This window comes from Anopheles merus, chromosome 3L (assembly GCF_017562075.2).
Source record: "Anopheles merus strain MAF chromosome 3L, AmerM5.1, whole genome shotgun sequence".
NCBI classification, from domain to species: Eukaryota; Metazoa; Arthropoda; class Insecta; order Diptera; family Culicidae; genus Anopheles; species Anopheles merus.
The window spans coordinates 30,620,912-30,693,000 of NC_054085.1; the positions used below are offsets into that span (position 1 = coordinate 30,620,912).

Here is a 72,089-nt window from a genome sequence, read left to right on the forward strand (position 1 = left end):
GCTAGGTTGATAGTATGGATGCATGTAGAAATAGTATTTTTAATATTTAAAAATCAAGATGTCTTACTATCTACTGATGTCAAGATGTTAAGATGTCTACTGTTTTTCTACTTTTTTTAGTTCAAAAGCAAAATGTTTCTCTCTTTCGTTCAAATAACTAGCCACGACACATTTCCTTACCAATTTAGTTTTGATGTTTCTTGATGTCTATATTAGCTCAAACTCTTCGTTCATACCTAGCCAACATCCATACTCACAAGTGATGGAAAACAGATCTTCCAAATTATTCGGATCTATTATACAGGGTTTCCCAAGATTTATTGGTTGGTTCCCATCAATTTTTGGTGGGTTCCCATGTTTTTTGTGCGCGTTCCCCCATTTTTTTGGCCGTTTCCCAGAATATTTTGGTCCAATTGTATTGATATCCAATCGGAAAATACCAATAAATTATGGGAACGATCCAAAAATCTATGGGGTACGATCAAAAAACCAGTGAGAACGCACCAAAAAATCATGGGAATTGAAAAATAAATCGTGGGAAACCCTATAAGTTAAAAATATAAATGCAATTCTTATTAATTTTTTATTTAATACAAAAACTAAGAATCTCTACCTAGAACTTAAACTAGATATTTTGTAAGTTGTACAGTTCAGACACGAAAAATAATTTTAAAACATTTTCTAAACACAAAAACGTATGTAAAATGAAGGAAATATATTTATTACTACCGTTTCAACCAATTCTGTAGGACAGTCCCTCCCAGAAAATGCCTTTACAGATTTCCATTTATAGCCAAACTTTTACACCCTGCTGCAATTGAATGTAATGGTTTGCCTAAACGCTGTTTCATAAAACTTCCCACTCTCCATCTCTCGCTCTCAATAGGCAATAGGTTCGATCGGTACTTCCTTGCCTGACCCCCCCTCCCCCGTGCCCTTCTAGTCCGCATGCGAAATAGGTCACTTCCTTCCTTTCGGTACATGTCACGAAGCGTCTCGAAATTGGTTTTCACACCTCACAGGAAACTCATCATCGCATCGAACCGTGCTTCCGGTACGGTGCGGCCAACGGCTCATTTGCATTCAGATTGCATTTTTATGACATTTTTGCCTGGAGCACTAGCGTCGTCTTCCGTTTTGCGGGACGCTCGTTGTCGCTCTCAGTGTAGCCGGCGGAGGCGTCGAGTGCGTCGACGGTGTCTTCTGTAAGCGAATGGCGCTAGTAAGACTTTCAATTTTCTTGATGCTTCCTCTTTTCGGTAGGAAGCACATACTACGTGACCAGTTTAGAGTATGGGTGAATAAATCAACGGAAGCGTATTTCAGTAACGATAGTATTACCGTTGTGATGCCATGCTTGAGGATGTGGTTGAATGAAACCACGATTGTACCGCGTTAAAGTTTCTTCAATAAATATCATACATTAAACAAATCTAGCTTAAGAAGATATTGGTGTGCAAATGCCCCAATGCAAATGCCAACAACAATTAAGCTTCCATTTTGCGATGATGCATGCCTTTTGCTAAACGAAGCCAATAGGAAACAGTTGATTTAAGCTGTTACCTAACAGCCTTATGTTACACGAGCTCACGCTATGGTCAATTTAGTAAACTTTGCATCAAGCGCACAAAAAAGCACAGCCCAGTTATCAATGTTGAGTTCCAGACCCGGCCAGGATTTGATGGAGGATGGTGGAGCACCAGGCAAGTACGTAAACTAATGCGGCCCAAATACAGCACACACACACAACCGCTGCAAGTTTGGTTGTTGCTGGTGATGATGATGATGATGATGCCCCTTGTACGGGTGCTCATTTGCTCCAAAATTGAAAAAGTTTTACGACAACGGCACCGTTACAGGCGCTGGGTTTACTAGGAAAAGTTTTTAAGCGGCCACTTCAGCAAAAAACCTGCCCCACCTTCCAGGGCAGCCCTGCAGCCAAAGCCAAGTCTAGCGAGGAATGAAATAATATTATCCTCCAACAAAAAACATAGTAGTGTTGCTCAGTGGCAAACTCTCCCGCTGCTCTGCTGGGGTCGCCTATGGTGCGCGTGTTCGTGTGGTCGAAAACCTCCTTTATTGAGAAGCGAGCATAACACGCAAATGCACGCTTTGACATGGGTACGGGAAAGAAGGTAGCAGGGAAAGGGACAAAAATACATCCCAACTTACATGCAGTTAATGAGGGTGAAACTTTTCAACGTTTCTATCTAGCAGCCAACAGTAACGGGCTGGTTACGGTTGGCTCAAGTTCAATCCCATTATGAAATGGCAAACACGTAAGCATTTTCGGGCTTATTTTGTCGGTATGGCATTTGGGACCAAAAGTTTAAATCAACTCAAACTGTATTTCTCAGTGACTGACGTAACGGAACATAGGTGGATTTGTGTTGGAAAGTCTCGGGGAGTAATTAATGAAGCGACCATCACCGGACGCTCACCTGGCGGTGTTGATGAAGGAAATTATTGTATAGTTATGAACAGACAGTTTTCCTAAAGATCTGCTCTATTTTTAAAACACAAACCAGACTACAATATTTAGCAAATAGAGATAGTTACGGCTATGACTAATGGAGGACTTCTGCGACGTAATTAATTAATTTTAACCGTTTTTTCGTTTCTTCTCTTATAGGACATTTCTTCTCTTATAGGACTTTTTTTTAATTTGCAATAATCTGTGTACGTTGAAGGTGCTCAGTTTTAAAGTAATGCTGAATATGGAAGCAACCGTTGGACCGGTTCGTTGATTAAAGTGTCACTTCGAATATTTAGCCGACGGATGTCCACAAAAGATCGCCGCGAGTTTTGACATCATTGGCTGCAGAGCTGAAACTAGTGGACGCGATTTCCGCTTCTTGATATGTTTGTTTATGTTTCCCAGGTACTTTTTTGCTGGTTGACCGATTACATCCACCTTTCAGTTGCCAAGCGAACGCAGCAATGTAGCGACTTGTCCCTCGGTTTACACTTTCAGCATCCTTTGGAGCTTCTTGTCGCCCAGGGTCGTCGGCCATTTTGAACCGGACTTTCTTTAGATACTCTAATTGTTGTCCAATAGTACCAAAATGTTGCAAATTATAAAAAGATATGACAAAACTTGCTCATTTTTTATGAAAATCAAGTGTTTGTGCATGTTTGTGTAACATTCATTCTATCTCAATATTTGTAAAGCGTTTCACCGGAATAACCACAGACAACAAACAGCAAATAGAATCGATTCTGTGAAGCTTCATTCATTTTCCACCCGCAAACCATCGTTTCTTCTGCTGCTCATTGAAATCAGCAAATCAGAATCGCACCCGAACAGAAGTTTTGCCACCGAATCGGTTCCTAATGGAAGGATTACAAGCCAGCAAACCGATGCTGCCAGGGTAGGGGAACGGCCAAGCAAAATGGATTATACTTCCAATCAAAATGTAAATTCGTAGTGAAAGCCGAAATCTTTCCATTCTCACAACGCCATCACACACACACACACCTTCCGTGCAGCGTGCGATGAAGACAACGGGGTATTGGTAACTCCAAGAAGGGCTTGATTTCAAAGTGTGTTGTTAGGGTATTGTTTTCCTGCCAAAGTTACGCCAAACTTTACCAACCTTCTGGAGTGCCGCTTGCCGACACGGATTGATAATGCGTCCCGAGAAGCGTACCGTTGCTGGTGCTTCCTTCCTTCCCCGTCCATTAAGGTTGTCACAGTGTTTTCGGTGCCAAACTGTACTCCATCGGAAACCGGGTTCGGTCGATTAGCCTCAGGCGTGAAGGATGGAGGGTGAAAGGTACAATCACGCTTTGGTCATAAATTTATTCAAATTCTTTGCCACCGGTGGCTGAGGTTTGTTAGCGTTTGCCCCGTCGACCCTCGGGGTTCACAGGGCGTCCGACTTGGGACGGACCCCGAAGGTGAATGGGAGCAATTTGGTGAAATATTTTCCACCGGTACGCGCATTGCTTGCTTATCACGTTTCGGCGCTTGCGCCAAAAACGCGGCGTTTTGCGGTGAAACTTGGTTTGTTCGCACTGCACAAGTAGTGCGTAATTTTAACCCACCAGCAATGGAGACGTTTACGGTGTTCAAAAGACATTCGCTCTCCAGATGGTTGTCATAAAAATTAACCATATTATTAATTTCACCTTCCCAAAACATGTAATTGAACTTCTTTGTTTGGGGAATACGCACAACTGCTTGCTTTGAATAAATTAACAAACACCTTCGGAAGGGCACAAAATTCATGTGAAATTATTCCTTTCTGCGCGTTATTCCTTTCTGCCCACCGCCATCGTTTGAGACGATTTTTAACTTCCGTTTCCTGGCCCAAAAGCAACCACCATCACCACCACCACCAGCGAACCAGTCCCCTTTCACAGTGATGGTGTGCAAAATTTACAGAATAATTTAATTTCGCATCTCATTAGCCTGCCTGTGTTTGGATGGAAATTATTTCTCCTCGACTTCGGCTGGTTTTGGTGTCGTGACCAGGATACGGTATGGGTTCTCTGAAATCTTGCAAACGTCTTTATTCGTGATCGGTACCAGAAAGCATCGGCGTAGAAGGAAAGTTTGTTACGTTTCCGTGGCGAATAATGCTTCCTTGCTGTCTCCTGCCCTCCACACCTTCATTCCGCCTTGCAAAGTGGTAAAACAGGGGAGAGAAATTATGATTAAATTCAAAACCGAAAACCAAAGTCACAAATTAATTCAACAGATTTGTGATTTTGCACCGCCTCCCCCCTCTTTCCCCCTGTTTTTTTGTATCCTCCCCCCCTCCCTCCCAACAAAAGCTAACAGCGGTTAAGCAAGTAATCCTGGGTGGTTTTGTTTTACATTCCGGAGGGGTTCGGTTGCTCCCCTTGGGCAAGTTGGATGTATTTTATTATTCGGTTTGGTGGTTGCTTTCCGTTTGAAGAACAGCGCTGGCACGCTGTTGTGACACGCACAAGCTGTGCCGATTTATAAATCATTTACAGTACCGACAGCGGTGGAGGTTTTCATCTCGAACCCTTTGAAAAATCATTAAAAGCATTCACAAATCCACTTCCAGCTCACGCTTTGATATCTTCACTGTAAAGCAGATCATTAAGCAAAGCCCTATCCCGAATCCCGGAGACAGCGCACACATTGATTGAATCGGCAAACGGGAACAAGCATTGGATAGTGCAAGAACAAAATCACAACCACCCACGGCACACGGCTTAGCAGTTAAGCAGAGGTGACTTCAACCTCTTGATGTCTGGTCACTCAAATCGAGCACCTCTGCAGTTGAGCTGGAACACGCTACTTCAACTCACCGCAGTGCGGCATTCCATCGTAAACCAGCGACTCAACTCAACCGAAGTTAGTGTGGGGAAGGTAAAGAGGTAAAAATAATATGCAACCTACCGTTTTACTTTTCAGCTTTGCGGGGGTAAAACCGTACCAAACGGCTGCTGCCGGTACCTTTACACTCTCCCTCCGAATGGAGTGAAGCGCAGCAAGCAGAGTGAACGAAATGCAAGCGTTCAGCTTCCTTCGCTCAATTTCCTCCCATCGTCCCGTGGTGACGAAACGTCGAACGGAACAGGAGCGCAAGCCCACAGCAAACTTGAAAGGATATTGAAAACATTTCATTTCCTTTGCACCGCAACACTGCAGGAATCCAATTTTAGTGCTATGGTTATTGGATTTATGTTGGTCGCTTTGGAGCCGGCAGCCTCTTGGTTTGTTCTAGCGTTGCTGAAAAACGTTCACCCGGACACAGCGAAGGAAGGCTGCTACGCTTCACAAACTGTCCGCCATTCGCCCCGACACTGACGGGTGAGGTATGTGTAATTTGTTCATTTGAGGTTTCCGGCATTCCACCTCCATGGCTACATGGGTGTTTGAGAGCTTATTTTTGTGCCTTTTTTGCCTGCTCACAACCGGGGAAGAGGCAGCAACTTAAATGTTACTTTGCACTTTGTGTGCTGAAAAGTTCAGTTACGATCGAAAGGCGGTTAACACAAAGGATGATCTTCACTGCAAAAGGAGCTGTCCCTCACTGGGTGCAATCGGATCCGGTTGGTCGGTGAGTGAAACTAATTCGATTGAGTGACAAATCGGCTACACAGGGCGCGGCTGTATCTGTGTGCTGCACGGTCAGTGTAATCGAAGCTTTTCATCGTCCGCTCAGCTGCATCACTTCTTTCGTTCTCAAACGTCACCACAAAGGACTGCGACCAACTGACAGCATGTATGTCCATAGTGCTATAGCTCTTCGAAATGGGGTACATTCCTCGATTTAAGGGTATTTTTCTTCGACCACAACACGGATGCAAATAATCGTTTCAGCAAAAGGCTTACACTATGCTCACATTTGGGACGTTTGGATCGGTGGATGTAGAATTTGCATACGGTGGACAACGTGTGGTGCGCTATGGATGTTGCCAAATTGCACATTCCTGCTCGGTGGGTTCATGATTTAGTGACGCTCTTGGGGCCATTGGAACGGTGCCGCTGTCGTCAATTGCAATGAATCAAATGAGATGCATGTGAAAAATGCATATGCGGCGCTTGTGGGGTTTTTATTGAGGTTATATCATTCGATTGGCATTGTAGAGCAATAAATCACAGCTTTTGCCGGGTTGGGTATTGCAATGCTGATGCAGTTTAGTGGATTATAGAGCGATTTTTATAGCTTTTTTTTTTTGATAATCAAATGCATGATTAGAGCCTGAACCTATTACATTGCAAAGTTTAGGCATCTAAATACCCATTAGTAAGAAAATATATCATAATTTCTGATGCTCTCTTTTTATAGTTGGATTTCCTAGAATTCCGTTTTATAGTCAAATTGGACCAGTGGCTTATAAGAAAATATCTCTAGAGTTATAAAAATATTTGCAGTTTCATTGATCATTGATTCTATCCATTAATCGATTCTCAAAAATAAAGGCTTAATACCATCTTCTAATTCCGAATTGCTCTTCAAATATTAGGAAAGCCTTTAAAGGTTTTCCTTGATGAAGAGCATTTATTGAAACTTTCTGAAAGCGGTGTGGTGTAAGAAGCAATGGCTTGAAGGAACTGTACACCATTAGGTCTCCCAATGTTCTTACATGTTGTCTATTTGTACACTAAATCCTTTAAAGATGAAATATCGTTAATGAGTGTTTGTATCAGTTTCCTAATTGACCGTATTCACAAAACGTTTTGCTGAACCACAATGCTAAAAATGCATGCTGTAAGCGTAACTCGGTGAAACATCTTCCAGTTTTTTTTTAACAAAACGACAAACTTGACTACATTCATTTTAGCAGATACAGAACATCTTAATAATTGAAAGATAATAATAAGCTGTACCTTGCTTCACAGCACATCAAACGTCCTTAAATGCGCTACTCAAGACAGTACTATCCTCTCCAACAATCAACCCATCAGTACCTTTACCGTCTTTATAGTCTCGCATTTATGATACGATGAAAACTATCCTTGCCGGTCTTCTTCGAGAACCGCGGTACGGTCCACCACTAATCAGCATTCCCAGCAACTTCATCAACTTCACAGTCATCATAAACTGGCGCGAAAAGAAGGCAAATTTTTCCCCCCACTACTACCGCTGCTGCTGCTGCTGCTGCTGCTGCTATGACAGTTTCGGTGCGGTTGAAAGTTTGACGGTGAAAATTTCCCCCAGAAGTATAACGCTCCAACTGCATCGCATCGCATTCCAATTCATATTTTTCCTCCTTTGCACGCTTGTTTTTTTTTTTTCGGTCTCGAGTTTCTTTGCTGCAGTTTGGAAGTAGTTTATCGGGAGAGTAAGAAGCAACAAAAACCGCCTCGTTTTGAAGGTAAAACTAAACGACACGCAAAAAAAGCACACGCTTTGCGGAAGTAAAGCGCTCTCCCGAAAGCGTCAGCATTGCGAAGAGGGACGAGCTCTCGCGCGTAAGAAGTGTGAGCTGTTTGAAAAGAAGCTTCGCCACATTTACATAAGACAGTGAATGAGTTTCCCTGCTCCATCGCTGCTCCATCACATTTATAAACTGCTCAACTGCTAACGACCCGACCGGGTACGAATGTCATTCAGCAAGGGGCGTTAAGAGAGTGAGGCTGAAAAACAGACGATCTGTTCACGGGGGATGGAAGTTTCCTTCCTTCCTTGCTTCAGATTCCCACCGCCCAACGGCCGTACGATGTGCGAATCGAGCGCTTTGCATATTGCTTCTTGTCATAAACTTTTTCGATTAAACATTTTCGGAAACTTTCTCCCAGCGTGCGGTGTGTGTGCGTGCTAAGCGATGCAAAATCCTTTCCTTAAGCAGTTGCCTAGCAGTGCTTTGCCTCTTCTTTTTTTTTGCGTTCCTGTTTTGGAAAGCTCTTTGAAGCTCTAGTTGAACGCGAAAGGGATAATTTGTTGGGGGAAAAAATGCGCTCAAACGATGTAACTGTGAGAACAGAATCAATGTATTTTGAGGTAGTTTTCAAGATAAAAAAGATATGTGTACAAAAGAGTTGCGGTTTGTTGTATCATTGCTTGCAGTGCAGGAGGTTTAAAATGTTTTAGACTATTTTTAGCAATCTTTGTGCAACACTGAATTAGTGTTGTAGCATAAATCACAGATATATCTATTTTTCTTGCATTCTTTGTACAAACATTTCCTTTATTAAGAGACTGCAGTACATTTGTCACATAAAATAGTTCTAAAAGCAATTTAGATTCTTTTTTTTTCTTTTTTCAGGGTTTGCTTTGCTGCAAACAGCTTCAGTTTGTGAAAATTATTCCAATAATACTTACTTTTCTTTTATCTACATATTTCTTTTTTTTCATTTCCATTCTCTTGTATTGGTCACAAAATCTTTTAATAAATGTGTACATGATAGTCCTGATAAGTCTGTATGAATTGTTTATATGTTGGCTTTAATACCATGTTTTAATTTTTGTTTTTGTTAGTGATGTATTTAAAATTGTTACTTTTAAAAACTGGTAATATTCTTATACTTTTCACAATAAAAAATTGCATTACAATTGAAAAATTGTATTGATAATAGGTGTAATTTGAGTAACAAAAAATTTAAAGTATTAATTTGTAGCAACGTTTCAATCTGAAACTCTGTTTTACGATCCTTTCACCGCACAAGTTTGCACCTTCATTGCAAACACTTTTTGCTACCTTCTGCTACCAAAGTTTTTCAGCTTGATTTAAAGTACCGGATCCGTAAAGAGAAAATAAAAGCTCCAGTAAGCTCGCCAAACAACAATTCTCGCTGGACCACGCCAACGAAATCACAAATTCTTTCGCATGAAGTGAAGTTTAATTTCGGTTCGCTTGGAATCCGGATTTCCTCCCAGGTGTGCTTGACCTCCTCGCTCGCTCTCTCCTCGCTCTCTGCCTCCCCCCCAGGAAGGGGAGCTTTTGCCCACATGCTCTACTTTGACCTCCTATTTGTTTCCTTCATTTGTTTGACACGATTTCTCACCCCGGAGAAATCCCACCGGAGAACGAGGATCAAACAAAATGTCCCAGAAGAGGCAAAGGTGGCGCGAAAGGAAGAGAGCGGATTCGCTACAAAACTGGACCAAAAACTTTCCACCCATCGCCATCATCGCCCGGTGCGCGTTTTATGTTGCCTGGCGCTTCGACGATTCCGACTGGCGAGAAAGTTTGATTGCAATCGATTCAATTTCAGCGCCAGCCACAACGCCTCCAGGTGAAGGTGAAGTTTGTGCCGGCAAGCGTTCATTTATCCACGGTCTGCCTTTAATCTTCCCGTCCCGCTTCGCTCCAGCGACACCGAGATGCCAACGGCAGGTGGGTTGATGAGATATGTGTGAGTGCGGTGCGCAATGCTTCGGGCGCTTTAATTTATATTCAAACTTTCGGCAATCGATGAGCTATTTTGAGCATTTGTGTGAACGAATTGAATGGCATGGGAATGGAATACCGCACACCGGAAAGGGAGCTCGGTTTTTGGGGATACTATTTTGACTAGTACTAACACATTCAGTTCCAAATTTAGCCTTCATCCTTTTGCGGAACTGATGGATTACGAGTTAATTTCGATAAAAGCATTTTGGCAAAGCTCCGAACCCATGCGCTGCTTATTTTAAGCGCTCCGCCAAACACAAACGTAGCATGATTTTCCGATTGCGCATTAGGCTGATGAAAATTTCATTCAAAGTCAAACTGGCGAAACCCGTGAAGCTGTAATGTATCAAATGTAGGTCGTTCGCTCGCTGGGACCACCACCAAGCGCGCCACCCACCACCGACCTCAGCAAAAAACCACACACGGAGTAGAAAAAAAGAAGCTCCCAATGGGTACAACACACTAAGATACAGTTGTTTTTGTGTGTGTTTTGTAGCACTGTGTGTGTTTGTGTGTGTGTGTACGTGTTTGCGTTAGATGGGGGGCAGCGCCGGGTTTTATTGCCACTGGGAGTATTAAATTATTTGTAATGTCATTTTAATGGTCCTGGGCCGGCTGGGCCCAAATGCGACTGGTAATCACAACGCTGACGATGGTGCTGATGATGACGATCATGACTGGTGAGGGTGACGAGCAGAATAGCTCACATGACGCTGATGTGTGTAGGCTTCGTGCCTGCCAGCCTCGGGGTGGTCGGGGCGACATGAAATAGAGACTATTTGGATGCGCCTCCACGGAGAATGGTATTTTCTACTCACACACACACATGTGTTTGGGCAGACAGATGGCTGTGCTCCGGGAGCGTTTGGGGCAGGTTGGACAGGTCGGAAATATGTTTCTGGAAAGATAAGGCCGCAAAACATACGGTCGCTGTAGGTTGGTCGTTTGCGATGCGATGAACATTAAAGCTGACATGTTTCGATCATCTGTTGCGTTGAATGGGTGTGGGGCAAGCAGAGACGAATGCTTCCGTTTGGTAGGGGATGGCGAATTCAACGTTACAACGCTATTTTCTCACTAATCTTTATTTTTTCTCTTTTAGAATAATGAAAGTTGTCAAATGACGTGCCAAAATATGTGGAACAAAACACTGTTTGAAGAGCTGTGAAAGTGATTGACTTTCTTGTATTCGCTTCGTTCACATTGGAATGCATGAAGACCCAGAGAGCTTTACTAATGAATATACTACGTTAAGGTGTGATTAGTATGGAATAGATTAGAGTTCATTGGACCTCATTGGACTCATCAAAGTTCCGGTTCGGACGGATCAATGCTAGGAATATTATCTTCTATTTAGCTTAAACGATATTCGGGGATATGCCGGCCTATACAGGTTTTGGAGACTTCATTCGCTACCATGCAGCTAGACGTCCTTGCTACAGGGAAGACAGTCCTTATGAGATTTCAACCTACGTCGGGCATGTTGTCAAGTCGTGCGAGTTTGCGACTGTACCACGCGTGACCTTCGCTTGGAGTATATGTGGTGTATCAAAACATAAATCGGTCGGTGCTATGAATATTGTCTGAATAGTCTTTTTTATTGAGAATTTGATGAGATAATCATGACATTGCAAATCATGTGTCACACATGCTATTTTCAATCGCCTTGGATTGATAAGATTATTACATTTTGTTGTAATAATTTGGCTAGTCATTTCCAATTGTTTATCAAACTTGCTTTTGGTAATTCGAGCTTTCGTCCCCTAATTCTGTCTATGGGGGCTTTTGCAATACTAACCAGCTGTTTTATGTGGAGTTTGACACTTGACAGCTGAAATCATGTCAACACTCCATTCAAAACCACATGCCCAACTAAAAAAATGTAAACTAACGTAGATCCATGGCAGGCTCATGAAGGTTTGATTTTTAAAGCATAAATATATGTCAAGAAAATTTAAAAATTATTTGAATTAATATGTTAACATGCATTAAAAGAACTATTACCTATGGCAAAGAGAAAAAAGAAAACAAAAAAATTAAAAAAAAAAAAACAATTCATTTCTGTTTGTTCACAAATCATGAAATTCTATATAGCGGGATTCAATATGAACTGTCCAATGGGTACAACCCGTGTGGTGAATGTTATGCCAGAGATAGGCTGAAAGTATAGCTTGTTGGCTAGAAAAATGGGGTGCATGATTATACTTAGACATGGAAATGTTAAGTCATTTTTAGGATTTCGTCACACAGTATTCATGTTAAGAAGAATTTATATGAGAACCAGTGTAACTTAGGTTGTAGCTTCATTCGTCGTGACAAGTTCTTTGAAATGAACTGCTTCGTCGGTCTGGTCTTTGTCCCATGTATCTATTATTTTAGGGGTTTTGCATTCGAAGCATCCATTAGTAGGCCTTAACTACATAGAAGCTATACAGGACATAGACTAATGGTGACCCATAGAAGATGATTCCCAAAACTCTATTCTTCACTTTCTGTGTAGCTCTCACTGTTACCAGATCGAGAAGATAGAAGAATGCCTATCCCTATCACGACTTCTTAACTAAACTGAGTTTTATATTGTTTTCTATCACTGAAATGTTTTGAAGTAAAATGTAATGTTCTTTTCCCGAGTACACTCATCTCAAAATGGTGCATCAACCCGAGAGTATCGCTTGCGATCATAATAAAATTCACCCGCTACAATGCCACAGCCACATCACGCACCGAGCACCCGCCTGGGAAAGCAAGGGCCGTAAATTAGTTTAGTAGAATTTATTTCAAATCCCTTTCATCAATAACACCTGACAAATGTGCCGCTCGCTGCCTGCTTTCGTACACAACAACGCTTCCCTGCAGCGCGCGCGCGCTCACGCTGACAGTGAAGGGGCGATTTATCACTTCACCGACATTAGACCGATGCGTCCCGCAAAACAGCACACCCAACCGGCACTTGAAACCAACGATCGACGGACTCGGATTGTTGTTGACCTACATTTGTCGTACCGGTTGAATAATGCCACCTTTGACGGCTTTGCCGAAGTATGGAAACAATACTAAAACCATCCTTAGGATACGTTCGTGAAGAAAAAAAAAAATACTGCTAACCCATAAACAGTATCATCGGAAGCACCTGGACCGGATGAAATATTGAGCACGGGAGCGTATTTGCGCATATTTGACGTCACAGTTGTTGAGGCCTCCAATATCCCGGAAGCGCCGGAAGGATACATAAGAGGTCGGATAAACACGGCTCGTATCGAACCCTTGCTGTCCCATCAGTATCATCATCATCATCATCATCATCTTCAGGGCGCAATACTGGCGCGACCGACCGGCGCGCAAGACAAGCGCCCCCAAAAAGCCAACGGCACTCCGGCCAGTATGATTTATGTGCAATGTGAAAAATGTATTGAAGAAGCACATAGCGAAGAAAATGGTTTAGAAAATAATGCTGCTAGAATGGAGGATGCAGAAAGAAAAAACAGAAACGTTAGCTGCAGAGAAGATTGGCGACAAAGCAGATCCACTTTGGTGCAGCCAAGCTGCAATTCGTCGGGAGACGGTTTGGACGAGCCCGGATACATGAGCCGTGTATGAAATGTTGAAGAAGCGAAGACCCTGTACACTGTCGCATGGACATGTGTGTAGTAGTGACCATTTTTTTTCTTCACTGCCGCTATTTTTCTACATCTCCAATAGCATTCCAGTGTGGGGGAAAAGGACTCCTCTCGTCCGTTCTTGGGAAAAAAAACACATCCAAAAGGCTGCGCAACGTTTGGAGTGGAGAAAAATGCGAAACAGTGCAGCGCAGACACGGGTGTTTACGCAGAAACACTGGCAACGGGCAATGCATGAGCATAACTTATTCAAATGTAAATTTATCTAAAGCTTCGTGCACACCAACACAGGGATACACATGGAGCTGATTCTCGAAGCGTTGAAGACGGCATACAACGCGGGAGGGAAAATGGTAAACAGAACCAAGTGAGGTTTGTTTGGATACTTCCTTCTTGAAATTGTCCTTACCTTTTTCTGTGCCTCGGTTGAAAATTGCTAGACAACAAACTGGCACCGAAGGTCAGAGTGTCTTCAAGTTTGATAAGGGTAAAATAGACAAAGTCCTCCCGCCCCTTTCCAATTTGAGATTCAGAAATGGGAATGTTTGGATGGAGCAGAACGGAACCGTAGCATAGATCGTAGAGGAAAGATGACCCTTTTATTGGGTAATAAATTCATTAAATTTAACTTGTGCCGTAAGATGGGCCGGAGCGCTCGAGCGTGTACTTTTAGGGATGGTTTCTTTCATTGCTAGAATAGTTGGCAGTGTTCTGGAAATGGTTGAATTCGCTACATTTATGCGATTAGTTTTAAATTAAAAAAAAACCAAATACAGCTACCAAAAGGGATAAAATTCGTTCAACAAATCGGTTTACATTCGTTGTAATGTTTAAATTCATAATTTAAAGGAAAATTTCATATGTTCATGACCCTTGATTCAAAATCACATTTAAATGATCATCCAGCAATCGGAGTGGAGAAGTGTAAAAATACAACTAAACAGGACGTAAAAACGTATGAATAAGATCGTAATCTTTTTGGTCGTTAAATGCTTTGAGTTTCTCCACAGAAACATTGCAACACTTCGCCGGTCAGACAGAGCATGTTGAGTCGACCAGAACAGACAGCAATTCGATTGAGCAATGTCTAGGTTATACAGCAAGTGATATAGAATAGCCCTGTTCTTTTAGTTTTTCTTAATACTTATTTAAAGGTTCCGTATGATCAGTTGCACACATGTCCAGTTCATTTGGGACCTAGTTCTTGTCCTTGAGGATCATTTCAAGAGTTTTCTTGGTGTGTTTATACAGGATATTCACCCAGCATGGCGTCTAGTTGTCTCAAATGTTCGTAGCGTCCTGAAATATTCCTGTTCTTATAATTCAAAATTACGTTTTTTAAACCTGACAAACTACCTCTGACAAGTTATTTCAACTGCACCATCAAAAATATCACAATTTTCTAACATAGTACAATGATTTTTGGTTGGGTGTTTCTTTATTACGTCAAATACTAAATCACTATAATCTATAAAACCACACTATTTCATACAAAAGATGCCATATTTGGAGCATACATTAACAATTCTGTATCCGCTTTAGCCAAATGATAACTGTGGAATACATAAGAGTCGACTTTAAACTTCACAATTCTACGTAAGTATATTTACTACTAAAAATTTAGGCCTTTTTGTAGTGTAATACAATTATTACATCTATCGTCTGAGGTCAATTTAATTCAAAAGTACTCAGTGCAAGTTTAGATGTGCTCAACTTATTACATGCCTGTTGTTAAAAATAATAACAGAATATTTACAGGAAAGATTTACATGTTTTTATAAGGATGCGGGCCTAATGTTTTGCATTCCGAATTTATTCTGATACGCAAAACACCACACAATAACTCTATTATTCGGCAAAAAGGTATTATGTTACGCAGAAAGACCATGTATGCACGAAAGGAGCAACCGTACCAGTTCAGTTGAAGCAAAATCAATAAACCACACCAAACCATGACAGATGATCGGTTCATTTCATTACAAACAGCACGTAACATTGCTTCGATTCTAACAACTCTGTTTCATTTCATGGGTAAAGATAATTCGTTCGAACCGTGTGAGGATTCAGCATCACCAATGCCCCCCCGAGTAACAATCCAATCAAATAAACTTCATCGCGTTTTCCTCCTCCAGAACGTTCGCCTTGTCTCCCGGGTCGTTTCCCTTCCCAGCGGGTGGTAACGTGATTAGCTCGGGCCCAGTGCGTACAGAACACGCGTGCCGAGTACGCCACGTTCACCTCGTGCTCGCCGCCCCATAACTCATAATCCGCAATCCTATCAGCGCAGTTCGATTTGCTGAAACCATCGATCAAACCGGTCAGCTTATTGCGTGGTTTGATTAGATTACTGGATTAATATTTATTTATTCTTCATTCGAGTTCGACTTTCGCTCGCCAAACTCGCGTGGCAAGCGGTACGCTACCGCCGTCCTATTCGACCATCTTCTAATACCTTTTCGTTTGATGATTGTGCTCGGGCGTGAGGCCTGCCCCAGGCAGACCAGCAAGACGAAGGATTTCATCTTCACAAACAACTCTCCAGGGAGTCCAGGGATGCCTGCTTGGAGGGGGAGAGGGGGAAGAAAAGGCCGACAAAAAGGAGTGACTGGCGGCCACAACGACACCATCAAGAGTTACGGTGACGTTACAAGATTTATGCTGATTGCGGTTTATTATTATAGCGTCACAACCGTGCGCGCGCCCCTCTCGCGCCAGGCAGCGTGAAATTTCATACCGCGAGGCCCGACCAAACACTACGTACGCCTAAAAGGGACGCCAAAAGTGTCGCCCTTCTACGCACTTTACGCGGTTGTTTCATGTTTTTCGGATGGCGGCGTTCGAGGTCGGACGGTGTTGAGAGTGCTCGAATCGATCGAGAGTGATGTGTGTTGTTGGAATAGACGACCCTGGTACGAAAGTAGAAAAGGATGTTGATAATCTTGGTGGTGAATGGTTTTATGATCCTAAAGTTAGTTCAAACACATGCTTGAGAAAAACATCTAAAACAAAAACGAAAATTCAATACAGTTCGTTAAAGTTAGCCACTAACACTGTATAATATCAAATTGATTTGTTTTTACGAAAATCCAATAACTGTCATTTTCTATAGTTTTCATTCTACGTTGTTATCCTTTTTTTGTTATCGTATCCCTACATTCCGTCATGCCATTCTGACCCAAGAGGGAAATGAAAACGCTTTGTTACACGAACCCACTTTCCTACCAATCCATATTTAATCCCTTGCCGAGGGTTTGGCACAAGCATGTGCCAGCATTCGCTGAACTAAAGGTCACGTCATAGCCGTCCCCATGGCCGTTCGGTTGCTCACGACGGCTTCAAAGCGGCATAAGACCATAATAGCTTCTGGATAGGACATTCTTGAAGTGGCCGAGGCCGAGCTCAGCAAAAGGGGACTGCAATGAAGCAATGAAAATAATCGTTTAAAAGTCATAATAATGCTTGACTGTGCTGTTGGAGTGTGAGTCAAGTCATTGAAGAAAAGCAGTTCTGAATTCTGTACATTCTATCGGCCTCCAAGGACAATTTTATGTGAAGAAAACAAAAAAAATAACTCATTTGATTTGCTTTTTTTCTTCAATTATTGAAAGGATCTTTCGCTTTTAAAGGCCTCACTGTTTAGAATTGTATTCACCGTGCATAACTTTAGGCGCAAAGGAAAGAATCCTTCACAAGGAAGGCAGTGCGTCGCTTCTTTCAACGTCCGAAACCGCCACAACACTCATAGTAAGCAGACACGTAATGTAATACGTTTGTAGGGGAATGTTACGTCCACAGCGGACAGCGCATGCGCCCAAAATTAGAAACAACAAACACCCTTACACACAGCACCAAAAAAAGGCGAACAAAACTCACTTCATTCAAACTGACAGCCTCGCTGGCGGCTGCTGCTGGCACGCGCTCGGTTCCCTTTTACTTCCCCACTTAGAATCCCACGGCTTCGGCACGGCGCACGGTTCGGCACCATCCTTGGCGAGAACAGGCACCATCGTGTGGCTCGTGCCATCAGTTGTCCGGTAGAACGTAAGCCAGTCGGTTCGGTCGGTGTGTTCCCGCTCGTGGCGCATTTTCGGTGTGGCGTGCGTAACCGGGGTGTCGGCATTCAATGTGCCAGTGTGCAGTAAGTTTTGTGGCGAAGGGTGGCAAGCGAGTGTGTCTGTGTGTGTGAGTAAGGGAACTAGGAAGATAGGCACCAAAAATAGACATCGAACAGCGGGGCAAAACAGGACCTGACATTGTGTTCTGTGTGGTACGGTCAACGTAAAAGATATGCCTCCCCACGGTAAAGGATGCTGTGTTGGTGTGCGTTCCAAGGGATGCAGACATGGCAGCGTAGTCCAGCGTCCAGTGGGTTTTCCGGTGGTGGTTGTAATCCTTTCGCCTGTCGGAGTTATGATTCGGGGAATTCGAAACTGGGACCGTTTTCACCATTTCCCCGTAGAAGAAAAGCGTTGCATCCGGCGACGGTCATATTCAGCAGTTGGGTAAAAATTTACAGCAGACAACAAAAAAGGGGTTTCCTTACTTTCTTTCTGACGATACAGTTGAATAGGCTCCCACAACTTGCAACAGTGTGTGTGAGTGTGTGTGGTGAAGTGGATCGTTTCCCCATTCACGGGTTCGCGCGCTTCAACAAAGAACGCCGCGGAGGGCTGGCTTTCATTTTTCACACAACACAGCTGCACCGGAATGGAATTCTGATTTTCGGAGAAAATCAGCATACGTATCAGCGTACTCCGGCCTGGGGTTGGGATGGCTGAGCGTACCATAAATCATTCCGGATTCGTATCCGCAGCAGCCGAAGCAGCTGCCTAACCTTATCTGGGCCACTGCAGTGTCGATATCGGGACAATATCGGGACAGAAGTGATGAAGGTAGCTCTGCGAATTCCCCAACCAACCGTTAGCCGCGTTGTCTAGCGTTACGCGAATCTCCCTCCGGGAAGGAAACGAGCACAGCTGCCGCTAACGTCTTTTTATCGGACCATCTTGAGCCGCGCTAGGCGAACAAGCAGGGGACCAAAATATTGTAAAATAACAACATAAAAAAACACCTTCACCCTCTTCGTAGTGGGTGAGATAAGCGGGAGTTCGACCGGGAAGGGTCTTTCGCAACACTCCCTTTTTCTTCGCCACAAACACACGTGCGCACGGTTTTTCGTGTACCGGGCGCGCGCGAGTATTTGTTTTCATCGGTTGATTTTCTTTCCCGCGCACTTTTGCCATCTTCCCCTTTTCTGCACGATGCGCCCACGTCACCATTCCTAGGGTTGTGAGTTTTCCACCCTTCGCGTTAAATGTTCCCTTTGCTTTGGTGTCTCTTCTGTGTGCGGTCCTTTCCTGCGATGTTTGCATCGTACGCACCGCTGTTTGCTCATCAAAGCAGGCCACAGGGAACGCGAACGCTGCACGTATTGGTGCCCTTTGTGGGTGTGGTAGTGTTGCAGCAGCAGTTGTGACGTTGTGTGTGTGTGTATATGCGCGCTGCATGTGCTCGTCCCGCGTTTGGAGTTAGGGAAATGCCGGTAGCATATCAATTCCCTCTGTTCGGTTGAAGTTTACGGGTGCGGCGGGATAAAGTTTTCCATGAATCTCGGTAACGTTAGTACTTTAACAAGTGTGTATTGGTGTGCATTTCAGCATATATGTGTGTGTGTGTGTATGTTTGTGTGAGTTGAATTTAACATTCGTACGCTAGTGTGGTGGATAAACATAAAAGTTGGGGGAAAAGTTTTATGAAAATCTCCACCAACTAACGGAAGGGCAGCAGCGTGTAGCCTACATTCAGGCGCAAAGAGCGGTTGAGCTGGCGGTGTAACATTACTTCCGGCACGGGGTTTGTTGGGATGCGTTGTTGAGTGTTTTGCGTACTGCAAATGCGGCTTAAATTGTTTGAGCTCTTGAAGAATGTTTCCGGTTTTCCTTCTCTTTAAATAAAGCACCAATAGTGCCAAGTGAAAAATAAACCACAAGCATGAGTTTATGAAGCGACACAGGTGAAGTGTAGTGGAAAACGTTATTTTGAGAGTGGTTGGAAAAAAATGCTATAATGTTGACAAACTCCAAGCAAACAGAAACGGCCTAGATAGTAGAAGTTTCACCTGCGTTTGAATGCGGCGGGAGGTTGGATTGATTTGAAGGTAAGGTTCTATTGGTTTGTTTGGTTAACAACGACCTGCGTGAAGCATAATCTAAATTGATGTAGCAAACTAGTATTACTATTGGAATTACTCGTGTTGAAAATAGACATTTCTCTCTTTGATTTTATTAAATATATTTAATTTTCACAAATAGTTTGAAATTAATCTGGATACAACTTTTGAATGACAATTGAAATCAAAGTTTTATTTAATCAATGAAATAATTTTCATTTTGAAAATTGCATTTTTGTCTCTATTATGAAACAATGAAAATAAAACTGTTTGAGTGAATTTTATTATATTTAAATTTGGATTTACACATATGATGAAAATCAAGCAAATAAATATATAAAAATATTGAAATATATAGATATAATATTTAGAATATAAAAATAGATGAATAAGCTCTACAAACTGGGTGCATTTTAAAGAGAAATGAGACCAATGTTATAATTAAAGTTAAGTATCTTTATTTTAGCCGGTCTCATGGTACAGTCGTCAACTCGTACGACTGAACAACATGCCCGTCATGGGTTCAAGCCCCAAATAGACCGTGCCGCCATACGTAGGACTGACTATCCTTCTATGGGGGGAAATCAATAAGTCACTGAAAGCCAACCCCACAAGTGTGTTGGCAGGCCTTGACCGGCATCGGTTGTTGAGCCAAAGAAGAAGAAGATCTTTATTTTATTTTCTAAAAAATTAACACTTTAACGAAGATTCACGAGATAATTATTCCATCAACATATTTTCATTCCATGGATGAAGATCCTTTAAAAAACGTAAAAAGTTTAAACGCCCACCTGTCATACAGTTTATTGTTTCCACTGTTAATGTTTAAAAAGGTGCCCTGAAAATTCGTTTTGACAGCTTGCCATTTCCGTTTGACACTTCTTCTTTTTTTGCTGAACTTTATGATCCTCTTCCCTGCCGGCTAGTCCATCGGGAGGGCATCGTTTCTCTTCCAACCTTCCAAAAGGTTTCGACCGGGTGCAGGTCATATTTCTTGATCTTCACCTTTTGCTTAATCTTCCTTGAGGGGTAACTAAATAAAGGGAAAATAGAAGAAACAAAAAAGAAGCTGTATCCGCTTCAAGGTCCAGCAAACTGTCCTGTGCTTACTTACACACACAAAAAAAATGCACAAAGTTCAGTCAATTCATCCCAAATTCCAGCACGCCCCAACTTCCCCACCCGAAAAAAAAAGCCGGAGGTGTGTGGGAATGCTGGCGAGGTAGCAAAAAAAAGTTTGTCGGTTTCACTGCAGACCTACTTTGGATACGCGAAGGATTCCGGGCGCTTCAACGCACACGATCACCTTCACGGTTTCACGGGCTGTGCGCTTTGTTTTTTCGTTTTGTTTTTACACTGCTCACCGTACTGGGGCGTAATTTTGGAAAGGAATTTAGATTAGTGAAATTCTAGCTTTTGCTGTTGTTTTTGCATGGGAAAACGGAGCCGTTTCGTTAGCAGAGCACTGTTCCGTTTACTTAGGGCTTCCGATAGCATGGGATGAGCTTGGCAGCAGCAACAAAACAACTCTGAATGTTGAGTTTATTTATTCTTCGCTTTGCCGCCCAAGATCACATCTGATGGAATAGGAGAAGACAGTGAAGCATAAAACGACAACGAGACAGAGGGAGACAGGGAGAGGATACAAATATACCGCCTCCAAAATGGGAGACTTTTATTAACAGAAAATGAATGTAATCCACCGGGAAAGTTGTCCGGAATGGGAGTTTCAACACACAGCAAAAAAAGAAAGGTAGACAAGAGAAAAAAAGCACGAAAAGAAAAGCGATGCAAAAACATCATCATGAAGGTGGCTTTGTTTCGCTATTTATAAACGTGCCAGAAACCTGGCGAAATCCTTCCCCGAACGATGACGATGCGCTTGCGAAAGAGAAACGCAAACCATGCGCCTCATCTACTGGCGTGTGACAAGGAGCAAAAGTACCCGCCCCCCCCCCCACACACACACACACACACACACACACATACACATACAAACAGACAAGATTCTATCCATTTGGCGGGCCGATTCCAGTGGGACGAAATTTAAAATTAGATTTCCTTCGATAGGAAACCAACACCGACCTGTGCTTCGCCGGACGTCTACCCATTTTCCCCGACCGTATTTGACCGTGTATCAAGTTCGCTTGCCAAAGGTAGGCGGCTTGTTTTGCCTTGCTTTCCGAGAAGATTCATGCCAGTGTTATTTCACTTTTTGGTGAGCTAAATCCAGCTCGTCCGGGGCGGTCGGGACGAAATTTCCAACCAACAGTAGGCAATGGTCGGATCGGGTCTGTCTCCGTCCGTCTGTCGAACTTTGCTTCCCCCGATTCCCCATTTATCCACCGCGCCGGTATTTACCGCACCGTTGTAATCGTGTCACTGTTAGCTGTCGCTTTTCTGTCCCATCCCTTGCTGTGACACAAACAGTTCACCTTTAGCTAGCTACGGATGGCTGTCGACGGCACCCTGTTAGGGAGAGCGAGGAAGCGAACGATCCTTTAAAGGGCGATAGGTTGATAAAGGCGATAACTTGTGCTGCCTGAAATAGGAGTTTTTTTTTTATCGCAGCTGTTTCGACTGCAAAGCCACTTTTTTTTAATGTTAAATTCCAATCGGCCAACAAATTACATTTGCCAACATCGAGTGAATCCATGTTTCGAAACGCTCGCGTTACCGAGGAACGAAGAAATAATTCAATGTTCTGAAATGTTATTTTGGCTCGGTTCGATTGCTCGTTCGAATTCGATTCGAAAGAAATGAAATTATGTGCAATGGAAATGATTTCGATTCAATGTGGCCGATGGGTAAAACGATTAATGTTGCGTGACACTCGTTCACATGTGGGACTGGTGCGAGGGCGTTTATTTGTACGAAGAGGAGGTGGACGCTTTTTTGAGTAACAAAAATTTGCTTCAAAAACATGGAACCAAACTCTACCTTAAGGTCAAATGAGAGCTTGAGTGAAACAATGTTCATTCAATGTTCATCAAAATATTTGTACAATAAGCCATTTTTTGATTAATATTTAATGATATATAGCACAAAAACACCAAATTTCACGTTCAATTTTACTGGAGCTGTAACCTGAGCTTTACCAAGTGAGAATTTAAGGTACAAATATTGAATATTGAATACTGGTGAAACAATTTTATGTCAAGCATTTTGAACCCAACTTTGAGCTATTATAAGCGGATACTTTCTTAAGAAAGTTACACTTTTTAGTAGAGTAAAAGATGAACAGGGTAACAATTCAAAAAGGACTACAAGAGCATTCGGAACCAACCGTGTATGGTCATGCCTTTCGTTTGCCGATCCATTATCCCGGACTTAATGCTTTCATGTCATGATGCTCTGCTACATGTGTCTTTCACTCCCACTCTGCCTTTGCGGATGGCCAGCATTTTGGTATACTAGGACAAACATTTTTCTACGCAGCTTCCTCTCAAAAGCGGCTAAGGAGGGTTACGTCAGATATAGACAGAGTCTCAGAGGCGCAAGTGTGAGTACTGGCACTGTAAAGGTGCGACAAAAGACCCAGCTTCCTCCATCGTGACAGGTTCTTTCAGATGCACTGCTTTCTCACGATGTACCATGACAGGTTTAGCGCGCAACTAAGCTTTCATACTCAGTTGCCGTTGCTGACCTTTGACCCGAGAATGGTGAAATAAAGATTGAAATAAAGTTGTTAACGAAAAACTACATAAATGCGCTTGGATAAGATGTATAATATGTTTAGTTTAGCCTATCTGTTGATATCTATGTGTTGAAACATTTCATCTTATAGTAGTACCTATGACTTCCACATTCTTAAGTATGAACTACTACATGAAACATTAAGCGTTTCTACTCAAATGAACTAAATAAAAAAAAGTGTAAGAAAGGTTCATGCTTCAAAGAATGCGAATGGTCGTATCCCTTTTCTCTTCTAAAACGAACTCAAATCTCTTTCAGTTTAGTTGCATCCCGTCATAATACTAACCTCACAAAACACAAACACACACACATATCCCACTTGAAGCGTGCTCGAGAGATAGCGCTTTTGTAATGGGCCACGTTGACAACATCTCATAACAGTGACGCTAGTAATGATCATGTAAAGGACCACAGACGTTGCCTCCCACGCGGCACTCCATTCACACGGCACCGGATAACGGGCACAAATCAAATTTTACCCATCCCCAACGATGTTTTAAAAGGACCCTCGGGAGCAAACTGCATTCGTGCGGCTTGCGCAGTGTCCCACAACCTTCCGACTACTCTCAGTGGAATCAACTCACTGCTCCCACCGGTCGGTGGGACAGCTTATCACCGGTGAACACAACCAACTCGCTCGCTTTCGGACGCTTTCAGCTTTCCTTTCGTCCCAGTAACCGGTGGAATGTCCTGTTTTGCCAGCAATTAGAACCTTTCATACTCCGCCACTGTGTGCAGTGGGTTGAGTTTGGTTTCCATGGACGGCTTTATAATGGTGTCTGCCCTTTACCCACACGAATATCCTCCGGATAGGAGATCGTCCATTTCTTTGCACAATGATGTTGGGGGGTAGGATATGGTGGATGAATGTAGCAAGGTGTGCACCATTCGTGTTGTTTCCCAGCCGAAACAGCGTCACCTGGGCCATAGCCCGTCATCAGAACGATATGACCGTTGAAAGCGAACCCGCAAGCAAATGATAATGAATAATTTGATTAAGGGATGTCCGGTGGATGTAGCGCCCTTGAGCACAACACACAGCGGACGGTTCACAGCCTTCCAGGGAAACAGGAGACATTGATGCTGGCATTGGGTGGTGGTCCGATGTACATCGAGCATTAGCTTCCAGCGCCCGCTGGCACCGGGGGTTCCGAAAGCACCGGCTGTCACGCGGCGCTGACATGTCGACCAGTCCGACCAGTAGGAGTCAACGCGAGATAAACCGGCCGCACTGGCACACAAAGAACTTTTTGTCGAGTGTACATAGTTGGTATCGCTGTAACTGGACACCCGATAACATTGGGGTCGTTTGGGGCAGCAGTTTGCTGGAAGTTCGTTCGGACATGGATGCACTGATGGAGAGCTTATGTCCGTTGCATAAAAGGGGCCCAATTTACCCGAATAACATCAGGTGTCTAGTTGAAACATAAGAGTCATTAGGGCCGCTTTTGGACATTTATTCCTCGTGTAACCTGGCACATCCTTTAGCAGCGTTTAACATCATATCTGTTTTAAATATTTTGCGCTTCTTCAAGATGCATTGAACCCCTTTTTGTGCCACTCCCTTTAACTCAACTTCAACAGCTGGTGCTTTAAACTTTACCTTCTGCTGACAAATACGGACTGCAATAAAAACGATTAAACGTGATAGGTGGATAAATTGTCCCTCGTTCTTGCAAGTGTGCCACAATTTGTGACCTTCTCACGATGCTTCCCGGTGAGTTTCATACGTTGCTTCAAAGTGTGACTGACCGAACCGGCACACCAACCGAAGCGTAAAGTCAATATTCTTCCACACCAGATTACTTTCAGCTGTTTGAACGATTGCGAAACGAGCGAACGAAAGTAAACTTCTCTCGCCCTCGATGAAAGCTCCATAAAAATAGAACACCTCACTACAGTGCGGGTTCTCCGCGCACGTCCTGCGTCCCGTGCGCACAGCGCGAACAGGATAGCTGTAATATGTTATTTTTAAATCTGGTGACTTTCCCATTGGCTTTGGCTGGTATATTGCTGCGTTGTGTTCCAAAATGGGAAAATGGGTGATGGTGGTCTACTGGTCAACTTCAATCCCTGTGCAATCGTTTGACATTACAAACACACTCACAGAAAAATCCACGAGTGAGGCAATTATTTTCAACGTTATCGTTTTGGTTGCATCCATTTCCTTGCTGGTGAACCTTTTCCGGTGTAGTGCAGCAATTGCCAGCATGACATTCCTTTTTTTTGCGGCTATTACCAACCTGCAATAGTTCCCTGAGATGTATGAAGTTGGTGTGAAAGGTGGCTATTATACAGGTTCAAAAATAATGTGTTTCTTCGACCGAAGGACAATAATGCTTTCCCAGAGTTTCATACAACTGTGGATTAAAAAAGGGAAATTGTTTAAAAACCTATTGGGCATGTACTGCACAGTGTACTACTCAACTTCGACAACATTAGTTACTTTGAAACTTCTTGAAACAGGTTTGGATGCACTGGCCTAGATTCATGCTATTAAAATGCATTTTAAAATCTGTTTTTCGATATTGAGATAAAACACCGTAGGACACTTTTTCTCAAACGGCCAAAGCCATTCCTTAATTTTGAACTCCCAGAGCAGTGGTCAGCAAACTTTGCGACCAAAAGAAATAATTTCTACAAACATGTTCGTAGAGTTACATGTGAAGAGGCAAATAGCTACACCATGAGTATAAATTTGTGAAAGTTCAATGAGGGGGAATATGAATAGTTAAGAGCCGCCATCTTCAAATGAAAGTTCCGCATGCGGATCGCGAGCGTTGATCGCTGATCTAGAGATAGGCTAGAACTTCACATATATGCATGTCAGCCATCCAGATCGATACAAATGGTTGAACATCGACAAAAGTAGGACGTATACTCATACTACACCCTGTATCAGCCTATGTCTTGTAGGTTTCAAATCCTTCTTGGAATCTTTGAATCTTGGAATAGTTTAAACTAATAATTTCAACAACAAACACTCGCAAATTCGTATTAAACTTTGAGAGTTTATTCTGGAAATGATTTCACAACATTCAATTCCCACAAACCTTTAGCTACAATGAGAGCTACCCGCTTAAAGCTCCACACTAGAAGTAAACTGCAATCTGCCCTTATATAAAAGAAAATGTCGAAGGCTATATAACTACAAGCGCTAATGACATGTATAGCTAAGCAGTGCTTTTGTTGACGAAAGCTTCTTAACAAACGGTTGTACATCAGGATGTCTTGCATGCTTCAAATCCTTGACAATGAATGACTTGAACTTCAGAAATGTTTTAGCCTATTAAACCTCAACAACATTAACCTTCAACTGGAACTACACTTTGCTAGTTAAATCTGGCAATAATCTCACAACAACCAAATCCCACAAACCTTCAACCACAACTAGAACTGCCCGATTAAAGCTCAACTCCAAAGGCAACCCTCAAACTACCCTAATTGGCGATTTGATTCATTCCGCAAATCGATCAATATTTATACATCCCACATCCAAAACCTTCATCCTCTTGCCCCATAAACCCCACCAAGGTCCGGAAATTATTTCACTGTCCAGCGCAAAAAGTTACCTCAACTAACAGCCCCCCCCCCCACCAAATCGGATATTACTTGCCCCTATAAGCGACATCGGATGAAGATTTTCCTGCTGCCATGTGCGCACCCGTCTCCCTTCACCATACGAACGAAGCATAAGATTTTGTGTCGCAAAAGTTTTACGCAAAAACCGCAGGCGATCGAACCTTCGTCAGGCGGCTGAGACCACTGAGGCTGAGGTCGCTTATCGGCTATTATCGACAACAGGACGACCCCGTCCCCCCATGTACTACGATGAGTTGATGGGAAGGGAAGGAAAGCTACAGCTACATGGAAAATATACTCAACGCTTCCAGCTCGGGATGAAGTTTTGTGCCAGAAGGCCACCGGGCTTGGTGGATCAACTTTGCGCAAGTCGGGGCCTTGTCAGCTAATTTTGTCGATGAGAAGGTATTTTTGCTACGTAAGTCAATTATAACGCGTAGGAGGGTTGGGTTGGGTTCCAAGCCACTTCCGGTCGTTGCTGGGGTACAGTGCGATGCTCCAGTAAAATCAATTAGGCTTGGCAAATTGAATTTATGTTCGGAAGACTACACGCCTGACTAGGTCTAGCGCAGCAGGAAGCTCACAGCTTAACTTTGTTGTTATAGTAAATATTTTTCGTATATTAAAGAATATCATTCTCGCTCACTTCCAGCACAATAATACCTCCGTTCGTTTCGTCTATTGTTCAACATATTACAGCGTAATTTTGTACCTTAATACATCACGTGTTTATTACACCGTAAGCTCTCTCCATGGACAACGCGCGATCCGGTCGATGGAAACGAACGTTACGGTGAACAATCGAACCAACGCTTCGTCGGTTATGAGTTTGCACAGGGTGAAATTTATCGACCCGGTAGCGAACATACACATGCATTAAGATGTGCCTACAGGATGTTTCATCGTAGTCGCTCGCAGTCATTTACACGCACCTAACCATCTACGCCTCTACCGCACGCCGCCGCCCGTTTGCCGGCCGTTATAAATTATCTCACCAAGCACACAGGAACGATGCGCATCTAGCGGCGGTGTGGTGTGAAAGCATTGTCACGATGAAGACATGTGATGGAAAATAATAGCTGATCTGTCGGTCATAATTCATGTGTCTATGTTGCAGGGAGGAAACTGCAGGCTGCCGTGTGTGTGCGTGTGTTTGTGTGTGGAGACTTTGTAATCTAGACGCTAGCGATCCCGTACGATGGCAGACGGAAGCCGTCCGGCGAGAACAACACATTAAACAATATTAATGATGACGTCGGGTTTATATCCATTGGGGCCATCGTTGGGGAAGGGCTGATTGCTGATGAAGGTGTGCTGTTTAAAGATATCGCTGGATCGTTGGAAAGTCTTCACCGAGGATTAAATGGTTCATCGATTGATTGTAGACTTGTAGGGTGCGATTTGTCAAGGAGGAGAGCTTGAAGTCTAGCTTAACGATAGTTTTTTCCGGAATTGGGGTTTACTTACCGATGACTTGTTTGCTTTGGAGTTTATAAATGTTCCTAAAGTTGCTGCAAGGCTATGTTTTGGTTCTCTATTAGTGTTTGAATTGCAAAGTATTGTCTTTATTCTTTTACTTCTTATTGAAATGCAATTTTGTTACCGTTTCAAAATCGAGTTTCATGATAAACTTATATCGAAAAACATTAAGATGTAAAAATGTATAAAATTTGATTTATTCAGCTAAATTAATTACCATTCTAAATAGATTTTTTAAGAGTTACTTACTCCAATAAATGCACCGATATAACATGTGGTTAAAGACTGGGTACAAAAGTCATATGCTTCTTACCTTCAAAATCCAATAGGAATCAGAGTAGATTTCAACCTCAATGTAAAAATGGTTACATTTACAGTAGCGGCCTTCCCTAACAAAGCCCAAAAGCGTGCAGACTCACTTTTAAACAAGTTTTACCCTCAAATACCCCTTAGCTTCTCGTCGCCGCCCCTATTCCGTATGGCTTTGCACAGTCTATTTTTGGAACCGAAGTGCAAAATCGGCTTGCACGAAAGTTAGGAAATGAAACACCGAACCAGAGACTCCGTCGGTCGGTTTTTGCCCCACTTGTTTGCCCAACAGCTGAAGCGGAGAAAAGCTTAAAAGTCAATCCATCTGCTGCCGAGAAACCACTCCCAACGCTGCGGACCAGCTGCTGAAGCGAAAGCAAAGCATTATAGTACGTTGACCACTCGGAGGGGGAAGGATGCTGGTATACAATGTCGGAGGCCACAACTAGTTCCAAGGTTTCTCGGGAACACAGAGCAGAGCCAGCGCACCAAAAAGCAAGTAGAGCACCGTGTACAAAGCAGAGCGGCAAAAGCGAACATTCGGTTGCTTTTCGTTTCATTTCAACTGGAAGATACTTAAAGCCGATCCCACCGCCTGTAGGCTGAAAGTTGCTCCTTGTTACGGTTTTGGGATGAGGTCGTATTGAGGTTGGGAGCACACAGATAGACCAACACACTCACACACATCGACCAACACATACAGCATTTACATACAGACAACTAGCGGGCTCTGCTTTGACCCTTAAACGAGGATGAGTTTGAGCTTCCTGAACTAAACGAGAGTTCGAACTGTTGACTGGTGCAATGGTTGGTTTCCTGGTCGGTTTTTTGGCGCGGGCAGGGATGAGGCTAGCTAGCTTTCTTCTCGGAGTTTGCCTTTTGCCTGGTTTGCAGATTCTTTCAGGGTGAACTTTTTCGATTAAGCCGTTTGTTTGGTTGGGAAGGGTTATGCTTTCAGTACCAGTACAGTTGGAAGGTGGTAGAGGGGGAGAGAGAGAGGGGGCGAGGGGAGTCGTTCCTAAAGAAAGAACCAAACCGAAACCAGTTACGCAAAGTAGTTCTTTACGAAGAGCAGCTGTACTGTGAAAAACAGCATGAGCGTCAAGCACTTCGTCCTTTGCAAATTGGAGCTTAAATTCTAGAAAATCTTTTTATATTCTTTTTGTTTTCTACATAAAACACCAAAAAATGGTTTGAAAAAGCGTAAAATATTTAAATTGTACAATCAAGTTTTCAATTAAATGTCATTCAACAGTGTTGCTTGCGTTTTTTCTTACACTTGTATGCTTATGCAATCTGTTTAATTTCCACTTTAACTCGGCTGAGTACGGCTTTTCTCCTTTTTTAAGGTTCTCCTCACCACAAATTTGCACTCGTGCGAAGGTGCAAAGAAAATTTTAATTAAAATCTTCGTTAACGCAAAAGCCGAACCAAATAGAAACGACATCGAGCCAACGAACGCCCAATGCGATGGCGGAAGTGCTCTTTCGCTTTCGCTCTTGTCTTTTGCACGAACCTTTTGCATTTACTTCTTTGCATTTGGTTCTATCAGGTAGCTCAGGTACATTCTAGCCAGTGCGATCTTGTGCTGACTTGTGTGTGTTTTTTTTTTTTGGTGTACCCATGGTATGCTTCTCGGTTTGCTTTTACGTTCCAATCAACCGTTGGAGTGTTTATTGAAATTGAAATGGTTGGGTTGTTCCCCGTTGTATGTTTAAATTGGCGGTTCTTAATAATTTTCTATTCCTGCTTTCAAGCAGTGAGAAGCATTTTTCCTCTTTTGCCTTTCAAAGCCATCGTCTTAAGCTCAATTCAACTTCAATTAGATTTGGAAAAGGCAGATAAAAGTCATTCCGAGAATGCGTTTTGATTAACATCCAATTTTTAATTGAAATCTAAAAACGGTAAGATCAACCCGTTGCCCCGCTTTCATTTCCACAATCTCTTTAATCTACTACGCCACTAACTCCAGCGCAACTCAAACGATAAGAACAATTTGCAACCTCAGGCTGCAACCGCTTAAATAAGACCCCGCTGTCTCACGACCACTGTCAACCACTTCTTTGTCGAGTCGCAGTCCCGCTTGCGACGCTAATGACAAATGACTGATAATTATTTACCAGCCAATTTTGCTCCCATGCTCTTGTGGGTCGTTGCGGAGCAAGGCTAATGCATTCATCATTATCACTTCATTTGCTGCTGATGTCGTTGCTGCTGGTGCGAGAACGTTCTGATGGATGCAAAGGGCTTCATTGGGATATGTAATGGCGTATAATTATGGTAATTAAATCATAATATCTGTCTGGCTGGGCGACAGCTCCGCATTTGTTAATCGTTTTTCTTCTGTCGTGAATAAAATTGTTCTTTAAGTTGAAAGAGAGGTTCATCTTCTGGTAACTTACAGAGATCTATTCATACTGATTACTTACACGATGTTTGTAGTTGCATGGAAGCTTTCATCTGGAGAAAGGCTTTAACATGATGGTGAGAGTCATTTATTTACTGCCTAGATGCAGTATTGCTGCCCAAGTGGAGCCATATTACAACACGTTGAGCTGGTTTTCATTGCGTTTATTTTCCTGTTTAGAATTGAATAATAAACTCATTGCCACATTAATCGGTGATTTCTTTTTGCAGATATTGTGTAAACAGGTACTTAGAACAAAATATAACGTATCATTAAATGTCATTTGAAGTTTAAAAAAGTCAGTGTGAAATATATTCACTAAAGTGCTGGATTGTGATATTAGCTTGGTATAAATTTGAAAAGAAGAGTGCACCTTAATCGCCGGTCTGTTTACAACTGTGTATTCGTTTCTCCCATTGTTCATTACACAATTCATTGCAAAGTTCATTCGTGTAGTTCGAGCAGTTCGTTTCATTCAGTTCAAATTAGTCAAGTAGTTTTATCTACATCCTACGGTTTAGTTTCTTAGTTTAGTTTCTATATGTGGTTTCTATTTGAATGCATTTTCGAAATATTAAATACTGTATATTCCATGTATATAAACTCAAAATCCAACACTCAGGAAAATAATTCTGAAATGTTACACGCTAAAGAATGATAATTATTATTGATACAATAAATTGAAAAAAAAAAAAAGAAATTAAGTAAAACGACACGTGATATCATCTTCTGAACATCATCCATTAAAACAAATTAAAATTATACAATAACATGATTCACAAAGTAAGATCTGCATTGTTATTGGAATATGTTAGAGAGGCTTTAGCTCTAATGGAGTTCTTTCGGCCTAATTCATTGGTATTTACAGAAGATTTAGATGTTTTTTTAAATAAATCTCAACTTAAATATTTATTTCACAAACTTTCCCAAAAAGTTTCAAATACTCCACTTTGTTCTATCAGAGAAACCGCTCTTTAAATATATGATAATATCCTGGCAAATCGTCTTCCAACCCACTGCTCGTGAACTTTCAAACCTTCGCTCGACAGCTCGCCTCCCACAAGTAATGAGAAACAAGACAACACACCATAGTGAGCAAACATGTGCAGCACTGCCAGGACATCACTTATTTAAATTATCTTTGCCACAGCCATGTTTGAGAGCGCATGTGTGTGGGTGTGTGTGTGTGTGCTTTTCGTGGGCTGTCTTCCTTTGCAGCACCACATGTTACCGTCCACTGGCCGGGCAGAGTCAACTCCCGTGTGGGTAGTAGTGTTGGTGTGCGATGTACAGCATGGTTACATGAGGATAATCTATGCAATTTTTACCAGCCATATGTGTGCATCAGGAAAAGAGAACAAAAAAGGACAAACAAAAAACCTGCCACCAGCTTATTTAATCTATTGCAACCGTTCTTATATTGAATGTTTTCTTATAATTTTGTACCAGCTTCACCATTTTGTTAATGTTTGCTTTTACATGTTTTTTGGTTTCTGTTTCAGCATCCATCCCGATGTTGATGATGGACTTTAAGGCATCCAACATCGCCACCATCGACAAGGGTAGCGACCGAACGTTCGCGTCGGCGTTCTTTCACCCACCGGCCTCACCCACCCATGTCGGTTGCTGCGTGCTCAACCGGGCACCGGCCCGACCGCCGTCCGAAATCTACTTCGAGAGCCGTGGCAAGTGCTGCAAGAAGCTGCTCCGATACAACGGCTACCCGAACAAGGTAGGTGTAGGGTTTTGTGTGCACGGGCTTAAAGTTTGATGTTCATTTAAAGCTTCCTAAAATTTGGTTTCATTTGTTTATTAAACTCATACTGTTTCATCTGAGAACTCTAGAGCGTAAAAAGAATCTTGCCGAAGTTTATCAATTAATTAACGCCCCGAAAGTGTATTACTGTGTTAATCTTCTTTTACATCCCCGGTTTTTTTTTGTTTGTTTGTTCTTCCACACTCCCATTTAATTTCATTAACACGATAAAATCTTGCTGTGTCACCCATAGATGGGACCAAAGCGTTGGTTCCGAAAGCGTTCCCAACCTAACGCCGGACGATCTAATTCACTTTACCCAACGTATCGTCATTATCACCGGAATCTGGTCCGGATTAACAACCCAGCAACCTACCAAGGGTCGAAATTTTCCATTTGTCCTCTCGCTTTGCTAAATCTTCATTAAATCTGTACGAATCATTTAGTGTGTAAAGTTGTTGGGGTAGTTCTTTTCGTTCTTTGTTTCTTTTTCCCTGTGTCCATTACCCATCGACGTCTCGCGCGCTAATCCAGGCTAATGCGCCGTATCTGATGTGAATCTTAAACACTCGTCACAGGTCCTGCTGTACCCGGAGGAAGGATGGGCCCGCAGTGCAGCCTCCAGCTACTGGACGATAGCGCCCTGCCGGTGGCGAAGGAATCGCTGCATCGTGGAGGAGGTGGCCGGTTCGCGGAAGTAAGTAGCTCAATTGCAACCGAGCACAGTCTGTTAACTTTGTTTACCCACTGACAGGGGTCACATTTCCTCTTCCGTCCACAGCAGTAGTAGTAGTAGTGCTGTCAATAAATTATTGAACTGCGCGCACGGAACATGGGTCGACGTTCCGTGGCGGTTCTCATGAATATGGAAAGCTAGACGGCAGTTGTTATGTGTATGTGTGTGTTTTTTACTACACTTTTTGCCACAATTTCCGTCGCACGAAGCGGAAACGGTGTGAGGTTTAACGAAACAGGAAACATTGCACGTGTTGGGTACGCTGGGGTGCACACACAGGAGTGTCCGGGTTTGCATTCGAACAAGCTGGCAAGATGGCATTGAGTCGCGCCGGTGTGTGCGGTGAGTGGGCGGGGGAGCGTAACGCATTTGCATGCAGCCTGCCTGGGCCTGGGCCCGTCGTCCTGTGTGCAGCACACCATCGCTCAATTTATTCTGTAGTTGAAAATAAGTTGATTCACGGATGGAATGAAACATTGTGATTATTTTTGTTGCGAATGTTACGTGAGAGAGAGAGAGAGAGAGGGAGAGAGAGAGAGAGAGAGAGAGACAGAGAGATAGGAGCGAGCAACTAGTTGCTATCCGTAATGTGTAACTATGTTTTACGTGCCCTGGGGTTGTGATGCTGCCGTGCCTGAACTGCCTGATGTGTTTGTATTTGTTTTGCATTGGAAATCATAATTCGTTCATTTGCATTGCTTGTTTATGTGATGTTAGAATATTGATTATTTATCCAATTCCGCTGCTTACTTAACGATGCGATGGGTTTTGAAGTGGTTATCGAGATGATATGATAGGTTAAGATTATATTTCATAGAATTTTGAAGTTGAAAACTCCAAGTCTATCCTAGGATTCATTCATTTAAATGTTTCAAATTTTGAGTCGACACGTGCCTGTCTGCTTTTGATTCGGTTTGTTTCTTGGAACGGTTCTCAACAGCTTGCTGGAAACAATTTCAGGAATCGGCTTGTACTTGTCTGTTTTCCTTGGAAAAGATTGAAGAATATTTGATATCATCAAGCAGATAGCTTCTCTTCAGCTCCTCCAAAACGAAACAATACCTTATTAAGGGGTAATGCTGTTGGAAAAGCTGTATATTTTATACAACTTGGTAGATAAGTTGGACAAACCGTCATTCATTATCAATTATTGGGTGGAAGTATAGTTGTTCATGGCATATTAAAATTAAGCATACTGGGACACAGTCGCGGTCGTTTTACTAGAAGAGAAGAATTCTTTTGATGCTCGTACATCTTGATAAAAGTCTCTAATAATTATAAACAATAAGGTGTGGGATAAACGTAATTATTTAACATTAACTCTGGTTGCATTAAAACACTGATTCGCTTTGGATTGACGACGACCTTACCATCTAACAATAGCTCAATCCCAGGACCACAGCATTTTTTATTAGCCTCTAATTGAACAAACGAGCGTAAATTAAACGAACTTTGAATACAGTTAATCGAATGTTCATGTAACGTTTCTTGGATTTCCTTAAGAGTAAGTCTTCTTGACTCTTTAGTTTCGTTCTCATACTAAACTTGAGGACCTATATACAGGCACATTTTTAATATGTGAGTAAATCTTCGGCTCCTTTCGGCAATGACAATAAGATACGAAGTAAATTAGTATCTCAACGGCTCAATTAAATTTTACTACAATTTAAAGAGAAGTGAAAAAAACTCGTGATTTGAGAAGTTACTTCTAACATTATTTGAAGTATAAAAAAGCAGAGCTATCTCTCGCTGCCTCCAAAGCTATTCTTTTCACAGACAACATTCGCCCTTCCACTGCCATAGAAGAACCAGAAAATGAAATAAAACATCAAACACATACAGCAAAACCGACCCGCTTGCAGTCACGAGACGTTCCCGTCCACTCCGAGAGCAAGCTGCGAAGCTATGTTTCCTTCACTTTTGTCACAGTTTTGTCATTCCTTTGATTCGAAGCCCTTTCGTGCAGCACCAGCAAGACCCAATCCGGCTAGCGCCTGCCCCACAGCAAACACTGCTTGCCTGAAGGTGTGTGTGTGTGTGTGTGTGTTTCTGTGTGTGCTCGTGTCCGGTTATGTTGGGTTTCCGTCTGTCGCACTTGTCACAAATTGCCCTCTCAGCAGCGGCTCCGAGGTGCTCGGTGTTTGCACAGCACTCGACGAAGATGCTTTCCGGTATCACGTGCCGGACCGGACGTCCGATTGTACGAGCTGGATGGGCTCGGACGCGTCTAAGGAAACATATTTCACGGACAAAAAATTCGCCCTTTGTCTACAGAGGATTCGTTTTCCTTTTTGCAGAGAGCTGCAGCGTGAAGTGTTGCTTCGGCCATTGCTTAAGGCAGGTGGCTGTGAAGCGAAAGGGCCCTTTTGCATACTGCAGCGGGCAGTGCTTTTTGCGATAAGAATAATAGCTCAATAGTTATTTTATTGTACGTTATATCTGAACTCTTTTAAATTGCTAACGGGTCATCCATCTCGGGTCCTTTTGGCTCGAAAGGCTTAACAAAAGACACGTGATTTGTTATTCCAAGCGGTCCGACTTTTTTTCTTTCACGACCCACCGTCTAATCCAGCACACAATATGGCCAATGTGTTCCATACTTTTCTGCACTATCTCGTTGCTCTAGTTCCGCCCCAAAGATTTACAACCTCCTGACACATACATGCACACACTGCCGCCCTGCGTCTGTTTGCGGAAGATGATTAATATTTTCCTTCAATATTCAATAACGCGCCCCGTGGGCACCAGACTGGCTGGTGCTGGTGGCTCAAGGATCGGCCGGGCTGTCCGCACAAAAACGACACACGACACGCATGGCCATGGGCACAGCGAAAAGGGCTCAACTCGGATAGTCCCCACATAATGCACGATGCAAAATGACAAATCGTTTCTGATTTCCATATTTTCTCCCCTACGGCCAGCAGGAAAAAAGGAAAACAACCCAACTTCCTTCCCTTTCGTGCCGGGAAAGCCATCGATCGCACCGTTCCGGGAAGGGATGCGGATTATCTCTAAGAAAATCTCTCCCGCCCCCAAGGGGGCAGTGATTGGGTTTATTTGTCGATCGGGAAATTTGTCTTCCTGTGGTCGTGGGGCTTAACTCCTTTCCTCAATCTCTCGTTTCGTTTTTATATGCAAAAGAAATAGACCTGTACCGCCGTGTGTAGACAAACTTTTCATCTCCAGGGGAAAGGGGAAAGTTAAATTTGTTCACCAACGGCCCGGAATTTCGAGCCCACAGCCACGTCTGTTTGCGTAGCTTGTTGCCATTTTGCCGCGCGTGCCGGTTGGTTACGCGAGCGAGCCAGCAAAAGTCGCGCTTTGCCACGCCAAAACTCGTCCCATTATTGCGCGCGAACTTTCACGTTCACCCGGATGGTGGAACCCGCACGGAATGCCAATTTTTCCACCCAGTTAACTTGGCGAAAAAGCGTCCACTCCGTGGGCCGTAGTTGTTTATGTAATGCGAGATAATTATCCCTTTTTGTGGTGTACATTTTTCTGCGTCCTCGAGGCTTTCCGGGTGCGCCGGGGCATAGTAAATGAGGTTTGCCTTTGGCACAACAATGCAGACAAGGGACGCTTGGAATGCATTAAAAGTGTAAACATTTTAAGGGACAGTTCGCAAAACCCCAAGCTCAGACAAAGGAATTTGTGCAGTCTCCGGGCCCTGAAACCCTTTTCCCTAATGGATTTGACTTGCTGACCCGCGACTGGTTTTTGTTGACTTCCTTCCAACGCTGTGGAGGCCCTAAAAAAGGGCCCAAGCTCGGGTCAAATCAAGCAATGCATCCATCGCCTTAAATACAGTCAGAAGTAAATGGTTTGTCCTTTTTTGCTCGACTCAAAAGCAAGCCAGATGCAATAAAACTGGACAAGAAAGTAAGACGCTTTCTTCTCGCTAAAGACACGACACGGAAGCGTTGAAGTGCAATGAGCTTTGAGTGGTTTCCGTGGTTCGTCCTTCGGCTAAAAACTACTCCAACCCGGTATCGTAAAACGTTCCCTATTTTGGGCCCAACCAAGTGCTTCACCGGAGCGTTTGCGACGCTCCGACGACACAACAAGGCTCCTTCGGGTAATTAGTTTCATGGTTGTCGTCGCACGAGTTCCTGGCTGTAGCAGGAGAAAGCTTCCCGTGGATGGGAGGGTTTTTTCGGTGCTTGAATTCTTACTTTTTTTATCACTCGCCCCGTTTTCTGCCCGTAGGCACGTGGGGAAAGTTTTAATTTGCTGTGCCGATTTAATTACGCGCCACCTAATCCTTTCATTGTTTGAGGCCGTGGCGAGACCGGGGCTGATTAGGGACGTTCTGTTCTGTTCATTGTTCGGGCTGCGGCGGAGGCTCTTTGGAGGCTCTCTACGGGAGGCTGACCCCAGACTTTTATTGAGTCATTATTGGCGGTTGGGTTTTCGCATTTTGTCGTTTGATGGTGGACGCTGTTAATTTAAATTAAACGTGGGGTGTGGTTTTCGCAGTTTGGTTTGAGCGTAATTGCTCCGGTTTTCGATCGATTGGAAAAAGGAGAATGGAATTTGCCGCGTACAGACACGGCATATTCTGATAGGAAAATATCTGTCAAACACACACTGAGGTAGGGGAGTCTTGTGACTAAGAATTTACATTTTGTTGCTGGCTTTTGTATTGGTCTTTATTCATGTTTTCGGTCAAGCAAAACAGAAGAGTAATTTAAATTTAGGATGCAAAAATTTCACATTCTGTTATTCTTATTTGTGCTTAAAAAAAGATACAAAAGTTCCAATGAGATTTTGGGTTCGGCTCACTGTTTATTCACCGTTTTTCATATGTTGTTGGATCCTGTCCAAGCTTCATTGGAATCATCCCATTGGAAATCGATACAAGTGATCCAAAAAGTCTGAGCAACGCCCAAAAATCGTAGAAAAAGAAGGAAAATATTAAAAAACGGATTTTTTTAACATCAAAAGCCATGTATGTCCCTCCAGAATAAAAAAAAGCCATATATAAATTTAGCAAACCTCCAAATAAATGTTATGAATTCTCACATTGATTTAAAAGGATATATTCATGTTGTTTATTTTCCAAGCTTAAATTCAAATAATTAAATATCGAATCAATAACGACATGTTCTCAAACATACGAAAATATAATATATATTAATAGAAAAATTACGTGCAAAAGAAAACAGTTGCACTGCCATCCCGAGGCGAATATTCCTATAAGAGGAAACCGCTTGGAATGAATCTGTGCTTGGATGTTTATACATTTTACTCTACATACATTTTAGGAGACGTTTAGGGATCCCTTGTCATCTCCTCGTGTAAGGCCTCGAGATGGATAAATCAGCCTCTGCTGCCAACACATTGCTTGGTGCTAAAATGCAATGAATTTTAAAATGCACGAAAAACAGCTTTAACTGGATACTTGTAGCCTCAAGCTGTGTTAAGAGTTAAAAAGTAACAAAAAATAAAACATAACACTTACCACATTATCAATCAAAGCACTTGTTCAATTTTAAAGCTTGCAAAAAACACATCAGTTTCTTACCTTGCCCCATTAAACCGAAACCCGCGAAGGCAATATGTTACTGCTGTTTCATTAGCTGATTTCAATTTTTCACACACCGTGTTCTTTCTACACTTTCTATCCACTTCATTGCATCTCGCATCGTTACACCAGATTGATGATTATAGGCTGTCATTTAATTTACTGCCATCCATTCGGCTTCGACAGCCCGGTTGACGGCGCAAAACACTTCCCGCCGCTTTCATTAATCAAACAGCCGAGCCACACTCGGAGCCAAACCAAACCCGCTGTTGACAACAAACATGCCCCCTTCCTAGTATGCCGCGGCATCGCGTTAATGTCCCCCACACAACGGTCCCATTTCGCTCGTATGAAATAAAATTTACATTTACTTGATTATCTTCCAACGCCAACACAGCGCACAGGCTCAGGCTATTGTCGTTATCCTTACTCTCGCCATTGCAAGATAAAGAGGAAAATCTTTCGCACCGTCTTTTTTCTAAGCTTTCTATGGGCAAACCAAAGCCTGCTTCGTTCGAAAAGCCACCGCCGAGCGTTGGCGGTGGTGGTGACAACGGATTTAACCTCAGCACTGATGAACACTGACAACCCGACCGGGCGGAACCACACTTTTCCCAGCGCTTGCCGTGTACTTTTCCGGCCTTGTAAGAAGCTTTCCAGTTGCTTCGCTCACCCCCTACCCGACCCCGGAGCCCGCGAGTGAAGTTTGTAAAGTGCGAGCAGAAATTAATTACGAAAGTGTCAATTCGTTTAATTAAAACGTCCTGTTTTTCGGGCAGGGCGATGGCGGCCGAGGCTTCGGGATTTAGATGAAGAAATATTTAATTAATTTACCACCTTCCCCGTTCCGGTGGCCTTTTGCGTGCGTGTGTGTGTTTGTCTACACTTAGTGTTGTAGCAAATCAGATACAAACTTCCCCCCTCGTTCATGTGAGACGACGTGTCGATTTACTTTGGCCGGTATTGCTTCTTCAGAAGCTTTGTCTTCTGCAAAAAAAAAAAAACATTCCTTTAAGGACAGATAACACACACACGCACACACATTTCAATCGTCATTGCTTGATAGTCCAGAAGCAAAGGAAATAATCTTGTAAGCATTGGTCTCGCTTTTTTCCAACTGGATCCAACTAGCAAACAAAAAACAACCCTTTACTGCAGTGTTTCAAATCGCTCGTTCCCACGAGACACACATGACGAATCGCACTAGGGCCGCCTCGACATTCCGGGCAAGCAGCAGCAAGAGGGTGTATCATAAAATTCGACATGGTTGTAAAAGCTGAAGACCTCCGGCCGAAACGGGCCGAACCGTTAGCCCAAATGTGCTCAGTGCTGGCCCCATAAACAAGACAATAACAATAATTGAAAAGAAACGATCGAAACGAAAGCAAACTGATGGGACGTCACGAGTCGTACGTTTTGTCAGGTTTTTTTTGGGGGGGTTAGAATAGGCTTCCCTCCGAACGAGCAAATGGAAGCCTCGCCTTTGTGGGTATTTGTGTGCAAAATTCTATCCACAATATCGAGGCCCAAGCCCCCTCAGGCCACCAACCATCAAAGCCACGACCGAAGGAAACACATCGGCTCGCCGCTCTTCTTTGCCAGCGGATGTAGCGGCGGTGGCCCGTCACCGGCCGTCATCGGCCGCCAGGGAGCTGTGAGATATTTATTTCCCCACTCCTCCCCCAGCAAGCTTTCTTTTGCCTTCCCGTTTCGTTCGATTGCTCTTTCACTTTCGATGCTGCTGGGTAGTCGGTTTTTTTGATGGGGTTCGATCGTTCGCTTCAATTTGGTTGCCGTTTTGGTGGAAAAAAGGGGAACACACTTTGCGCACGGACCAAACGCGTAGTCCATTCGAGCGGCACAAAACCAAAAGCACACGCCGCCTTCCGTGCAAATAAAACGTTATTGGAAGTGGACCAAACAAAAGAAAGCAAGCAACACAACCAGCGCTGCCCTTTTTCTTGCAATCGACCAAACGGAAGGAAAGCTCTTTTTTCCTTAGTATCTTTCTCTTTCTTTCTCCTGCTCCGTTCTTTTTATATTGTGCTCGTTGCGGGTGTCCTTTTTTATGCGTGAGAGTGTGTGTGTGTGTGTCTCCCTGCAGGACGCGCATTTGATCTCGTTTGTATTATTTTTTTCCTCGCTCACACACATCCCTTCGAGCAAACGATGACTTTTATGTGTGTTTTTGCTGTCGGGCGATGAAAATTATACCCCCGGGAGCTGACGTGCCTGGTGTGTGAGTGTGCGCTTTTTCGTGTCCGTTTTTCCTCCCGCTTGCGAAAACGCCTAAAAGCTCTGCACTCTGATAATGTCAATGCTCAATAGGTCAATTGGCAGGCGGCCAGGTTTCCATTTCCTGAATGTGTATAAAATCGAAAGGTTTTTCAATTCACTCCCCGCTCGCCGGACAGCTTTATCGACTGTGGTGTGTGTGTGTGTGTGTGTGTGTGTGTGTGTGTGTGTACGATTCCTAGAAGGTTCTGATTTCATAATCAAAACATTTCAACATACACGCGCGCGTCTCATCGGAATCATTGCGGGTTGAACTTATTTATGGATGTGCTGGGAAAATGGAGGGATTTATCAAACGGATGAAGTGGATGATGCCCCGAAGAGACTCCGCTCTCTCTCCAAGCGGATTACTCAAATTTATAGTGATAAGACCTCACCACCTAGCCTCGATTCAGCTAATAGTTCCTCCGAGCTTTCGGTTGTTTATGTTGGATTTCGATCGGCAAGCGTCTGCCCTATTCCTCCAATCCCCAATATCCACTGATCGACTGCCGGGCTAATCAATCTCTTGCAATGCTCTCGAAGGATGAATAAAGTTTCGCCAAAAGTTGAAGCATTAATCTTCAACGTAGCAAGAGGGGGGGGGGGGCTATATGGGGGTAGGAACTACACGCCTTCTTCACCCACGGGGCTAATCTTAATAATTATTCTCAATCTTCACTTTTGCGCAAAACCGGGCAGAAGTTAATCGAGCACGGCAAAACGGCTTTCGACAGGATTATGTGGTGAGAGCATCTTTATGAGCAAGAATCGAAGCGCCCGTGTGTGAGTGTGTGTGTTTGTGTGCTTGCGTGAATAAAGTTTTGATACGGATTGGTAAGAAAATTTAAGAACCGTCTCCGTCTTATATTGGTGAGGGTTTATTCTTCATGAAAGTAATTACGCTGTCGTAAGACTGAGCGTAACCTCAAGTTATCCATTCAAAGGAATAGTGGAAATTGTTTAACGGAATATCGTAAAATTAAGGAAACAAATCATCAATTATTTTATTCCAATGTGATAAAATTATCTATCATGAAATTAGCTTTTGTATTTATTCGAATTTTTGTTCATTAAAAATATAACAAATATTAAACATTTTAAATTCAATTTTTTAATTTTAATTTCTAGGCACCTAAGTTTACAGGATTAAGTTATTTTTATAAATATTAATTTATTTAAATATCCATTCAGAGATAATCAATTTTTCAATATTTCAATTAAAAATACTCCAGAACGTAGTAAAACTTTAAGTAATGTTTCATAAATCATTTGACAACAGTTGCGTATGCTGAGGACCCAATGTCACAAATTATATACTCTTTCAATAAATATAATATATAATATAACATGGTCTGGCCATTGAGCTACCTAATTTGAACGGCTATTGGTTAATATTTGTATTTAAATATGTTAAATACATTTAGGCATCCTTCACTGAAATTAAAATAAATCCAATCCACCTGAAACTGAAGCAAAGCTCCAGCAGCAACATACAATGTACCCCTTCTGTGTTAATTACCTTCAAGCGGAAGTGATACTGCTCGATAATTTTATTTTCGTTTCATAGCCCTCTCCAGCTAATATCGCGCTTTTATTCCTACAAGCCCGAAAAGCCATTGCCTGCCCCCGTCAACAGCCATTAGATCGAGTGTCCGTTTTAATTTCACTCCCAGCGAAGCAGCCAGTCGCGTTGGCAACACATAACAGCAACAGCAGGCCTTCTCTCGGCCCTGTGTTCTACCGCTTACACCTTAGTAGGCTTTTCGTCTTCGTCTTCCCATTCAACAAATCCCTCAACGCTGAGTGAAACACACTTGCCAACAGAGGCGAACGATACAGGTACGATACGGAGCAGGACGCCACACAATAAGGACGGCACTGTGCCCATTCTTAAGCGACGCCAGAGCGCGTCTTAAAAAGGAGAGCACACTAAATTTACCAAGTAATTTAATATAGCATCTCATTAGCCACCGGCCCTTTGGAGAGGGCGAGGGTTTGGGTGGCTCTCGCTGCCCTTGCACTCCAGAAGTGGTAAACCGCCTAATTTAAATCCAGCCAAAACCAGGGCCCCTCTCGTTGCTCGTTCGCACCCAAACACAACGTAGCGCCAAAAAAGCAACCCCGGCAAAAACGGCACCCAAACGCACGAGGAAAAAGTCGCCAACAGCAAAGCTTAACATTTTGGGGGTGAGACTTTCATTCACTTTTCACTTTGCTCCTTTTACTCGAAAAGGGAATTAACAACTGGCACGATCCACTCGCCCGTCCACGGCTAAGAGTAAACCTAAGAGTTACCGAGACACAGGGGGGAGGAGTGGTTGTGAAATTATGTCATAATTCTGCGCAAAACATTCACAAATTAAACCAAGTCATTTGGAAATCCGCCCGCCACTAGAGTTCCTTCCTTCCGCACCAGCGGCTGCCCACTCGCTGACTCGCGATGGCAACAGACGCAGCTTATCTCGGTTCTTTTGCTTCCAGAGACTGAAAGGAGGAAAGATTTGGTCACATCTTTCAAGCAGGCGGACGTTCTGATTCGCTCTGGTTGCAGAGACTGTTGTTTGCCCAGTTTTGTGGTTGGTGCCTTAAGGCTGCGGGGTGGTTTGGGAAATCAAAACGCAAAACCCACGCCCACCAAAACTTGTCGCCTTGCCGCTAATATTAAGCGGTGCCGGGACTGTTCACGATGAGACGAGCGACGAGTGACGAGTGCTTTTTGCGTGAATGCCAATGAAATGTGGCGCGCTTTGCAGATTCGTCATCATTATGAGATACTCGCGCTTCTGCTTCGCGCGACTTGGTAGCTGCTTGCTGAATTGACTGCCCCAGGACGAGCAATAAAGTAGATTCTCGTTGGGAGTATTCATCGCTTCTATTGCCTGCGGACACTGCAGGTTGTCAGCGTGGAGTGTGTACTTTTGGTCACTCTACTTTTGATGGGGAGTCGTTTTTTTTTTCTTTCTTTGTTGAATGTTTTAAAGTGCCTCTTCTATCAATGTTTGATTTAGGGGGATGTTAAAAAAGTGTAGAGTTTATGATGAGCCACTCCCCAGAGGGCAGAAGGGACGCAATATTTATGAATTCCAGTACACTTGATTTAACAAAATATATAAAAATACTTTACTTTCAAGATATTTAATGAGAGCTGCTTCAGAGCTTTACTTTAATTTCAGCTTCAGAGCATCACAAAGCAGCAAGATTACATTAAATTCATAATAAAAATGATTTTCTATTGTTTAAAAGCTCTATTACTCAAATAAATAACTAATTTAGGACCTGCCTTTGTACTGACTGCCCAAATAGCTAAATTTGCTTAAGCAGCTCATTATAGCACGCTAAGGATCGCTTGTATTTACCTGTTGCAGTAGTTAAACAGCATCACAGTTCCAGTTAGGCCTTCTAAATAGCGCCTAAGCAGCTTCTTCATTATGAATTGCAGGGAATTATTACACTTTACTATTTATTTTCAAGCGAAGCGTCATCATTGAATAATCAACACGATTTGTCTTGTTTATGTTCATTTCTATTTTTAAATCCAAAATTTTCCTGAATTTCTCATGATTTCACATAATTGTACAGCAACAATCACAATCACTTAGCTAATTATTCCTTCTTCAAATAACTAATCTAACGTTTGAACAAGCTACGAGGTGAATGATGGCGTCAGTCTTTGGCATCAACTTTGACAAGAGCCATATTGTACCGATGTCATGCATTAAAAAGCTATAAATTCCACCAAGTTCAGTACACCTTCTTAACAAGACTATAAACTCCATCATAAACCATACGCATCAGGCTAACCAGCCATAGCTTTGCAAAGAACCTACTTATGTCTTGATCAACCACAAAGAAGGCCATCAGGACGATATTTACTTAAACAAATCTTCAAATCAGTTACAGAGTTCGTGCTTTCTATAAATATTTGAAAGTATTTACTATAAAATATAAAATAACAATAAATATATATAAAATAAGGAACAAAAACCTTTAAAATTCCTAAAAATTCTAAAAAAGAAATGCCGAAGTTTTCCTCGATAATTAGCAAAAATTAAACAACAATGAGATTACTTACTTATCCGGCGCTTTGCGGTCTTAATTTGGTTATTTAAACCATTAATCAACAATGAGATTAATGGTTCAAATAACAGTCACAATCCATTCCAAAGAAATATTTTTTGAAATATTTGCAAAATGAGCATATATGCTGCAAGGCGCTTAATCCTTTCTTAAATGCTTTCGACGAGTTTTTAAAACGAGTTAATCTTTTCTATAGCTTTACTAATAGCCTTTCTTGTTTTTCTTTCGCTTCCACAGACAATCAACACAAGGCCGCATGATCGTCGTGGGCGATGGAGCTCTCCTAATAGTCGGTACCTTCAAACGACGCGTTCCCGATCCCGACTTTAAGGTAAAGACCATAGCTTCATTCAACCCACTCCAACTGACGGCAAACAAACTAACCCGTGACACAATGTCTGCAGTAATGATGCTTTATTAGTTTAGAGCACTATTATAGCATCCATTTCGTTTGCCATTGTTTTTCGTTGCTTTTGTTTGACTTTCCCATCGTGTCGGGTTAGAGGAAGGGAGAATAATATTTGCAAAGGTCCCTGTTTTCGTGCTACGATACGCTCCGTTTCGACGTTTCTTCCTTTTTATTTCGTTGTTTGAGAAGCAGTAGCTGAAATTAAATTACTAAAACCCATACGCCTTGGTCCTTTTCTCTCTCCCTATCGCTAGCTCTATCTATCGTCCAACATCAGCCTGGCCGACTATAACATGGGCTACTGTCTCACGGGCACGCTCGAGCGGGGCTGCGAAAGGACGAACCAATATCAAACCACCCACTTCGCCGTCATACGGCGCTGTTGGCCGTCGAACGAGCACGACGGTCACCACGGCGGTGCGTTCGGTGTGGGCGGTATCGGTGGACAGGGTGGAGGTGGTGGTGGTGGTGGCGGTGGCGGTGGTGGTAAGAATAACAACAAAACACAACACACCTACATCGATTTCCTCTTCAACCGATGATAACCGTGCAGGGGCGGGCTCGCGGACGGAGCATGGAATGGATGGGACGGGAAAAATGGCGATTACGTGAGAGCGTTTTTGGTTCAAAGTTTTCGTCCCTCGTATATAAGGCTATATATATACATTTTGTTTCGAGGTAATAACACATCGGCTCGCAAGCGATACAGCTTACGGTGTAAGATGGACGGATGACGTGTGCTTCTAGGTAGCGTTCGATGATAATATAAATTTAGATATGGACGTACGATACAAAGGATAATGCGATGTAGTCTCCAGCAGGCTTGCAACAGTCAGTGTAATGAGTTGCGACGGTGGTGTTAAACATGAGCTATGCTTTAAAAAAGCAAAAAGAAACACACTTTTTTTACTCCAAACAGTATTACTACAATCAATAAATATAACACGCAACACAAAAGAAATAAAAAACCCAAACAAGAAGTGGTAAGAAAGATCTGAAAATGTTTAACAGAAATAACAAAACACATAAAACAAATCAATTACTTTTGGCATAACAATTTGAAAGAAAATTCAAACAATCATCCGCAAACTGAAACTTCTGCGCAGAAAAAGAGAACAAAAAAATGTGGAAAGAAAATACTGACAGAGCAAAACATTTAAAACCTAAACCACACATAACACAAAACCACAGAAATCAAACGCATAAATCAAAAACAAAACGCACGGAACGGAAAACGGTACGATTTTGCAAAATATGCAAAAATAGAGCGAAATAAATCAACAAACAATTCGCCAACGCGCCCAAACCGCGACCCGGCGTACCGTGCGTATCCATCCGGCGAATTTTTATTTATTTTTAAATCGCTTTTGGATTTTGCTTGCGAAGGATATAAATAGTGAAGGTAGTTTTGTGTGGCACAGCCCGAAGCCGTGTCGTGCCAAAGCAGCGAGCGAAAACAAACGCCGCTCGCTGGAAGATAGAAATCAATCAACTTTAACAATCGAAAAATGTGCGTTCACGCAAGCCGAGTATGGGAGTAAATAAGTCGCGCGAACAAAAACAAACGCACACACACACACACACACTACTTAATGGGCCGTACGAGTGCGTATGTGTGTGTGCGCCGCGTTAGTGTATAATCATTCCTATAAAGCACGGAAGTGAACCGATCGAAGCAGGCGGGAAAGCTGGAGCAGTTTTGATGGTGAATTATGGTAGGAAAACGTATTTTTGTACTGGTCGCTTTTTTGTACATAGGAAACTTTGCTTGATAGGCGCAATAAGAATGTAAGTGGAACGAAATTTTCCATAAAATATAATATAAAACACACCCAACCAACCAGGCTCGAAACGAAAAACCCGAGCGTACCCGGTGTACAGGTTTATGCTTTTCTGCACTCTTGCTTTCCTGAACGGGTTAGGGCTGAACACGCGAAAGCCCAGCCCAGTCATACGTAATACCGTTTCCGTATCCCTTACCGTGTGTGTAATCGTTGCTGATTTGTTTTTTCCATATCGTTCTTGTCATATCATTTAAGTGTTTAAGTAGTTGTTTGTAATTCTTTTAAGGTAATGCTTATTTAAGACTTTTTTTATTTTAAATAACATTCAATCTACACTTTATTAAAATTTCACGAAATTGTGTATAAGCTTTTTTTATTTATCTCATTATTTAAAGTCATTATGTTTGCTCTGAGCAAATTGAGCAGAAAAATAGGTAAAGCTAAGAAAGCATACAATGTAAAATGAAGAAACAAATAAGAAGCTAAACAAACATCAAACAAACAAACAAACAAACAAAAACCATTCGAAATCAAAATGTAACACGATGAACATTAACGTCCTGCCAGTATTTAACGTCCATAACAAATAGTTGTCTAGTTGCACGGACGCGCCCTTGCAAGCGCACCCGATGTAGAGAATAATGGTGACTGAATGCTAACAAACCTAAAAACAAAAATCGGAGGAATTGTAGGTGCAGTAGGTGTCCTAATTCAAGCGCAATGCTTTACTGAACGGAAATTTGGAATTGTGTTTGGTTTTCAGACCGAGTTCCGTTGATATTACAGCATCAAAAACATTAAAGTATTATACTTTTCTAGCCTAGTGGTGTTGTGTTGAAACGATTCTCTTACTTTCAATTACCATTTATACTAAACTCCTCTGCTTCCGCAACATACGTACACACTCCCCCCGAAATGCCTAATCACAATACAATCGCAACCCAGGCCAAGGACTTCAGGGCTGTCAGCGTGGCCAAAGGCTGATGCTCCCTTTGGCTGGTTTCTCGTACACGACCCCGTACGAAACCAGAGGCAAGCCAAGCCAAGCACCAAGCCAGGAACTGTATACAAGTTTTGCACACCAAAGAGATAGACTACAGCAGACAAAAAGAAAACTGGAGGCGCTTCATAACTAAATAGCTTAGCTTTTTTGTGTAGAACAAGTCCAGCGTAGTTGCTAGCGAGCGGAAATAGACATGCAGAAACCCCAGGAAATTAATGAAAACAGGTGAAATAGGCTGTTGAGAGTGTCAAGTTTGCTAGCGTAGAAATACAAAAAAGAGAGAGATAAAGAGAGAGAGAGAGAGAGAGAGAGAGAGAGAGAGAGAGAGAGAGAGATAAGAATGCTTTGTTTGCAAAACAGAAAGAGTATAACAATAGAAACAAGCATCAGGAACGCATTTTGATTTGAAACGATCGTATTTCGCACACTAATACTAATACTCCCTACTCATGCTCTAGCCCGCTAAACGGATATGTGTAAATCATCTTCAATACTCAATGCTTTGGCAGCCTAGGGATAGGTGTCATTCTTCTGCGCCCCCTTTGGAAAAGCGAACTACCGTTAAGCGTTACCGAAGGGAGTATGTAGCGCCGCGCATCAATCGCTAGAAGAGAGACTATTTTTTCTAAAGGAATTTATATACAAAGCCCCAACGATACAGCAAGATAGGAAGGTGCAGCACGCAATACAGGATGGATGGGGGAGAGGATTGTGAGAAAGTGAAAGGGAAATGCTACGCAGCATGCGAATTGCTTCGGTAGATTCCCACGTGGTTGGCAAATTTCAAATCAAACGATGTCGTCAATAATGATGTATAAGTGTAATTATGTATGTATGGAGGGCTGCAGCTCGGTTTGATTGCGAGGCGCGTTGTTTATGAGTATAACGATTGTAGTACGCGGAAGATGCAAAGATGCATGGCGGGAGAGAATGAAATAAATGTTGTTATAATTTCCATACCGATTGATTTTATTCCTGGGCTGGCTTTGCAATGATGACCTTTGTCTTTCTTTGTACATTCTTTGCTTCTGCAGGTTTCTGGTGAGTATGATCGCATGCTTACTTCTGAATGTAATTATATTTGAATCTTCAAATAAGCAGATTTCAACACTCTAAAGGCCGGGCTACATTGATCGTACTCGCATGTGTAATTTCGATTTTCACTAGCGCATCTGGCGGCGGCTAGAGAAAGCTTTTTTTGGTCGTCGAGGGAATGGTCGTGCCGGATCTCAAATTTAAGTTGTTTTTTCACCGTTTTTTGATGCGAAAACGACTGAAATACTTGCACAACATATTTATCTATCAATTACAAAGCTTTTCCAGTCCAGGTACAGTAAAAAACATGGAAAAATAACGTATTTTCTGGAGCGGCTCGAAATTGTTTGGCAAAATGCTTCGGATAGCCGCCACCAGATGCGCTAGTGAAAATCGAAATTACACTACGGAGTACGATCAATGTAGCCCGGCCTTAAGCGCTAGCACTCTGCACTGGCTTTCTACGGCGAAGTACAGTACCAGATAAAAGAGTGGATAGAGCGTTTCGTTGGCTTACGATCGTTCACTCTCTTTCTGAACCTCAGAGACAATGTCGCTTCTGCAATATGCGCTCTCTCTCTCTCTCTTTCTTACCGTTACAATACATGCTGCTGAAGGTTGCTGAGAGAACAATCAAAGAGAAAGAGAATGAAAAAAGCCGTGGATGGAAAACGATCCACGCAGGTGCGTCCTGTGCGAGTGCGAGTGTTACATCATCATGTAAGCCGTCGCGTAATAAAGTACCTGGCGTCTCCATTAATATTTTTAATAGATTAAATGAAAACAGAAAAAAACGTGTATTGGCCAAAATGCAGCCATTATAAAGCGAGTCAAATTTCAACGTATTCATACGAAAATCATAATTTCTTAAGCAACTCTGTAATAAAATTCAAACTTTAGTTCATACGGAGCTACCTACTAGGCGCCTCCTTTTACTCCACACGGGTTGTTGGAACCTTACAACAGCAAAATAGTCTGGTATCAACCACTTGTCGACATTGGCGTTAGGAATTGGTGAGAGTGAAAGGGGGATGGTAAAAAGAGCAAAAAAATGTAAACCGTGTTACCGCAGGACTCCACACAGCATAACACGGAGCGCAACATAACAAATGACAGCTGCCAAACGCTTCAGAAAACGCTATATTGCTGGTACCATGTTTTGAATATCTTTAGTAGGCCGCTCCGCCATTAAGGCCGGGATAACGGACTGGAAGACGAAGGCGCGAGACCGTGAGCGGTTTCGGACACTCCTGAGGCAGGCCAAGACCGCAAAGCGGTGGTAGCGCCGGATAAGTAAGTAAGTAGTAGGCCGCTCATTGCTCGTAGAAAAGCTACCAACCTACTCCGATGACCGAAAGTTGATGAAACGCTTTACCTCCTTTCCCAAGCGTTTTATGAAGCGTTTGGCTATTTTTGCTTGTAATTTCTGCGTGAATACCCATGCACCAGACTATCTTTGTTAGCAATCGAATGTAATGTCTCACCGCAGGACTCCACACAGCATAACACGGAGCGCAACATAACAATTGACAGCTACCAAACGCTTCAGAAAACGCTTGGGAAAGGAGGTAAAGCGTTTCATCCACTTTCGGTCATCGGAGTAGGTTGGTGGCTTTTCTACGAGCAATGAGCGGCCTACTAAGGATATTCAAAACATGGTACCAGCAATATAGCGTTTTCAGAAGCGTTTTCAGAAGCAGCTGTCAGTTGTTATGTTGCGCTCCGTGTTATGCTGTGTGGAGTCCTGCGGTCAGGTGTAGTCTAAAAGGTACTACCCGTGTATAAGGAACCCTAATAATAGTCTAATTTTGGTAGTTTTTGACCTAAAAGGAGGTCCTTATTCACGATAAAATACGGTAAGTAACTTTAGAACAGACACTTCTTAAATGCATCGTACAATAATATGGAATGAAATGCCTATTTTTCGATGCATAATTGTCTTAAAATATTGATTCCTAGCATGATTGTAAGTTTAGTTTAATATTTCCAAAATAGATTTCATCCATAACATCTTTTGTTTCCACCTTGCAACACCTTGCAATTGTTTTCGTTGTATATAAATTCTTTATTATTGCAAAAAAGTTTAATAAATACATACCTTATACTTAATCGAAACCTAACTGAAACGTTGCTCATCAACCATAGCCAACACTTTGCACACTATGTAACAAAGTTTAATCAACACACACATTCGATTACCATGATTTGACAAATCGAACAGTGCTAATGGTAATTACTCGTTCGCTTCTCTATCAAAAAGCACACCAAACCAACAAAAAATCAAGCCAACCAACGACCAACGACTAATCAGCATTTTCCTTTGTTCTAAGCGTCTGCTTTCCCACCCTCCAGTCTGACTACCAATCATCCCAAACTACCCGCACAAACGATGCTGGTGTTGTGTTCGGTACCACGACTGTCGCAATCGTCATACAGGCACACGGGAACGGGCACACAATCAGCAAACGAGCCGAGCAAAAATCCTGCTGACTGTTCGATGATGACACATTTGATCGGTTCTGGGTTTTGGGCATTGTTTCTATTTGATGAAAACGATGCCGCTACCGTTTGTTGAGGTTAATTAAACGCATTATCCCTCCTCTGTGTCGCACCCGTCCACTTTCAGCTCCCGTTCCCGATGGAGAGTGTTATGCTACAGCCAGAGGCTACGGCTAGAGGGTTAATTAAGCCCATTCAGGCATGGCTAACGACTCCGACCGCATCCTTCGAACCGGGGCAGAACCTGGGTAGATTCTAGTGACGACAAATGTTCGTTAATTAGATGGAGGTTAAGTATTTGCGAACGGGTCCCCGTGTCCAGATGGTGGTCCGCCCGGAATGGGTTCGCAACACAATCGCAACATGATTGGCGTCTGATTAACGAACCACTGGATAACATGTGTTTATGCTTTTAACAGCATGGCGATGTTTGATGTTGCGACAAGTCGTTGATGAATAGGCAACGACCGTGCAACAAAAACTATGAATTAGAAATTAGCAATCAGGATGCTCTCAGGGATGATGTTCCGCTAAGCTGTTAATTGGCTCACATTGAACACACAATAGCAAAGCTTGCTGCAGCTTATTTAAGGAACAAGTTATAACTGCAAGCTTTAACAAACTGAATACAATGTTTAACCAATATTACTGAAACACAGCTATTATTTTCAAATTTATTATGCTTCCAAGAAAATATAATCATCCAAAAAAAAACATGCCAACGCAAAGCTTTACGCTTCATTTAAGCTAAATGATGAAATACCTCTCACCCTCATCCTTCCTGCACTCGCACTCCTTAGACGCTTGGGAAAAAAGGTTTCATCTTTATCGCTCTTTCATGGTCGATTAATCTCTGCACCATCGCTTTCCCCACCATCGCAGCTACGCGCAGATAAATAACAAACAAGATCGAAAGAAAAATCACACCCACTTCGATTCCACTCATCGATTATCGAGCCCAAACCCTGGGAGGCTAAACGTTGATCAACGCGACACATCAGCACGACGAAGATAAATGACTTTGACGACGTGTCAAGATTGGACTTGCTTTGGGAGCTTTCTGATAAAAGGCTTCTTGCAAAAAGGGAAAGTAAGCATTCGGTTCAGTTCGAAGCGAAGAAGTTGTCCCGGTAAATGTTGAAAGCAATGTTCATTAATTAGGATTAGCTTATTTTAAACTGATGTAGGCGTTAATGTCTTCTTTCGTTTGGGTAAAAGAGTCAGTGCCAGTTGTTTATGTGTTAATGTAATTAAATCGCAATAAAAGTCACTGTCTATTTGAGGTCCTAATTTCATACAAACTTCCTACACATTACAGTGCTTAAGGGTCATCATTGTATTTTAAAATTTAACCTTCACGAAACAAAGCATCATTTCCAATAAAGAAAGGATTTATCTGATGCCTTCAATCCCGCTTCCAAACCCACACCCAACGGCGTTCGGATTATCCAATTTCAATAACGAACCCGCTCAACCGCGTCCACGGTGGCCAAAATAAGGCTCACGACAATCGCTGCCATTCCCCCAAAAGCAGCAGTTAGCGCACGAGCGTAAAACTTCCAGCCCAATAATCCTTTTCCGAAGGCAGCGAACGATGCGGTCCGGCTGCTGTTCAGCCAAGTAAAAGTGGGATTTTACAACGGATAAAGTTAATCCTTTCGCAGCGCTGGGAAGACGCTGGCATGCTAGCCCACCAGGAAAACCCCTAAACAGTGTCCCCAAATCGTCTTATTCATCAGTCTTCCGTGACGCAAAACGTTGTCGTTAAGCTTAAGCTTTTTTTGGGGGGAGCGGGGGGGTTGGGGAGAAGTGATCTGTTTGATATTTTTAATATGGCACTGCAGGGAGCCAGCCATTCCAAGTGAATTGAGATTAAAAGCACAATTTCGTCTTCCTTTCCCGTACACGGTACACGGTTGTCTCCGTTGCTGTAATACTTACAAAATACAAAGAGCAACACACAAAAAAACAACTCCAGATTGAAACGTCTTCCCGCTTTGAAGCGACGTTGCTTCAGATCACGCTTCCACTAACGAGCGACAATTTACTCTCGCATTCAATACTGTGGTCAACGATGCTATCGTTACTATTAAGTGCAAGCGTAATATCACGCGCACTGTTTGCGTTTCCGAACGAATTGCTGCTCCCGCTCCATATTAGCTCCGCCGGCGGTGGCGGGCCATGGGATTAATCTTTCCCCTCCCAAGACAAAGGCGGCCGCGGGAGGTAAAACAACACGATAGTGCACTCGATATCCATCTGCCCTGCGTCTACCCTGTGCAATCCACGGAGTTTAATTACCCTCGGAAACAAATAGCAGCAGCAGCAGCAGCAAATCTAGCACTAACCGTACACCGGCCATTGTGTATCGGCGAGGACGTTGGCGAACCGATGGCTAATGGCTATCTTTTACAGCAGCTTATAAAACTGGCACACGATATACTCTGGCTGGCTTGGATGGTTCAGGAGGGAGGCAAATCCCCCCCAGCCTGAGGGAGCTTGTGCAGTCTTGCAGTAGTCAGCAAGCGTCCAGCGAGTTGGCAACGGCGAATCTTGTCTTTTGGCATTGGGATCTTTTCCTTTGCCTGTTTTTTTTTTGTTCTCTTTTTCCTTGGCTTTTACCTTTCCCGAAGCTAACTGCAAGAAGTCTCATTAAACTTAAATTAAGTTTCTTGCCATCGCATTTACTTCCGCGGAAAGGCACTTTCTTTGCTTCGGTTTATGAGAATCAATGGCGCAATGCAACTTTATTCATTTTGCTACTGTAGTAGTTGGCTGGAGCAGTATGTTTTATTCATTGAGAAGCGTTAGTTTGTCACTATTTTACCAATAAAATACTGAAATTATATGATGTAACTATATCTAGCTGTTATTATGTTTTTAAATTCATAGTGGTTCTGTACAGCAATCAACTTATACTTATAAACTAACTGAAATTACCAAGTGCTGGAACTTAACGAATAATCGTTTTTGAACACAAGCTTTCGTTAAATATGATCAAACTTGAAAACAGCTCCTCAACAGAAATATATTTTCATATATTTATTTTTTTTCTCTTATAGTAATATGCTCTCTGGAGAGCACCCACGACTCCGATCTGACTATTTAGTTCGATTCCGACTCCAGAAAAATGGAAGCTCCTAATTTTGCCCATAGTCGGAGTCATCCGGAGTCGTCCGGATTCGCCTGGAGTTGTTCAGAGTCGCCTGGAGTCGTCCGAAGTCGCCCGGAGTCGATCGGAGTCAACCGGAGCCTTCCGGTGCGTTGTGTTTATGACCAGGTATTTCATTTCATTTGTTTCGAAGGTCGACTCCGGACGATGACGATTCCGGACGACTTTGGACGACTTCGGACAACTTTAAACGACTCCGGACGACTCCGGCTCCGACTTCGACTCCAACTGCGAGCGACTCTTATTCCAGGCAAATTTGGGTGACTCCAGACGACTCTAGATAACCCCGAACGAGTCCGAACGACTCCGACTCCAACTCCGAACAACTCAAATTCCAGGCAAATTCGGGCAACTCCGGACAACTCCGCACTACTTCGAACGACTCCGACGATTCCGGACGGCTCCAGACGATTTCGAACGACCCCGGATAGTACTGGACGGATCTACCTTCATGAGTCGGCTCCGAAATTGTCGAAGTTGGCGGATTCTTGCTATTTGGACATCATTACACTGTTTTCTGGCTCAGTTTTCAATGTGAACTTGCAGCATTATTCATAACTCCCAAGAAGTTTTTCAACAGCTGTCATTACTTGTGACAACTGGGCTGTTAAAAATGAAACCTCTCACGATTGTTGAAAAATGCATTTTAAATTGAAAAATGACCCGGAAATCAGTGTAGTTTGCTAACTTTTGTTTCCTTTTTCATCAATAATACTACGCACAAGCTGAATTAACGTACCAAGTATTACAATACTTCATACTATTCAGTTCTAATTCAAATAGAGTTCTTAAAAATAATAATTAAGTAGGGTATACAGATCAATTAACAGTCAGTGAGCAGGATTTCATTCATGAGAACTGATAAAGTTAGTTGAAGTGAGTTGAATTTTATTTTTTGTACACCTTCTTGATGTCTTAGAAGTCTTGAACATGAGTTTAATTCTTTAAACGAAATATTTAGGCATTGGAAGAGTCTGCATGTTTAAAACCAATCGATCAATCACACACAACAATTGTTAAGAGCCTGCCAGTTTAGAGGTGGATCAATGATGTTGTTCTTAAATTAACTATGTCTAGATAACTTATTACTTAGCTTAAACTATGTCTAGTTCACGCATTCTTATCGGATACTTGAAGTCATTATAAGATGATTCTTTTTTGTTAATAACATCCTTCGCAGATACATAATAGCTACATAATCCACTTTCACTCCTGATTATGCTTTACTCAAGCCTGGGGAATTCTACATTGCATGCCAATTTCCACAGCGATGACCCTCTGTCAAGTGCTCGCTTGAATTTTACTCTGTAGTTCTGCCAAATTCAGTAAAAAAAGCAACTAAAAACTGATACCAACTATGCGCGTGACCTTCGACCATTTAGAATTCTTTAAATATGTCCATCCCAAAACCATTCCCCCAAATACGGCAAATGTGATCAAAACGTGTGACTTACGCGTTGCGTGCGACACCGATAACATTCTCCACACTCCAACTACAATTAAACTTTATGCGCTTTGTCAAAACGGAGGGTACACGCTTCTTCGCAAGGAACAAAATAAAACCGTCCCGTGCACAATGAATTGGAATACCGTTTTAAAAATACATCACACTCTACCACCGGGCACCACCACGCAGCCTGGAGCGAGCAGCTTTCGTTCTCGTTCAGGTGAAAGCTGCTCTTCCGGGAAAAAGACTCCCGTATCCAATTTCAGCAAAAGCCACCCGCCACCCAGCAGCAGCGCGGCGGCACAATGGCAAAGCGCAAAAGCATTCACCACTTTATACCTACCCACCGTGCGCACACCGTGTCCCGGAGGCGCTCTCTGCCTCTGCTCCTTCCAGTGCCCCAATACACACCCGGGAGGACACGTGCACGTGCAACCTTTCTAACGAGATTAAATGTAAATCGATAACGGTATCTGATTTATTTTTGAAATCCGTTTCGGCGCTTACCTTACTTCTCGATACTTTTGGATAGGGAGGGTGGAGGGCGTTTGAGTTATGGGTGGAAACAAATGTTTGATAAAAGTGCTACACGCATACGCGTTCCAGAGCTGACACCTTGTACAAGGATATGACAAAGAAATTTGTATTCAAATTAATATTTTCCGCTATGCGTTATCCAGTGACGATGTGACACACAAAACCATCTGCAAATATCCTTCACCCCAAAGCCCAACAAAGAACAAATCAACATTCTGCTTTCCGTTTCGTGGCGCAGGAAGAAAGGCACGTAGCCTGAGCTGTGCAAACGCACAAACACACACACATGGAGCAGTACAGCACACAGTACCGCTGCGAGCTACTTTAACGAGCACGAGCACGCTACAAATCTCAAGCGAGTTCATCCATCTTGCATGATTGAAATGACTTACCGAGAAAGGTGAGGTTCTTACCCAGAGCTTATTACCGTTAGCAGCTCGTTACCGGTCGAACAACCTTTTTTTTTTTTTTTTGGCAAGACTCGCACCTTGGGCAACTCATATCCCTCCCTGGTGCAAAACCACCCTGGTACGTCGATGTTTCGAGCCATCGCTCACAGGCGCACTAGTAACAACAACCGTAGTTACAACCGTACAGGCTCCACCGCGACCCGACCCTAAACCGTTCCACCATCTATCTCGAGGGAAAAGGTGAATAAATTTCTTGAATAATTTTCAACGATATGAAAATTCAATGAAGTTATAAATCACATCTCACGGCGCCAGCCCGCCAGCCAGCAAGAAAGGCCCTTTCCGTTCGGTGCGAGATCGTTTCGCGATTGGAAACGGTTCTTCTTTTTTTTTTTGGGGCCGCGTGAGAATTGGGATACATGTTTCTTCTTCCACCCTCCCCCCACACCATGCACCATCGGGTTGAGTGGTTCGTTTTCTTTTCATTTCGCTATCGGTTCGCTTAGGATCGGTGTATTCCCGCAGCGAGCGAGCGAGCATTGTTGAAGTAAAAATTATCTCACGTGCGAACGCGCAAAGCACACCCGGACGCAGCCCGGTGGGAAATTGGCTGCAAAAGGCCAAAAAGGATTTCGAAACGATGCTGGAACGATAATGGGCTGATGGTGTGAAGATGTGGATTTGGGATTTGGGGTGCAAAATTGCGTATGATGTATGCGGCTGGGTTGCGCAAGGGAGTCTGCTGGATGTAGTGTAGCGTTGAAATGTAAGAAAGATTCCAGACAAGATTAGTGCTGTGGTTTCTATCATCGTTGGTTGTTGGTTTTTATCTAAACGCGTGCATATCTGTGAAATATCTTTCTCTAAATATAGATATTTTATCTAAATGTAGTAAATTCAAGTGCATAACACTTCATAATAGTTAAGTAAACGAGAATGTTTCATATAACTCCATAACATAATACGATGAACGCATCAAAACCTGCCAAAGAAAGAAGTTAGCTTACAAGGTTTTATTTTATTTCTTTAAATACTCCGAGGCTTGAAAGTTTTAACATAATATTGTAAGAAGACATAAACCAGTCAAGCAATAGAGTTTTTAATTTAATGCTAAATATTAAATTGTTGATTGTTGCCACCTACAGCTTCCAACCTGTATTCTGCGAATCTCTTTTGGCCCGTGGCGTTAACAGACGTGATCCGCAAAATAATTGATTTTTTGATCGAATAGCTTATTACAATACATATTTTGCATTTTTTTCACCCCAATCAATATTAAATGTTTGACAGGTATATCAAGAATAAGATTTAAGCATATTTTCGATCAAAAACTTTGAGCTAAGTCGACAAAATCTATATCCTTAATGAATGTGGGCCGCGGCAAAGGTATTTTGAAAGCCAAGTGGCCTGCGATCCTTAAAAGGTTGGAGAGTACTGACCAACAGGATCAATTTTGTTGATTAAACTGTTGGGTGGGGGCATAAACTGTATTAAAGTGTGCTTAATGGTTTAATGTTAGAAATTGACATAAGCAGCGCACACCCTTAAAGTAAGGCAATGGATGATGACGCCCAAACTCAGGCAACACGCATTACATCTATTTCGCTCAACCAGAAATCCCATTAACTATAAATTCTACTAGGAAAAGTGAATTGTAAGAGAATTTCAGTCCATCGCTAGAGAAGCAGTAGGCTCCAGGATCAGAACAACCCGGAAAACCAATGAATTCAAGTAAGATTCTAGTGCAAGTGTACTTAATGCTCTCTTCAATCTTATGGTAAGCATTGGTCTTACTGGGAAACTCGATCCGCCGTTCGGAGTAGGCGTAAAGTAGTAAGGCGGAGGTTTGAAACGGGTTGTCAGCCATTTTGCTCGGGAGTACTCCTCCTCCACTTATACAGTCCACGAGACGAAGCATTCTACAATTTAATAATTATTCCGTTTTATATTATTCCTGTACAACAATCATTATTCGTAACTAAAATTATTCTTTTATACGGCTGAATATTATTACACAGCAAACTTTCTCGTTCTTATTGTACAACTTGAGCAAATCAATAAATAAAATGGAAGTAAAAATACAAAAAAAAGACATTCTAGATAAACGATACGCTGCAGGTGTGTGATGAATAATTCTCAAAATCCTCTCGAAACTGACTGAATTGACTAAAACCGTCTGCAACCTATATACCGCCACGTCTACGTTTACGCAAACATTCACTCACGCGTCCCACTCTTCATTGGAAAGCGATCGCTCACACCGGCACCTCAAACAAGCTCGACGCAATAAAGCGAAAGCTTACCCGATAAAGCATATTTACCGAAACGAACCTCACTGATAGATAACGAAACGATCGAATAATTTTCCCAACAGGGCCCCTTCACTAGCTCTCTCCGAAGACGCATCAACACCTCCACTTGCGCTCCATCCTTCTGTCGGGCGCTAGAATACCGTTGCTTGCGCAACGTCTCTCACCGGAAGGTCTTGAAAGTGTAACAGCAGCAGCAGCGGTCCAGCCCTTCAGGCACCGGTCAGGGCGAGCGGAGTCAATGTAAGCGGAAATAAATAATGCATGAATTGTTTATATGCTGGTATTCCTTTTTTCATTTCTTCTCTTCTCGGAACGTGCGAGACCCTCTCGGCACTCACGTTGGTAATGCGTTTTCCCCTAAGCCTCCCCCCAATGGACACAGTCGCAGCACAAAGGAAAGAAATGTGCGCAAAGAGCGTCCGGGTAAGACGGCAGCATAAAATGAGCTGCCAGTCCATTCACGGCGATTGTCTTCGTGCGGCTGCGTTTCGAGAATAAACAACAAGCCATCCTCCCGCTCCCGCACTATCCTTGTGGCTGGCTGGCCGCTAGTTGGAAATTTTCAAAGCACAGGCACAGAAAAGAAAGAAAAAAAAACAGAAAAAAACTCCTGGTACCCGGTGCGTGGTGGGAAAAATAATATAAACAACAAAAAAAAACACCCCAAAACGTTGACAGTTCCATTTGTGGGAATATTTTCACTTCACAAAGTTTTCAGCAGACCGGCCATGTAGCCGAGCAAAAGCGGGCTGATAAACAAAACGGAGCGACGGCACAGCTTTGTGTGCTTTCCCTTGCACTTTGTTTCCCATTCTCTGTTTCCATCCCCCTCAAGCTGCTGCAGCTGCTAGAAATATTTTTCCATGTCAAGCGGCGGGGTAAAAAACTGCACTAAAACGGGGGTTTGTGCAGCGTGTTGTGTATGGTTGGTTCGCTAAAATGGTTTAGCTGTGCTAGCAACAACACAAGCGAATGATGGGAGATAGCGAAAAAGAGAAAGGGAGAGTGGAAGAGTTCCACCAGGAGGCGGAAAAACAAAGCACATTGTTCAATCTACTTTTGCTTTTTGATAAATGTAAATTTTGTTTTGTGCAAGCGGTGCAGTGTAGTGTGTGCACTTGTGGAGTGAAATAGAGTGTGTTGGGAGAGAAAAAAAAACGAATCCCCAGAATCGCGCGCTCGGGCAATGTAAATCCACTCCCTCCCTCTCCCCAAACTGGCCAGTACGTGGCCAGCATTAATCTGTTTATGTTCACGCGACCGTAAACTTTCATAGGTTATTAATCCTTTTCCACTTTGTGGTGATCGGTCTTTGAGAGACAGAAAGATAGAGAGAGAGAAAGAGAAACAAAAACAAGTTTAAAACCCGGTTCCATTATGCTTTCCTCTTCTTCTTTTTTTCTCTCTCCGGAGCTTTTCATTACACTCCAATAAATGGTGGATGACGTCGTTCCCGAAGGGCTTAGCTAAGTGATGTGAAGCGACACCACACACACACACACACACACACACACACACACACAAAACAACAACAAACTCTCATTAATATTTTAAAGCGCTTCGTAGGCTTTAAAGTGCTTTTTATTGAGCGTTTGTGTGCATTTTGTAGGATAGTGAATTCAATTGCTGCCTCAATCCTTGTCGAGGTAAAATGCATTCCTTGCGCGCACTGTTTGCTGCGCCCTCCCAAAAACCCATACGACAGCCCACCAAATGGAGCGCATTTGTCAAGCGGATTGCATATCATCCGGCTGAATGAGCCCATTCTTCTGCCCTCTCGGTCCGAAAAGCTCCAATTGCGCTCTAAAAGTCAGCTGTATCAACAACCGGTTGGTTTGTGATTAATATTTAATGAAGTGATGATAAAGCATTCGGTTGTATGGGATTCGGCTTCGGTTGACAATTTTCGACGCTATCGATCGATTTACCTTTTTTCGCAGAAGGGAAAATCCCACCAACCCCTGGCGAGCGAAACCCCGCCACATTCGATGTTGAGCCGTCGCACTCGAGCGCTAAAGTCGAGCGCTTTGGTGTTAATGGGAAAAATGGACAAAAAATATCCACCGTCCCTTTGTGCGGGGAAAAGTATCCCTTTTTCGATTATCCCCTCCTCCATTGGTCACTCCGGTTTCCACTCTTCCGACCCACTCGACTTCGACAATGATTGCTGCACGGAGAACAATTTAATTATCCGTTTAATTGAAAATAAATAATTCATCAATTAACATTTTACATTAAATCGAGTCGGTTTCGGAGGCGGCTGCGACGGCCATTTTAAACGAGGCGGTGTGTGATTGTAATGTGCATCGGGCTATGGTTATGGTTTACCAGCAAAGATGGTTCGCTTGTAAAGCGGCGTGTATCACGTGTCCAGCATTCATATATCATCATGAAATTCCAATTAACTATATTATACTTTAGTCATCAATCATTTGATTGTAACTTGACCCATTTGGATCACTGAAAGCTCCTCTCGCCAACACATACACTGGAAAACACTCTCTACACAAAACATATCAAAACACTGACCTTTCACCTGTCAATCACATTCAACACATGTCCCTCCATTACGGAATCGAAAATCGATTTTCCTCCTCCAAACAAAACCGCAGACCAGTTAGAGTATCGCTCAGCTGCATCGGATGTGCATAAAAAATGGATCACGTTTACAACGGCCAATGGGTGACTGGGCCATCGCTAAGCTTACCGATCGGATTGCGATGACCGTTTTGCGGTTGCGAACAATATAGCAGATGTCACAGCACATAAATCTCCGCACGATTATCGCTGCACAAACATGTACTATGTGCAAAGTAAAAGGAGGAAAAGTGAGGCAAATGAATGGTGCGCTAGTTGGAGGCGGATAGTACCGAGAGTGCATTTCGTTGATTAGGTGTGGTTGGTGCGAAAGGTTATCGGGACTGACCATACAGCAATTGATGGGATATTCATTTAATAAAACACAAAACCGTTGCTTTGGAAAGTTCAATCACGCTATCTCTAGAGTAAAAAAAGAGTGAAATTCAACCATTAATCAAGCGGTTTTAATAAAGCTCTACAATTTTGCTCATAAACATTCTGATTGAATATTTTTGCATTAAAAATACAGACCTAAATATCAATCATGCTAACAGTACCCCTGAATTAGTTTTAACTGCTATTTTTGTTAGCTTAACAGACCTGAAATCATCAAAAGCAGATTATATGCATAATTTATCCTGAGAAGACCAGATATTCTCGTTACGTACTTACTTCAAAAGTTACGTTTGTCCACATCATCATTTTTTCGACTAGGAATCATCGTGTTTGTGAACATATTGAGCAAAATATCACTGACAAAGTATAGTTGTATTACATTTTAAAACTTTAACGAAGCTCAGAAAGCTAATTTATCCTATGGCATCAAAATATTGAAACTAATTTCTGAACTAGCCAAGATATTTGCAACAAAAACTGAGAGTATATCAACTGTTGGGAGTTAAAGCACAACTGTAGCTACGCGAACGTCGTTTATTACTTATTTACCTACTAACCTACTTACTTATTTATCCAACGTTACAACTGAAAGCATGGCCGCATAGTCTGCCATCTACCCTTTAAAACTTGAGCCTACCCATCTGTTCTTATGCGTCTCTTACATTGTTCTTCCACGTACAGTAGGTGTTCGCTAACTAGATGCTTTTTAACTGACATGCTTTTTACCTAGATATTCACTAACAGGTAAGGCTTCCAGTTAAAAATCACTTTAACGTCAAATACGGAACATCCAGAAACAAACCTAGGATATATTTATGCGAAATAACAGAGCATCTCTAGGAGATGCATGTTTTTGCAGAGGAGATGGTTGTTTTTGCACAATCAGTTTTTAAATTTTCAAACTTGGGTCACTCAGAAACTCAATTATAATTCTACAGCAAATACAGATGAAACCATTACACCAGGATCATCTTCGGTAAGCATCTGGATTCGTTTGACAGCTGAAAATCTATCCCAGTGAGCGAGTATTCTACGTTACCTGAAAAGTAAACAAACCCTAGTTAGCGAATGCTCACTGTAGTTACTTATTTGCTTAATTACTTACGCGCACGGCTACAAGCACTTTACGGCCTTGCAGCCGGTTGCTGGAGATCCGAAACCGTTAACGGCCTCGAGGCTTCATCTGTCAATCCAATATCCTGGTCTTTATGGCGGACGTCTCTACACAATCTTGCCACCGCTACTTCTGTCCTTGTGGAGGGTCTAAAATGTCTCTAAATAGAAGCAAGTGGTTCGTTGCTTCGTACCGGTCCCTCCATTGTCCTGGCACGCTCTCCTTAAGGTTTCATAAGGTCAGATTGGCACATATCCCGTGCCTCAGAGGCGTATGTGCATACTGCTACTACAAAGATATGATGTAGTCTCTGCTTCGTCCGTCATGACAGGTACTCTTTGAGCTAAACTGCTTGCTCAGGCTATATAGAATGACCGACAGCAGTGCTGTTGTTCTGATCCGAGATTTGTTAAATGTTAGACGTCTCTACAAGTTCCACCTTTACGTAAATGTTATAATACGCCAAAATGCCGGAAAGGAGTATGTTGCCTTAATATTTAAGTAACACTTTTCGTATTTTACATCTTTCAAATCAAGCTAGATGCAAACATTGTAACGATAACCTTTCATGTTTAAACTATTAATACAATTTTAAATGCTTTAAAAACAGGAGTAACCTTTACGCTTTACTAATGTTATCGAAGTATCATTATCATTTTTAAACCATTATTATAGGAATCCAAATACAATGCATCGCCTGTTCAACAACATGATATCGTTGTAATAAATGTAGCACTAATAAACTTACAACTGCTCCCCAGCTTCAACCTAATCCCTTCCCCCAAATGAAACCGAACCGAAAGCGAAACTAATTTACACGGCCATTCTCAGTGTCAGCCACGGGCTAGATTTTCCCGGAGCACACTGTTTAAACTTTATGCTCTTCGCTCGAAGCGTTCGGCCATCGATAGCATAACGCACACATCCATTGTGCTGTAAAGTGGCCTGCCAGGGATCGGGTTGTTAGTTTGAATAGCATGTTCCCTTGTTGCTACAAGCACTTCATTACGTTCGAGTTTTCTAGGCCACGGCAGCGCAACGTTGACGATACGGAGTCAACTGTTCGCTGCGATGGGGATTTAACATGCAAAGTTATGCTATTGTTACTGTTTCTGCGAGTTACGATAATATGGCTTCGTAGTAACCAATTTGTATTTTATTTGCCATTATACGAGCCGATATCTACATACGAATAAATTAAAGCAAACAAGGCCATTAAAAAGCTTTAAGTTTAATCGATTACTCAAACTGTTTCAACCTCAACTGAAATCGTAAATGCTGACGCATTTTTTTCACCCACTCAACCCTACTCACCTTCAAACTAACCAAACAAAGCTAACCAAGCACTTTACCATTTGTTCGAACTGATTGGTTGCCAGTTTTCTACCAGTACAGACAACTGGCTGGTTCACTTCTTTTTTGCCTTTCTCTTACAGCTTCTTCCCCCACCCTGCCCGGTCAACCGTTTTATTGGCATTGGCCAACATCGGGCGTTACGTACGTGAGCATGATGCACACGGCCCGGCGGCCAAGCTCAAGCAAACGAATCACGATCTCGCTCGCACTAAGCTAAGCCACCACGTAGAGGCACCACTGGTTGCAGGGAGCGCTCGGTGCAATGTGCGCTCGGCAACGGGGATTTCCGCTTCCGGCTACACACACCATCACCATCGCGTCGACCGGCGATGATGGTGACCGTTTCTAATTTAGGCATAACTTTGTGTCGCGTCGTACGGTTCGGTGAGATTGAAAGCAATCAAACAGTGTCCGATGTGCCTGATCGCACCGGAAATCCATTCGCTCGATTGCCGTGCGTGACCACGCACGGGCAATCGGGCCAGGGTGAAAACGGGCTCTTATTGGCAAAGGTGTTGCGAGCAAGTAGCTCGTAACGGTTGCCAAGTGTGTTCGCTGGCTCGAACGATGGTAAATATCGGTCGTATTTCGTGTGGGTTTTTGTTTGAGGAATCAGAAGGATCAGTGACTTCAGTGTAAGGTTTAGCCGTTGTTCTGAGGAGTTTCTGTGATGTTCACGGATGACCTGTTTCGGGGTAGAGAGGATGGTGGGATTTGCTATTCTAGGTTTTCGTGTGTGTCAACCAGCATGACTTCAAATTGTGAAAAAGAGCTATTTTTTGTTCATTTCCTAAATCAATAACTTTGTTGCTCCTTAAGAACGGCTATAAAAATCTATTTCCGTTATTGTTTTTTTTTTTGTAAAACAAGTAATTTTAACAAATAAGTTGTAAGGTTGCACGAGTTATTGGGGACACAATTTTAGTTGTAATAAAAACAAAAATATTGAAGAATTTACTTATCATTTTCCTATTTGAATTATTCAAAAGATTATCCAATCCGGTTTAAGGTAACAAGTTTCTTGTTGTATTATTCGGGTCGCTACTTCAGTCCATTTTTTTTTTCATTTATTTTGAATTCTCAAAAATACGAGTTTTATGATCTTTGATGTCAGTTTTTGATTTTAAAGTTTTTTTTTCATGTTTTACGGATGTTTAATTGCTTTATGGAGGTTTTTTTATGGTTTTTTTTAATTTATTTCATAGCGTTTTGTCTTGTTATTTGTTATATTTTATTTCCACACTCCTTAATCATCATTTATCTTTTTTCTTTTTCACTTTTATTTATTCAATAGTTTGTACATTCTTCTGACTTGTTTATTTTTCTCGCGTTCTTTTCTGCATTTACAATATTGCCGCATAATTTTATATTTTCTCATAAACATTAATTATCCTTTCTATTCAATTATCTTTCATGACCAACTAAACTATACCACTCTCTCAAATCAATACAGCCCAAGTGCAATGTAAAAATCATTCAGTGTAAATCGAACGTAAACAAATGCATCGTTATCATCCAATATGGCAATCGCTTAGCTCAATCAAACTCAACTAGACAAAAAACAAAAAAATCAATCCAACTATGTGCGATGCAAATGCACTTGTTTATCTACATTACCGTGGCATAGCAGACGCACCGGGGCCGATAATTATTTTATCTCATCTTTATTGCCTCACTTCCAGCTGGCTGAACCAGCAATGTACCATGAAAAGCAACGAACAAAAGCAATACAGCATGAACACGATAACGGAAACATTGTACACTATGCAGCAAATACGGCGAACGCATGGAGAATGTTCAATGTTTTCCATTATCATTGGCAAATAATGGCGGCTACTCTGTTCCGGTACATTGTTCGGCACTCCGGCGTTGTAGGCAGTGCTCGATTCCTTTCCAGCCCTGTTTGCCGTTATAGCAAACAAACAAACAAGCGTGCAACATAAATAGCATTCGAAACGATGCTCTAAAATGACAATGTTGTTGTTGTTTTGTTTTGCGAGTCCAACCACGCAGCTTGATAGTATTCATTTACTATTTGCCCGTACCATAGGTCGCTTTTTTTGCCCACTGTAAACTAACTTCAAATGTTGGCTCAGTGATCGCTACACAGCATCCGCACCTTTTTGCCTTTGGCGGAGCTGTTTCGGCGTATAATTTAGCACACACACATACATGCGCACACACACACCCTCTGCTGCCTATAAATTTGCTCTGCGTCAGCGCGAAAGCCTTCCGTGCCCCAATATTTCGGGGTTAGTAAGCACGCAAAGCGATTTTTCCCCTGATTGCTTCCCGATAATCTCATCACGTTTCATATCACAATTTCATCTCCCTTCATTCCCGGTGCGCCACCATCATCAACATCTTCCAATCTTGTACTGATCTCTTCAATCAATTCCGCCTGTAGAATGGATCGTTTTCTATGCTTTCACCTCGCGCTGCATCGTTTTTTTTTTCGCCGATACTGAAAATAATCGGAAAACGGGCCAAAAAAAAAAACTGCCGGAAAGGATTATCATCATCGTTAGTGTCCGGGCCTGGCGGGTGTGTTTCTCGGGTCAAAGAGACGGCACTGGCGAATGATGGGGCGATATGAAAAATTGCTTATCCCTGCTGCGTGCAGCATGGATTGCGAAATTTGAGGGGAAAAACTGTAAAGGTAGGCATAAAACATCTGCAATGCAATGCAGCGGAATGGAAGTACCGCAAAATATGCTTGATGGGTAGATAATTGCATTTGATGAAGCGATATTAATCATGTTTGGGGATTCTTTGCGTCCGCACAAAGCATGAGATATAAAATAATATTAAATATATTTTTAAAACACTTAAATAAATGTAAAACCAAGCAAAAGTGTTGCCATATCATCGCAACCCTTAAAACCATTTAACACTTCCACTTCACATGTTCGTTCCCTTCTTCACATAAACAATCTGTTACTGCCCCGTTCAACAAAACCCATGAACATGAAAACTGAATCAAATGAAATGAAGTGATAATTTTAACGTTTTTTTTTTCTTCTGTACGTTCTCCTCCTTTGTTTCCCTTTCGACGCTTAGACAGGCCGGCACAGTGTCACACGGTCAAACTTTGCTCGTGACTATAATCCGCTTCCGCCCGTACGCTTGAAGTGTGCTGAATTATTCATAAGTGTCCTTTGGGGAGTTGTTGAAGCAGGTGTTGTTTGGCTTTTCTGTTTCACCGAACAGAGAGAGAGAGAGAGAGAGAGAGCGAGAGAGAGGTTTAGGCTATTTTCAACAATTTAAACTTGCGATGATTTTTGTTGCGCTTTAAAGTGCACTTAGTTTGTAAAATTAAGCTTTCCCTTTCGGTGTCCGTTGGAGTGAAAAGTCCAGCGCCATAATTTTTCATCCCGTTCTTATCAAATTATCCCATTCCATTCCCGGCGTCACTCAAATGAATAAGAATGGGGCTGATAAAAATGTACAATGTCACGCGGGTAACAATGAAACCGTCCCATTGAAGCCACTGCACAAGACGTCTACAGCGAACGTGCCTACACCAATTTGTTACTGAAGGCCAATTTCACCAGCAAGAATTTGACCTTCCCCCCCCCCCCCCCCCCCTGGTGGCTCACTCTCTTCGCAACGACCACACCACACAATGGTTAAAAATGGTTAACAAAGGTATAATAAAAATGTATTTCACTTTCGCCCCCAAAAAAGGCAATGGCTACAATGCCATTCGGGTTCTGCCATTCGCGACAAAAGCCTTACCAGGCTGGCCCCGCGGCCGACGTTTATATTACAAAATTTTCTGCACAGAAATACATCACACGGAGGAAAGCCTCATAAAGAAACGAGACGGCCAATTTTTTTTACTTGATAGATGGTGCTGATAAACGAAAAACGTGAACGCAAATCATTGCCAAAATGGAATCTTACACGAGCTGGCAAACCACTTTACCGCGGCGAATCAAAGAAGGGGCGATGTCGGCGGCACGGGTAGCAGGAGCATGCCGTTTTTTGCTTAATAAGAAAGCGTTTTCATTTTCCCGCGAACCGTGAGCCACCTGGCGTCTCCATGGGTTTCTTGCAGCGCTCCGGTTGCCAAGTGAAATGCCACACACACACAAATGAAGACAAATTGAGCAAACTTGGTGGATTTCTCAACCAATTATGATGTTTTGCAAATTCAAATGGTGGCGAAAAGCTGCTTTTCGAACGTGGGAATCAGTACTTTGGAACGATACAATTAAGGTGTTGTGAGGCTTTCGTACAAACAGCTGTATTTGTTGGGGGACATGCTTGGGGGATTTTTTTCTCTCCAAAAATCACAGCTCGAATGATAATATTCAACGTATTAACGGATAGAATTATTTCATACATAGAGCAGGTAAACATATGGATGGAATTAATATTTGAGGAACATTTAATATCGAATATTATTTTCTTACATGCTTGTGTGGAAAAAGACCATTTAATGGGTTTCTGCAACGAATAATGACATGAAAGCGCTAGCTTAATAATACCCAAACCCACTCATGATAATTTTTTTTTAATTTTTGAATTGATTTATTTTTTTATTTGTTTATTTTCATTTATTTGTCCATTCGTCCTATATACTGGGGCTAAGACAAAATGTGGACATATTTAAGATACAATCTTCGGTAGCAAAGCTCTTACAGGGTTTTTCGAGTCAATTTCCAATGTTAACATCACTTTTCATTGCTTGCAATATGTCTTTCAACAGATGTCAAATGTTGTATTTTCATCACAATTAAATTTCAGTTCATGCACATGATTTTCAACACGTCTAGAGCTGGATTGAGTTTGGCAATTCTTTGTAGTGTGTGGAAAATCATGTATAAGGACTGAAAATTTATTGTGATGTTAATATAACATGTGATAGCTGTCGAAGAACATTTTGCAAGCAGGGAATAGTGATGTGCACATTCGAAAGAGCCTTGGAAAACTCTTAGAAATTTTTGTTCATTTAGTTTTCCTTTTTATTTTTCATTTGTGCGATGAATTGTTGGTCTTTGTTATGAGCTTTAATTTTTCAAAGTTATGTTAGATTTACATATGAGCAGAATAAAATTTATTATGTAAACACTAATTTGCCAGATAACCATTGAAAAATAATAATAATAATATAATATAATAATAATAATAATAATAATAATAATAATAATAATAATAATAATAATAATAATAATAATAATAATAATAATAATAAAAATAATAATAATAATGATAATAATAATAATAATAATAATAATAATCATAATCATAATAATAATAATAATAATAATAATAATAATAATAATAATAATAATAATAATAATATATAATCATAATAATAATAATAATAATAATAATAATAATAATAATAATAATAATAATAATAGTAATAATAATAATAATAATAATAATAATAATAATAATAACAATAACAATACTAATAATAATAATAATAATAACAATAACAATAACAATAACAATAATAATAATAATAATAATAATAATAATAATAATAATAAAAAATAAACAAACAAAATAAATTAAAAAGAAACCTACAAATAAATAAATTAATTTATGAAATATTTCTAGCAGGGAGTGTGCATTTAATTTAATTTTTAACAATTTGTAGTAAACAACACTTAGGATAACTTCGTACGTTTCGATGCATATTAACAAGCAATGACTCCGAAAGCTTGGCATAATACTAATTCCTATCAAAAATCAGTGATACATAGTTATTCTAGTGAATCTGAAATGAATAGTAAGACACCCAGGTAACGCTATCAGGAAACCAAATGTTCTGAAATTTGCTGTGCTGCCTAACATATTTGCTAAATGAACAGAACCCATAAAAATGTCAAGAATCTCTGTTTCCATCTTTTTGTACATTGTTATCTATTTATCGCGACGCAACCAAACATCCACAAATGGTAAAAAGATACAATTACGTAGAATCTACGACATGCAGTAAAGCATACACAAAAAAAGCTAGCTATAATTAAATTGCTACTCATGAAACAGTTTAGATGCCAACATTATGGTTCACTAATGTTGCAGTAGAATGAACCGTTGCAAGCCCCGTTGTCTCACGTAAGCAACCGCCCGCGCGAGATAATAGTTTCATGAATATTTCCTCCACCTACTCCACCTTTAATTGAGTTTTTGCACTTCTGTAAGGTATGAAATATAAAACAAAACAAAAAGTCAACAACAAGTTGCTTATTTCCTGTCCCACGATGCCATCTGGTTGGTTGGGCAAACAAACAAAACACCCCCTTGGTATAGAAAAGAAACATTCGCACAAAGCTCACATTTTTCACACCCCTACAATTATGGTAGCTTTCTTTCGCTCCCCCTGCTGCCCACTCCGCCGTGGCACAATGTAGAGTTGGAGGTGCGCAGCGCTAAAATTTAATTAAGACACTTCCTGTTCCATCCCATCCCGCTCGGCCATCGGTTTGCTTTATCGGAAATTGCACTCTCCGTCTGGGTGCATTTTTTGTTTTGCCTTTGCCACATTGCTGCACTTCAATGACCGGTGGCTCGCCAAACCAAAACGGCAAACACTGGCACTGGCAGAAGGGGGCGAAATGGCG

The 72,089-nt window shown here is 42.2% G+C and overlaps 1 protein-coding gene across 3 annotated transcripts; it reads left to right on the forward strand.

Annotated features, from left to right (window-relative positions):
• Positions 1-17,393: 17,393 nt before the first annotated feature.
• On the forward strand, positions 17,394-49,607 carry LOC121599496. 3 transcript variants are annotated; one of them, XM_041927343.1, is made up of 6 exons: positions 17,397-17,621; positions 19,396-19,596; positions 32,584-32,813; positions 33,416-33,534; positions 45,692-45,785; positions 46,118-49,607. In XM_041927343.1, the coding sequence occupies exons 3-6, from the start codon at positions 32,595-32,597 to the stop codon at positions 46,403-46,405; spliced, it is 720 nt and encodes a 239-aa protein (XP_041783277.1). In that variant the 5' UTR covers positions 17,397-17,621; positions 19,396-19,596; positions 32,584-32,594; the 3' UTR covers positions 46,406-49,607. The 3 variants fall into 3 exon arrangements, with proteins under 3 accessions (XP_041783278.1, XP_041783277.1, XP_041783276.1); XM_041927342.1 differs by having other exon boundaries at positions 17,397-17,577; XM_041927344.1 differs by lacking the exon at positions 19,396-19,596 and having other exon boundaries at positions 17,394-17,577.
• The last annotated feature ends 22,482 nt before the right edge of the window (positions 49,608-72,089 follow it).

Excerpts from the sequence above, each read along its gene's own strand:
- LOC121599496 (XM_041927344.1), top strand. The coding sequence starts at position 32,595 with ATGTTGATGATGGACTTTAAGGCATCCAACATCGCCACCATCGACAAG. Across the intron at positions 32,814-33,415 it reads ACAACGGCTACCCGAACAAG|GTCCTGCTGTACCCGGAGGA; the intron begins GTAGGTGTAGGG and ends CACTCGTCACAG. Across the intron at positions 45,786-46,117 it reads TTCCCGATCCCGACTTTAAG|CTCTATCTATCGTCCAACAT; the intron begins GTAAAGACCATA and ends CCCTATCGCTAG.